Raw genomic sequence first — 72,089 nt, forward strand, 5'->3', positions numbered from 1 at the left:
CACATGGGAGACGCAACCAATCACAAGCCGTGACGTCACGGGAGGCTGGACACGCGCGCATTTTAAAATGGGCGCGTGTCCAGCCTCCCGTGACGTCCCGGCTTGTGATTGGTTGCGTCGCGATCAACCAATCACAAGCCGGGAGGCTGGACGCGTGTCCAGCCTCCAGTGACGTCCCGGCTTATGATTGGTCACGGCGCCATGTTGCCGGGACGCGGACCAATCACAGCAAGCCGTGACGAAATTACGTCACGGCTTGCTGTGATTGGTCCGCGTCCCGGCAACATGGCCGCCATTAACCAATCACAAGCCGTGACGTCACGGGAGGCTGGACATGCGCGTATTTTAAAAAGCGCGCGTGTCCAGCCTCCCGTGACGTCACGGCTTGTGATTGGTTAATGGCGGCCATGTTGCCGGGACGCGGACCAATCACAGCAAGCCGTGACGTAATTTCGTCACGGCTTGCTGTGATTGGTCCGCGTCCCGGCAACATGGCCGCCCTGACCAATCACAAGCCGGGACTTCACGTAACCAAGTAAAAGCGCGAATTTTAAACAAACAACGCTGCCGGTTCCCTCGCTGAGGTCCCGGCTGCGTCGGAGAGGTGAGTATAGCAATATTTTTTATTTTAATTCTTTATTTTACACATTTATATGGATCCCAGGGTCTGAAGGAGAGTTTCCTCTCCTTCAGACCCTGGGAACCATCAGGAATACCGTCCGATACTTGAGTCCCATTGACTTGTATTGGTATCGGGTATCGGTATCGGATTGGATCCGATACTTTGCCGGTATCGGCCGATACTTTCCGATACCGATACTTTCAAGTATCGGACGGTATCGCTCAACACTAGTAGTAATACGTTTACAACACTACCTTGCTCATACGTGGCACTAAGGGGTCACTGCCCTTTGTATTTTATATGATTGTTCATATTTCTACTAAATCAATTTTGTATGTAATTTTGACCAGGAGTGCCCAAACATTTACATGCCACTGTTTATTTAGTGTGAATAACTGATATATATCTACTATATAATTGTCTAAGGGTCACTTCCGTTTTTCTGTCTGTCCTTCTGTCCGTCTGTCTTTCTTTCTGTCACGGATATTCATTGGTCGCGGCCTCTGTCTGTCATGGAACCCAAGTCGCTGATTGGTCGTGGCAAAACAGCCACGACCAATCAGCAACGGGCACAGTCCGGCGGAAAAATGGCCGCTCCTTCTTCTCCGCAGTCAGTGCCCACTCCGTACTCCCCTCCAGTCTGCCCTCACACAGGGTTAATGGCAGCGGTAATGCACTCCGTTACCGCTGCTATTAACCCTGTGTGACCATCTTTTTACTATTCATGCGGCCTATGCAGCATGAATAGTAAAACGATCTAATGTTAAAAATAATTAAAAAAATAAAAAATCATTATATACTCACCGTCCGTCGTCCCCCGGATCGACAACAGGCCTTTCCCGCTCGCGACGCTCCGGTAACCGGTCCATGCTGCGATCTCGCGAGATGATGACGTAGCGGTCTCGCGAGACCGCTACGTTATCATCTCGCGAGACCGCAATGCACTCTTCAGACCGGAGCGCACGAGCAGTGTCGGTAACCACTTCGCTTGGATCCGGGGGCTCCGGAAGGTGAGTATATAACTATTTTTTATTTTATTTCTTTTTTTAACAGGGATATGATGCCCACATTGCTATATACTACGTGGGCTGGGCAATGTACTACATTGGCTGGGCAATATACTACATGGGCTGTGCTATATACTACATGGGCTGGGCAATATACTACATGGGCTGTGCTATATACTACATGGGCTGTGCTATATACTACATGGGCTGTGCTATATACTACATGGGCTGGGCAATATACTACATGGGCTGTGCTATATACTACATGGGCTGTGCTATATACTACATGGGCTGTGCTATATACTACATTGGCTGGGCAATATACTACATGGGCTGTGCTATATACAACGTGGCTGGGCAATATACTACATGGGCTGCGCAATATACTACATGGGCTGCGCAATATACAACGTGGGCTGCGCAATATACAACGTGGGCTGCGCAATGTACAACGTGGGCTGCGCAATGTACAACGTGGGCTGCGCAATGTACAACGTGGGCTGCGCAATGTACAACGTGGACTGCGCAATATACAACGTGGGCTGCGCAATATACTACGTGGGCTGCGCAATGTACTACGTGGGCTGCGCAATATACTACGTGGGCTGCGCAATATACTACGTGGGCTGCGCAATGTACAACGTGGGCTGCGCAATGTACAACGTGGGCTGCGCAATATACTACGTGGGCTGCGCAATATACTACGTGGGCTGCGCAATGTACAACGTGGGCTGCGCAATATACTACGTGGGCTGCGCAATGTACAACGTGGGCTGCGCAATATACTACGTGGGCTGCGCAATATACTGCGTGAGCTGCGCAATGTACTGCGTGGGCTGCGCAATGTACTGCGTGGGCTGCACAATGTACTGCGTGGCTGTGCAATATACTACGTGGGCTGTGCTATACACTACGCATACATATTCTAGAATACATGATGCGTTAGAATCGGGCCACCATCTAGTATAAATAAATATAAATATATATATATATATATATATACATACATACAGGTGCTTCTCACAAAATTAGAATGTCATCAAAAAGTTACTTTATTTCAGTTCTTCAATACAAAAAGTGAAACTCATATATTATATAGTCACTACAAACAGAGTGATCTATTTCACATGTTTATTTATGTTAATGTTTATGATTATGGCTTACAGCCAATGAAAACCCCAAAGTCATTATCTCAGTAGATTAGAATACTTTATAACACCAGCTTGAAAAATGACTTTAAAATCCAAAATGTTGGCCTACTGAAATGTATGTTCAGTAAATGCACTCAATACTTGGTTGGGGCTCCTTTTGCATCAGTTACTGCATCAATGCAGTGTGGCATGGAGGCGATCAGTCTGCGGCACTGCTGAGGTGTTATGGAAGCCCAGGTTGCTTTGATAGCAACCTTCAGCTCGTCTGCATTGTTGGGTCTTGTGTCTCTCATCTTCCTCTTGACAATAATCCATAGATTCTCTATGGGGTTAAGGTCAGGCGAGTTTGCTGCCAATCAAGCACAGTGATATACTGTTGTTTGTAAACCAGGTATTGGTACTTTTGGCCGTGTGGACCGGTGCCAAGTCCTGCTGGAGAATGAAATTTCCATCTCCAAGAAGCTTGTCGGCAGAGGGAAGCATGAAGTGCTCTAAAATTTCCTGACTTTGGTCTTCATAAAACACAGAGGACCTACACCAGCAGATGACATAGCTGCCCAAACCATCACTTATTGGGGAAACTTCACACTAGACCTTAAGCAGCTTGGATTGTGGCCTCTCCACTGTTCATCCAGACTCTGGGACCTTGGTTTCCAAATGAAATGTAAAATTTACTTTAATCTGAAAACAACACCTTGGACCACTGAGCAGCAGTCCAGGTCTTAGGGTACCGTCACACATTGAAATTTTCATCGCTGCGACGGCACGATTCGTGACGTCGCAGCGTCGTATAATCATCGCTCCAGCGTCGTAGACTGCGGTCACACGTTGCAATCACGGCGCTGGAGCGATGCCAAAGTCCCCGGGTAACCAGGGTAAACATCGGGTAACTAAGCGCAGGGCCGCGCTTAGTAACCCGATGTTTACCCTGGTTACCAGCGTAAACGTAAAAAAACAAACAGTACATACTCACCCGTCAGTGTCCTTCAGGTCCCTTGCCGTCTGCTTCCTGCTCTGAGTGCAGCCGTACAGTGAGAGCAGATCGCAGCACCGCTGCGCTCTGCTCTCACTTTCCGGCCGGCACTCAGAGCAGGAAGCAGACGGCAAGGGACCTGAAGGACACCGACGGGTGAGTATGCACGGTTTGTTTTTTTACGTTTACGCTTGTAACCAGGGTAAACATCGGGTTACTAAGCGCGGCCCTGCGCTTAGTTACCCGATGTTTACCCTGGTTACAAGCGAAGACATCGCTGGATCGCTGTCACACACAACGATCCAGCGATGTCAGCGGTTGATCAAGCGACGAAAGAAAGTTCCAAACGATCTGCTACGACGTACGATTCTCAGCAGGGTCCCTGATCGCTGCTGCGTGTCAGACACTGCGATATCGTAACGATATCGCTAGAACGTCACGAATCGTAACGTCGTAGCGATGGAAATTTCAATGTGTGACGGTACCCTTATTCTCCTTGGCCCAGGTAAGACGCTTCTGGCCTTGTCTATTGGTCATAAGTGGTTTGACACAAGGAATGTGACACTTGTAGCCCATGTCCTGGATATGTCTGTGTGTGGTGGCTCTTGAAGCAATGACTCCAGCAGCAGTCCACTCCTTGTGAATCTCTCCCAAATTTTTGAATGGCCTTTTCTTAAGAATCCTTTCAAGGCTGCGGTTATCCCGGTTGCTTGTGCACCTTTTTCTACCACACTTTTTGCTTCCACTCAGCTTTCCATTAATAGGCTTGGATACAGCACTCTGTGAACAGCCGGCTTCTTTAGCAATGACCTTTTGTGGCTTCCCCACCTTGTGGAGTGTGTCAATGACTGCCTTCTGGACATCTGTCAAGTCAGCAGTCTTCCCCATGATTGTGAAGCCTACTGTACAGACTAAGGGATCTTTTTAAACGCTTTGGAAGCCTTTGCAGGTGTTTTTTGTTATTTATTCTAATTTACTGAGATAGTGACGTTTGAGTTTTCATTGGCTGTAAGCCATAATCCTCAACATTAACAGAAATAAACACTTGAAATAGATCACTCTGTCTGTAATGACTCTATATATGAGTTTCACTTCTTGTATTGAAGATCTGAAATAAATTAACTTTTTGATGATACTCTAATTTTGTGAGAAGCACCTGTATGTATATATTAATTATTCGCACTAAATAAACAGTGGCATATAAATGCTTGGGCACCCCTGGTCAAAATTACTGTTATTGTGAAAAGTTAAGCAAGATGAAGATGAAATGATCTCTCAGCCTCCGTATACACAGCCCGGCACAGTGCGGTTTTGCTCCGCACAGCTTCCATATACACAGCCCGGCACAGTGTGCGGTTTTGCGCCGCACAGCCTCCAGATACACAGCCCGGCACAGTGCGGTTTTGCTCCGCGCAGCTTCCATATACACAGCCCGGCACAGTGTGCGGTTTTGCTCCGCACAGCCTCCGTATACACAGCCCGGCAGTGTGCGGTTTTGCTCCGCACAGCCTCCATATACACAGCCCGGCACAGTGCGGTTATGCTCCGCACAGCCTCCGTATACACAGCCCGGCACAGAGCGGTTATGCTCCGCACAGCCTCCATATACACAGCCCGGCACAGTGCGGTTTTGCTCCGCACAGCCTCCATATACACAGCCCGGCACAGAGCGGTTATGCTCCGCACAGCCTCCGTATACACAGCCCGGCACAGTGCGGTTTTGCTCCGCACAGCCTCCAGATACACAGCCCGGCACAGTGCGGTTTTGCTCCGCACAGCCTCCATATAGACAGCCGGCACAGTGCGGTTTTGCTCCGCACAGCCTCCAGATACACAGCCCGGCACAGTGCGGTTTTGCTCCGCACAGCCTCCAGATACACAGCCCGGCACAGTGCGGTTATGCTCCGCACAGCCTCCGTATACACAGCCCGGCACAGTGTGCGGTTTTGCTCCGCACAGCCTCCATATACACAGCCCGGCACAGTGCGGTTATGCTCCGCACAGCTTCCATATACACAGCCCGGCACAGTGCGGTTTTGCTCCGCACAGCCTCCATATAGACAGCCGGCACAGTGCGGTTTTGCTCCGCACAGCCTCCAGATACACAGCCCGGCACAGTGCGGTTTTGCTCCGCACAGCCTCCAGATACACAGCCCGGCACAGTGCGGTTATGCTCCGCACAGCCTCCATATACACAGCCCGGCCCCCACAGTACAGTCACAGTGAGCAGTTGCAGCAGCGAAAGTTTTGCTTTTTTCTCACGTCACGTGATCCGGGGCCTCTCTCAGTAGCAGCCAATCAGAGGGGGCAGTACGGGTGCCGGGCGGGTTCATTCCCTAGTCCTTTAGTCTGTGAGCTTAAAGAGCCGCGGCGCGGGTGACGTGAGGAGCTGTGTGCAGTGAGGGGCCAGTGTGCGCGGGACCTGGAGGACGGATACACCGGCATGAGCGGAGGGCCGCCACCCTGAGCCCCCGAGTCCCCCCCCAGGCCTGAGTGTGAGAGTGGAGGAGCGTGTCGGGCCGGCCTTGTGAGCCTTAGGGCGGGAGGGGACGCCAGGAGGACAATAGGTAGCGGCTGACCTGCCCGGCGGTGTCGTGGCAGGCTGCAGGGAGCCGGTGTCGCGCGTACCGGAGCAGCGCTGGGGGACGCACGTAGATGACCGTGGTGCGGGGCAGGTGACGGCGGCTCCGGGTACATGACGGGCTGTAGGCGCTGATCTCGGACACAGGACTGGGAGCGCTGCCCGCACACACAGGGATGGCCGCTCGGGGCCGCCGCTCGTGGCTCAGTGTGCTGCTGGGGCTGGTGCTCGGCTTCCTCATCGCCTCCCGGCTCATCATCCCCCGGGCCGCCGAGCTGCACCGGTACAGCGGCAAGCGGCTCCGCTCCGCGCTAGGAGGACCGGCGGCGGGATGTGGAGGGCAGCCCGGGAGCAGGACCGACCTGAGCTGGCGAGATCTGCAAGCCCCGTACAACGGAGCCCTGGAGCCGGGCGGCGAGGACGGCATTCCCCCGGACAAGAACTTCCTCTTCGTGGGGGTGATGACTGCACAGAAATACCTGCCCACCCGGGCCGTGGCTGCGTACAGGTGAGCGGCCTGCCCGGGGCATCACTGGGCACTGTGCACACCGGGCATTACTGAGGGGCATCACTGGGCACTGTGCACACCGGGCATTACTGAGGGGCATCACTGGGCACTGTGCACACTGGGCATTACTGAGGGGCATCACTGGGCACTGTGCACACTGGGCATTACTGAGGGGCATCACTGGGCACTGTGCACACCGGGCATTACTGAGGGGCATCACTGGGCACTGTGCACACCGGGCATTACTGAGGGGCATCACTGGGCACTGTGCACACCGGGCATTACTGAGGGGCATCACTGGGCACTGTGCACACCGGGCATTACTGAGGGGCATCACTGGGCACTGTGCACACCGGGCATTACTGAGGGGCGTCACTGGGCACTGTGCACACCGGGCATTACTGAGGGGCATCACTGGGCACTGTGCACACCGGGCATTACTGAGGGGCATCACTGTGCACACCGGGCATTACTAAGGGGCATCACTGGGCACTGTGCACATCGGGCATTACAGAGGGGCATCTCTGGGCACCGTGCGTACATCGGGCATCTCTGGGCACTGTGCGTACACCTGACCGTAATGAGGGGTATCACTGGGCACTGTGCGTACACCGGGCATTGCTGAGGGTCATCACTGGGCACTGCGTACACCAGGCATTGCTGAGGGGCATCACTGGGCACTGCATACACCAGGCATTGCTGAGGGGCATCACTGGGCACCATGTAACCAGACATTACTGAGGGGCATCACCGGGCACGATGTGTACATCGGGCATTACTGAGGGGCATCACTGGGCACTGTGTGTACACTGGGCATTACTGAGGGGCATCACTGGGCACTGTGTGTACACTGGGCATTACTGAGGGGCATCACTGGGCACTGTGTGTACACTGGGCATTACTGAGGGGCCTCGCTGGGCACGGTGCGAACACTAGACCTTACTGAGGGGCATCGCCGGGCACTGTGTACACTGGGCATTACTGAGGGGCATCACTGGGCACTGTGCGTACACCAGACATTACTGAGGGGCATCACTGGGCACCGTGTACACCAGACATTACTGAGGGGCATCACTGGGCACTGCATACACCGGGCATTACCGAGGGGCCTCGCTGGGCACGGTGCGAACACTAGACCTTACTGAGGGGCATCACTGGGCACGGTGCGTACACTGGGCATTACTGAGGGGCATCACTGGGCACTGTGTGTACACTGGGCATTACTGAGGGGCCTCGCTGGGCACGGTGCGAACACTAGACATTACTGAGGGGCATCACCGGGCACCATGTGTACACCGGGCATTACTGAAGGGCATCAACGGGCACAGTGCATACACCGGGCATTTCTGAGGGGCATCACCGTGTACACTACATCGTTACCAGGGGACACATCGGGAACAGTTTATATAGACTTAACTCTTGCGATCAGACACAGGTATATCTGGTCGCTGGGTCAGTCCCCTCGTTGGTACATACAGGGGTATTGGGGAGGGCACATAACCTCTGTAGTGTATTAGTTGTGGTTGTTACTAGTACAGGAGATGTTGGGCCCGTCTGTTACACATGCTGGGATATTGGCATAGGTGCTGCCCATGATGCCAGTGCAGGGTAAGGTTGGTATTCCATGTAATGGTCTCTAGTAGCTGCAGTCTGTGGTGAGCGGACCATGGCCCATTACACTGTGGCTTCCAGCGGACATCGGGCTTGTGTGTAATACTTTACATCGCTTCATTAATGGGGCACGTGGATGACAATTGTAAACGTCAGTCTTCTCATGGCCGCAGTCTGTGGTGTGTTATTAGGAAGTGTCTGGGGGGCCATCGGGCACAGATACTGTGACCCCCATTTACTGGTGACACTTGCAATTTGTCCCTGAATCCATAATTTGAGTGCAGCGGTGGGCTATCATGTATTTTGTGCTGGGTTTTCTGTCAGACCCTCTGACTCTTGAATTGTGTGGCAATGTGCATGCTGGACCACCACTTCATTCATACTGGTCCCAGCGTGTGGACTATTACTGATGTGCTGTATTCTACATACTGGAGAGTCCCATTGGCAGAGTGCGGACACTAGATTACACTTCTGTACTGTGGATACAAATATTACTAGGTCATTGGGCTTCTCTCATGTCACCGTGTCGTCTGTGCGTTCGTCCTATCTCTACCTTTTTACCGAGGTGTAGAGTAAAGCTTGGTCAGTTATTCAGCAGACATATACTATATACCAGGTGGAAGCAGACGGTGAGGGGGGCAGTGCCATTATGTATAGTGGGCAGGGGTCCTAAAATGCTCCAGCCTCTCTCTCTGAGCTGTAAGATAAATGTACATGTGTACATTTTACTCATATAGCGCCATTAATTCCACTGCTTTCACTGACATTATCAGCGCTGTCCCCATTGTGGCTCACAATGTAGATTCCTTATCAGTATGTCTTTGCTTTCCTCCCCCACTCCATACAAACTCCTTGCAGATGTTGTCCTTCCTTGGATCACTCGTTCCTGATACTGAACTATTTACACTTTTCAGGCTATGTGCACACGTCAGGATTTCTTGCAGAAATTTTCCTGACAAAACCGGACATTTCTGCCAGAAATCCGCTTGTCTTTTTTTCGTGTTTTTGTGCGTTTTTTTGCATTTTTTCCCAATGCATAGAACAGCGGGAAAAACGTGAAAAATCTGCAAAATTAATGAACATGCTGCTTTTTTTACCGCGATGCGTTTTTTTCGCAGAACAAAACGCACCATGTGCACAAAACATGCAGAATGCATTCTAAATGATAGGATGCATAATGTATCTGTTTTTAATGAGTTTTTATAGCGTTTTTATCGCGAAAAAAACTGAACGTGTGCACATAGCCTAAGAGTATGTCCTGACTTAAAATTTTGTCTTGGATTAGTACTTGAGTAACCTTTGGCTAGGGTCACCTCCTTTATAACCTATAAATCCATTAATTGGGACCCAAAAAAATACCGTAATTGTGTTTAGAGGTTGAATGTAAGTGGACTGTAGGACAAAGTCTCCAGAGTTGGCCAGTCCTCCCGGCCTTCTAATGTGGTGCGTAGCCAGACACAATAGAGTAGTAGTATAATAATAATATTTATTTATAATATTAATAGTATTCTATTGTCTGGCTTAAAAAGTCATGTGTTAGCCCCAGCTTGTGTACTTGAAGGCTTTTCTGAAGCTTGTCTTTTTGGGTTTCCAATAGGAGCTATTAGGAGTTATGAATGTGGACACGGGTCCAGTTCTTGCCAAGTCTGTGTATATCATAAATGCCTTATGGCCAAATTCCCAAGTCGAGTAGGGCACCCCCCCCCCCCCCATACTGAATCTTTTACCGGTTGTACATGTTCTGTGCGTTTATAGTCTTTCTCCAACGTGTGGTTTATGTAATAATGGCAACACAGATATGGACATGCAACTTTTGGCGCAAACATTTCTTTCTGAGCTAGAGCTTTGTTTTATGGTAATTGGTGGCAGGGTATTCTGTAGGTCCAGTAACTGAATGTCCCCTTTATCCTGGTTTCTCTGATGTGTACGCTCTGCACAAGGTGATGATATAGTTGGTGGCACATTTTGATGCGAATGACTTGCACGTTACAATAAATGTAATTACTTTGGCTCGGTTTCTGGCTTATCTCTGGGTGATTAAGCATTGATGCCGCTATCGGCTGAGGTCTTGGGTTGCACCGTACCATGATCACTGATCCAGTACTGCTGACAAACAGTTTTTTTTCAAGAACAATGCTTCTGCCTGCTTGAGTCTTACAAGTCTTAGGGTACTGTCACACATTGGCACTTTGATCGCTACGACGGTACGATCCGTGACGTTCCAGCGATATCCATACGATATCGCTGTGTCTGACACGCAGCAGCGATCAGGGACCCTGCTGAGAATCGTACGTCGTAGCAGATCGTTTGGAACTTTCTTTCGTTGCTGGAACTCCCGCTGTCATCGCTGGATCGTTGTGTGTGACAGCGATCCAGCGATGCGTTCGCTTGTAACCAGGGTAAAAATCGGGTTACTAAGCACAGAGCCGCGCTTAGTAACCCGATGTTTACCGTGGTTACGAGCGTAAAAGTAAAAAAAAAACAAACAGTACATACTTACATTCCGGTGTCTGTCCCCCGGCGTTCTGCTTCTCTGCACTGTGAGCGCCGGCCGGCCGGAAAGCAGAGCGGTGACGTCACCGCTGTGCTTTCCGGCTGGCAGACGTGCAGAGAAGCAGAACGCCGGGGGACAGACACCGGAATGTAAGTATGTACTGTTTTTTGTTTTTTTTTACTTTTACGCTGGTAACCACGGTAAACACCGGGTTACTAAGCGTGGCCCTGCGCTTAGTAACCCGATGTTTACCCTGGTTACCCGGGGCCTTCGGCATCGTTGGTCGCTGGAGAGCTGACTGTGTGACAGCTCCCCAGCGACCACACAACCACTTACCAACGATCACGGCCAGGTCGTATCGCTGGTCGTGATCGTTGGTAAATCGTTTAGTGTGACAGTACCCTTACACAAGGGCTAATTGGCATCAGTATGGCCATGGGTATTTGATGTGGTGAGCAGTTAATCTGACTGTAATGTAGCCCGGTGCCGAGATCCCGGTCACTCTAGACAGGCTTGAATGGAGTGGGTAGAAGTGCTTGTTGCCTTTTCTATCTTAAGCCCCCGTCACACATAGCGAGATCGCTAGCGAGATCGCTGCTGAGTCACAAGTTTTGTGACGCAACAGCGACCTCAGTAGCGATCTCGCTATGTTTGACACGTAGCAGTGACGAGGCCCCTGCTGCGAGATCGCTGGTCGTGTCGGAATGGCCTGGACCTTTTTTTGATCGTTGTGTGCTACCCAGCGGGACCTCATCGCTGTGTTTGACACCTTACCAACGACCTCGTTGACTACAACGTCACACAGGACGTCCCTCATCGAGGTCTGAATCGCCATAATAGCTGCCATGTGACAGGGTCACAACGACCAACGACATCGTTGTACAGGTCGCCGCATCGCTGCTGCGTCGTTGGGAAGATCTCACTGTTTGACATCTCACCAGCGACCACATAGCGACGCAGCAACGATCCCTGACAGGTCGTATCGTTGTCGGGATCGCTTTAGCGTCGCTAAGTGTGACGGGGCCTTTACTGTGTAATTGTGGCGCACCCTGATATCTGAAGTCATGGTAATGCCATGTATGGCTGAACGAGCCCTTCTTATATAAAGATCAGTTCTACCCATAATTAGCGCTGATTGCTAATATCAGAAATCGCTCTGCACTCTTCTGGGGTCCTTGCCGTGCTGATGTGAATTGTTAATACGATTGTTTGGCCTCCATGTAGCTGCATGCTTGGCAGCCCATCCTGTGTTTACACCAGGAGATTATTTTTAAGACCACTAATAGGATACATTATCTGACCAATGAGCATCTTACCGGACTTGTGACAAGAAAAACATTTGAGATCAAGTATACTAATTCTAACACTCCTCAGAAAAGAATCTGCACTTGTTTTTTTTTTGTTGTTGTTTGTTTGTTTAGGCCGATTTTAAACTTCCAAAATTCAGTACAGACTTCTGTTTGGCCTGGTTGTGGGTCTCCCAATCCAAACTTGACCCCCTCATGGGTGAAGATCTGCAGCCGGCCTGGACATTACGGTCCATACTCGGACAATAGGTGTCGGGCGTGTTAAACCAGGTGTAGGAAAGAAGGGGTCAGCTTTTATTGATTGTTTTCATAAATCTTCCATTACTTGTCATGTGTTTAGATGTATTCTTCATTCTCTATCACTGGTCGGCACTAGTATGGAGGTAGGAGCAGCCATGTATAAATGAACGCTGTATCCTGTGCACATAGCGATGCACATTAAATTCTGCTTGTTTAGTGACTGGAATCCCACCACTCAACTTTTTATTTATTTTATTTTTTAGATCTGATAAGAACATAGGTTTATGGTTTTGCACACCCCAGAACAGTGTCACTTTCTTCTATTGCTGCACATCCCCCATGTGGAGAGGGGATAGCGGTTCTTTTCTTTTCAATGCAGAGTGTGGTTTTAATGGTCCAGCCTTGCAGGATTGCTGTTTCTGTACCCAATTCTACTCTTCCAAGGCTTTCATGTTACTAGATTGCTGTCTTACCCCTCACCCCCATGAGAACAGAGACCCTTGTAACTCCCTTGTCTTCGGGCTAGTATGGGTGTCCTCAATGAGAGCAGTTGATTAAAATGACAATGTAGTGTACGGGATTGTAAAATGCACTGATGATACGTAGTGACCTGCAGATTTCAGGTCTCCTTCTGTTCTTTTACCTCATCAGACGCTGACTAAGGGGAGAAAACTTCACAAGTATCTTGTGACTGCGGGTAGTCCAGTAGTGGTAGTAAATCTAGGCCAGCACATTTTCACAAGATGGTGTAGAGGAGGAGAGGGTGTAGTAGAGCTGAATTTGTCACTTATCTCTTAGGACTACAGTTTTTCTATGCCATGTTAATGCGTTCTATCATACAAGTTTATCATGCTCACAAGTGGGCACTACTTTGGATAAGTAAGGGTAAAGATGTTCTGCTCTTGGTTGTATGGCCAAGTTTAATCGCTGTTAAATAGTGACCTGGATTGATAAGTTGGTTTTGTTTGGTTTTTTTTTCTTCCAGAACTTGGTCCCAGTCAATACCTGGAAAGGTGGAATTTTTTTCAAGTGAGGGCTCAGACACCTCTATACCAATTCCAGTTGTGGCACTGCAAGGTGTGGACGACTCTTACCCTCCACAAAAGAAGTCCTTCATGATGCTGAAATATATGCACGATCATTACCTGGATCAGTACGAGTGGTTCATGAGAGCAGATGATGACGTCTACATCAAAGGAGACCGTCTAGAGAGCTTCCTACGTAGCCTCAATAGCAGCGAGCCCTTGTTTTTAGGGCAAACTGGCCTTGGTTCAACAGAGGAGATGGGAAAACTGGCCTTGGAACCAGGTGAAAATTTTTGCATGGGTGGCCCCGGTGTGATCATGAGCAGGGAGGTCCTACGCAGGATGGTGCCACATATTGGAGAGTGCATACGAGAGCTGTACACGACGCATGAAGATGTCGAAATCGGTAGATGTGTCCGAAGGTTCGCAGGGGTGCAGTGTGTCTGGTCCTATGAGGTTAGTACTTATCTGATTACTACACACTATACACATAATGTTTTGTCTCTGTAAAGTGCTGCTATCGCTTGTTGCACTCGGTTTACGTTTTCATGGACGGGCCTCTGCAATTTCACTAGGTGACTGCAGAATAAGGAAAGTGCCATGAGATACTGAGTGCTGGGCTGAATTACACATAGTCCTGTTAGGTTCTCGCTTATCTCTACTGATATCTTATGACAGTATTTCCAGTCCAGTCTGCAGGAAATGAATAAGATATGAAGATGGATCATCCTTTCCACTGAGAACGAGCAAATCCTCTCATACGGATAAAGGGACTAACTGTTATAGATGGCTAATTAGAGAACGCTGCTCAGTTTCCAAGTCGAGGGCAATGCTCGCTAGTTAGTCTCTTCTCTCAAAATATTTGGTTGGACGGAGCGTAGAGGTCCCTGCCCTGTGCCTGTGACCATCACGCAGTCAACTATTGAAGAGAAGCCTATAAATATATTCAGTTCATGTAGGAACTCTTCTACTCTGTTCATTTCATCCTACCAACAAATACAAGGATATTAATGGTGCAGATCTTTATAGCTATTGTTTGGTTAGCATAGTTTTTATGTTTTGGCCTTTAGATTATATTGTACCCATTATTGGAGTCAATGAGGCAGTCCGTCCATCCATGAGGACATGGTGATCTGCTAGTATCCATAGAGAGCTTCAGACTTTGTTTTCTTTAAATGTTTAGATTCCAAGACTACTAGACATGATCAAAAAAGCAACTTGCCAGACCCTGGTCCATGGCCACGTCATTAGTCCATAGCCCTGCAGATCTACCTGTCAGAATCCCCAGCGCCTCTTTTGATTAGTAGGCAAGGTGTAACAACGTGTCGTTTCTGAACCCCGACGGCACGCCGTGCCTACTACTTGATGAGGCGCCAGGAATCCTGGCAGGTTTTGCCTGGCTCTGACCTAGGATCTTGTGAGATTTTAATCGTGACACATCACCCTCTAATATTGTAATAAAACATCCAGTAGGTTATAGTGGCGGCGCACCATAAAGGATACGGGTAGCTGCTGTCCCACATATATTCCTAACTGGGGGCAGCTTTTTATTGAAATGCTGCAGGAAAGATATACCGTATATCTTTGTACTGTGTTAGCCAATAGATAGAAAAATATTAAAATTTGAGAGTCCTCAGTTGTTACTATGTTTTCAGTTAACCATTAAAAGGTAACAAATTGCAAGCTTTCCGGACTACTCGGGTGTCTTCTTCAGGCATAGAAGTAGAGACCTACTGAAGGAAACTCGTTTTGTTGGCTCCTGCCTTCTCTGATGCTCCTGGATTTTGCATTACTTCGTACACCCAGCTTGGAAACCTAAACTTTTGTTAATCCCCGAAGAGCGCGGCTTGCGTCTGATGTACTCGGCTGGAATATTTCAGAACACAGGCTCTGGTTGTGTCTGATTCCAGTTAGCACTTTATGGAGTCTCTCATTAGCATCCAGTGAACGGTCAGGAGTAAGGCTGCTTTCCTTCTGGCAATTTGTTACTCCAGTGCCCTTGCTCATTAACCCCTCTGGCGCTGTGTATCTCGTGCTGTGTAGCATGCTCACCTGGCATGGAACGGGATAATCGGCACGCTGGATTATACGTCACTAGGATCAGGGCAGCAAATGCTAATCTGTTCTACCCTGCGGGGAATGGTGCCTGAAGTTTACATGGGAGTGCACATCTTTTTAATGGTGAATGTGCCCTGTCTTTAAGAAGCTGATGACAGTAATTTTACAATTTTAGAAGGTGTATGCGGCTTTTACTGGCCACGGCCCTCTCATTTGATAGTTAATGCATGTGCGCACACAGCACTGTGCGAAAGGGGGGGTAAGCGCAGTCAATGGTGATTGTAAAACACAATCCTTCTATGTTTAGTCGGTCAGTCCGCTTCTGCTTAGTGTTGGCTCGCTGTGACCTTCAGGGTCATGAGTTTACTTGGGGAATTAGGGCCAGCTTAGTTCCCGGCTGACATTATCCTGGGAAGCAGCTTGTCTGCATTGGCTTCCTGCACTCTGCAGCTTATCCAGACCCTTGGTGGGGCAGAGGGGGTCTGTCTTGTGTCCATCTCCGTAGCCTGGGAAAGCACTTGTCAGGGAGGTGAAGATTATAGTCTTGGCATTCTGGGAGGATTTTACTGTTACGTTTATGTACTGGTAATTGGGCAAGTGTGAACAGATGCGAGGCAATTCACCCTTCCCCAAAAAACACAAGAAGATGGAAATATTTGACTTCTCGTTTGCAGGAATAAAATTACAATATCTATGTAACTTTCAATTCCTTTATTCTCAAGCTCTCCGCCTGCTCTCATTTATCAGGTCATCTGGTATTTACTGCCATTTGATGTCCTGGTTATGTGATGGGCATACAGGTGCACGGCTCTGTACAGTGCAGTTAGGCTGGGGCTAGATGGACACATGGCAATGCAGGTCTTGTGGCCAAAAGCAGCCATGTGCCAGTGCTACAACAGTGTTATACAGTTGAATGGGGTCTTAAAGGGACCCTGTCACCCCCAAAATCGAAGGCGAGCTAAGCCCACCAGCATCAGGGGCTTATCTACAGCATTCTGTAATGCTGTAGATAAGCCCCCGATGTATCCTGAAAGATGAGAAAAAGAGGTTAGATTATACTCACCCACGGGCGGTCCCACTGCAGTCCGGTCCAATGGACGTCGCGGTCCAGTCCGGGGCCTCCCATCTTCTTACGATGACGTCCTCTTCTTGTCTTCACGCTCCGGCGCAGGCGTACTTTGTCTGCCCTGTTGAGGGCAGAGCAAAGTACTGCAGTGCGCAGGCGCCGGGAAAGGTCAGAGAAAATTGGACCACTCAATGGGTCCTTATTGTGATCCACAGCTTACTGCAAGCAAGTCCTAAAAAGTATGAACCAGTTTGTATTTTTGGGGACTTGCTTGTCTCGGCTGCAGTACTCTTGTGCTATCGTGTAGCATTGGCACAGAGCGATCTTTACCTGCACGACATGCCGCAGCCAAATCTGTCTAGCCCCAGCTTAATCGGACTGGTTTCTTGCGCCATTGTGTCCACCACATGACCAGGACAAATGGTGGTCCACTGGAGGTCAACAAAGAAAGGTCCTGTGGAGTGGCAGCAAGCGGAGGGCTTCCCAACCTGTCTGGAAGGTACATACACTAGAAAATCCTATCATTATGTCTAGTTCTTGAAAAGCTGGACACGATGCAATAAGGCATGGCAGATTTGTGGTAATCTGTAGTAAATAACACCAATTTATGTGGATGGATCTTTGTGGCGAGATCCAGGATTGCCATGGGTTTGCGTTGTGGCTTTTACCTCTGCAATATAATGGCTAAGATCTCAGTGGATCTGCTATAACACGTGGACTCTTGCAGGTTTGCAGCAGAAACATTCTGGCGTGTGTCTTTGGCTCTTATTCACACCACTGTATTATACAGTCCATGTTACAGCTATAATGTCTGACAGCGCATTTCCTGACCTGAACGAACAGCGTCTTATTTTGGGTCAGAAGATCTGGGCTTGCTCTTCCCCACAGATGGTGCACGTAGAGTAGAGAACCTCTTGTTTCATCAGAGGCATGCGGAGGACAAAGGGACAAGTTGCGCAATGTAATAAATTCTTAGTTATTCATATATAATTTACAATAGTATTTCATTGACTTACTTTCCTTTAGTGACTCTTTTCTGCTCCACCTGCTAAATCCAAGCTCTCCTTGATCGTCATAGTTGGTAGTTACTTTTGGTGGCGGTTTCTGCCAGCCTTGGGCCAGTTGGTGCAGTGTGCCCATGTGCATTTTTTTATTTTCGTTTTGTACATTTGGTACTATGTAGAAAACATTTTATTTATTTATTTTTTTCCCCCTGAAGGAGCTGTTAAACATGTATAGCTGAAGAGCTTCATATGTTGGTGTCTTGGGGATTTGCTGCGGAGGAAAAGTCAGAATGTGAATTCCGAGCCGACCAAGAAACAACTTGTTTACTTAACTGGCCTGCGAGGGTATATGGTACAGACCGAGCCTTGTTAGCTCCCCGCAAGTCACAAGGCCGGTCTGTAACCATCCTGCACCGCGGCTCCACAGTACTGCGCTATAATTGGCGCTCGCTCACCTTTGTATGGACACTGGTGTAGCAGTAAGTATGGCTGCCACGGAGTGATCTCTGTGCCCTGCACGCAAGAAATGGGCACCTAAAATAGTGTGGTGTACCCTCTGACTCTATGGTTCAGGGGTCTGCAAGCTGCAGCACTCTGACTGCTGTTAAACTACAACTCCCATCATGAATTGTCCCTGCAGGTTATGGCTCACTCTGTGCCATATGCATTAATTTAACTGTAAGGATTATTGAATGCAGCATAAACCTTTTTACACCTTGCTGGATATTACTTTGGATGCAGATGCCAGCTTTTTACCCCTGTGCCATGGTTATAGAAGCCTGGGGGCAGCTTGACTTCGCATACAGTAAAGGAGTGAAGCTTTGGTGTTCTGCTCCTCACTAATTCGCAGTTCCACCCACTCAGTATGGAGCTAATCCCCAAAGAGTGCGGCTTCTGGAGGGGGGGGGTGAGTGCGGCTTCTGGAGGAGGGGGGTGAGTGCGGCTTCTGGAGGGGGGGGGGTGTGAGTGCGGCCTCTGGAGGGGGGAGGGGGGGTGAGTGCAACCTCTGGAAAGGGGGGGGGGGTGAGTGTGGCCTCTGGAGGGGGGGTGAGTGTGGCCTCTGGAGGGGGGGGGTGAGTGTGGCTTCTGGAGGGGGGGGGGTGAGTGCGGCTTCTGGAGGGGGGGGGGTGAGTGCGGCTTCTGGAGGGGGGGGGGTGAGTGCGGCTTCTGGAGGGGGGGGGTGAGTGCGGCTTCTGGAGGGGGGGGGTGAGTGCGGCTTCTGGAGGGGGGGGGTGAGTGCGGCTTCTGGAGGGGGGGGTGAGTGCGGCTTCTGGAGGGGGGGGGGTGAGTGCGGCTTCTGGAGGGGGGGGGGGTGAGTGCGGCCTCTGGAGGGGGGAGGGGGGGTGAGTGCAACCTCTGGAGAGGGGGGGGGGGGGGGGTGAGTGCGGCCTCTGGAGGGGGGGTGAGTGCGGCCTCTGGAGGGGGGGGGTGAGTGTGGCTCTGTTGAACATTGCATGTGAATGTTTGTCTAACAGAAAATCTAGGTGCAGTGGATCAATTTTACTGTTATCTCCTATAATCGCCTTTTAGTAGCTTCAGTTCCACCGAAAGTTATGACTGTTAAAGTCCATTTTTGCACTAATAAGTGTTGTAAAAAGTTATTGCCATTGAAGTTCACTTGAGATAAAACCTGGTCTCTGTAAAATGCTGTGATTATAGTGCTTTGCTGTTTTCTCTCAATTTTCCACTATCTTGAACGATGAGCCTACCCAGCTCAGAAAGGGAAGAGACAGAAGTGCAAACATGTAGACACCAATCCTAGCTCCTGGCATTATATATCTAGGACCCTGTCTGATGTCTTGCAGTGTCTGTTGGAGGCAATTTTTCATCTTTTTTGCAGTTTTTATCATTTTGTAGGGTGCAGCAGGGCCCCTTTATGCTGTTCCTTTTGTCTTGCGCGCGTGTGTGTGTGTGTGTGTGTGTGTGTGTGTGTGTGTGTGTGTGTGTGTGTGTGTGTGTATATATGTATTTATTAGTGCTGGGTGGCCTGCCTGCTAATACTATGGGCGTGATCAATAGGTTGTCCAGACACTGTGCACCACATTTATCTGTGTGAATAGTGTCTTATGCAAGCCTTACCTGTGTGCATTTTTGCTACTAGGCAGCCAACCCCTCTAATATTTGGGCGAGTGGGTGGTTGCTCTCATCAGTAGCTTGCAACTGTGCTGCTTTAGCATTTATTATCGGGGGCCTGCTGCACCCTGCGAGAGCATTTGTCATCTGACAAGGCTCTGGTGAGTCTGCTCTTCATGTTGGGTTGTTTTTTTTTAGGTTTTTCTATGTTAGCTGTCTCTGTTGGAGGCATATCTGGAGGATTTCTTAATGTATGCCTCTGACCACACCACCGCCTAGATATAAAGTGATATCCGCTGCCCATAGGTTTCCATGCTTCAGTAATGTGCCCCTCACACTACAGGCTCCTTAGTCCGGACTCACACTACTGTGCGATAAAACAGCGCTCAGCCTGGTGTTACTCTATGGGGCAGCTCAGATCTGTGATTTTCTCATGCTGAATCTGCATGCTGTGATTGTCACCGACACTCGGCCGAGTCTCTGCTCACTCGCACCCATATAAGCCTATGGGGCGAGTGACCCAACACACAGCACTCAATATCACCCGAGTGCGGTGCGATATATGGCGGCAGCGGAGGAGATGGAGAAATGACTTTCTTCGCCTCCTCTGCAGCTGTGCTCTGATCCTCTGACACTTGGATCGCAGCAGAGCAGGAGCAGAGGGTCGCTCACAGATCGCATCGGGTGCCATACACTGGTGTGACTCTTACTGGAAGCCTCAGCACAATGATACGTAGCATGCTTCATGTGTACCAGCCTGATGGACTCTCTTTTGGGTGGACGGGACCTGTAGTTAAATTTCTTTGAGGAGTGTAAATTCTCTGACTATTTTTCATTTTGGGGGCAAATGTTCCTGACTTGAGCATAAAGTTGCTCTTTTGGACCGTCTCTACTACTAAACATGCAGTCCATATGTGAGCCCCAGCTGACGGCACAGACGGGGCTTATGGTGTCTGCTCTGGATGTCGGGATAAAATGCACTTTTTACTCCATAGTTAAGGGCGCACCACCTGCTAAGTCATTGTCATGCTGGTTGTATTTCTCCATGTGAGGACCTAATCCATAGTTTTCCTGTAGATTTGCATCTGTTGCAGGTTGCCATGACCTTCTTACCCCTCTGAACTTCCTGTGGACCTGCCAACAGCTGGTCACCATACCCATGTGCTGTACGATGCCAGCAGGAGCCTGTTTGATGTGGTTGCTCGCGGCCGCAACATCTGTAGTTTTGTTTTCTGATAACATGATCTCCGTGTCCTCTCCGGATTTGTGTCATTGTGGACCCCATCCAAAGCTGCTGCTTGGACTTTGCATCCCCCCCAGTCGGAGACTTGTCATATTCCCTGTTAGGAGGTGCTAGGAGATGGTGTTGATGACTCTACATTTTCTCTTTTCGGCGCCACCTCACAATGTGTAAGGTGTTTGCTGCTATTTGTGGCTAATTATCTGGGCCGGCTATTAATATCCGTACGGTTGTGGCAGAAGAATCCTGTCTCTATCTTGTTGAAAGCCTTTCAGGCCTCAAATACTTGTGGCAGTATTTTATGGTCCCATGTAAAACCCAACCACTGGCGGGCAAATAAGGTCAGGCTTATAGGGGTGGAACGACAGTGGTTTCAGATTATGATGTCTTTTATGGATATAATTATGAAAGCTGGTCAGAAGACAGATGCTACACGATGGCGGGTTATATAGGTAGGTGCATCCACCAAGGATGATCTTATATGTAGCCCTCTAGTGGTCATTGAAGGCAGTAGTTTGGCCGCGAATGGAGACTGTAATCTGTAGTCGTAGTCAGATCTGCTTTATGCAATAATTCCTCCACCCTGACTGATGAGGCCACACACACATCTTGATGTATGCCCCTCCACCCCTTTATTTAACTCCTTGTGTGTGTCTCCTATAGCTGTATACCTTCACTGTGTTGGTCTTTGTTCTGTCTCTGGTGTAAGTATTTTGGCAGCTGCGAGAATTTGATATGGTCATTATAGACTGACGGGAATGTGCACACTGGAGGTTACAGTGTCATGGCTGCCAGCGAGCTGCTAGAATTCGGCATATGATTTACCACTTGCTGACTCAAGTCTCACACACTGGTGTGGAACAAGGTGATCTATGAATAAGGTATTACCCTCAGTGCTTCATATTCTTATAAAGCGAATGGCCCTAACTGGAACAGACAAGTGCAAATTCTCCCCCACCCACCGCCAAGAACTATTGTCTATTTTTTTTAAATCTAGTTTGATTATAATCCAAACTCGTGCCATAGAATGTAAAATTCTGTCTGCCTAAAGTTACCACTAGGTGGCGCAGCTGCGGTTGTTACAGTGAAGCCCCCTCTAGTGGTGACTGCAGGCAGCGCAAATATTTTACATTGATTTCCTTGTCTATACAGAGAAATTGATGCTCTGTATCAGAAAACCGGATAGGCAGATACTTTAGGTAGTAGGCTGGTTTATTGTGCTTTAAAAATTGAACAAGAATAAGTCTTTAATCTGCCAGGCAATTAGGAGCAGCACTTAGTGGTTTTCTGCAGATTGCCGCTGGTGATGTTTGTTGTGCGGACTCCATTGTTGGCTATGTGTACGATTTCTTAAGTTTTATGATATAATTTTAGGCTTCTCTCAGTTGATTTTGCAATATCCCGATCCAGTGATGGTGACAGCTGAAGTACTCTGCAGCCACGAGCTAGCGGGAGAATACCACCGTGCCCTGAAACTGTTAATGCCGTCTCTATTAATAAGAGTCATTCAGCCCCCCAGTCTTTAGCTGTAAGAGGATATCGCGCAGGATATGGTTTAAGAGCAGGGGGTGAATGAAGCCCTCCCCGTGCAGGCACAAAGCTGACATTGTTCAGACCTACTGCCAGCCCCCTGCCCGGTTTTCGCCTAGGAGAGGGATATTGAATTCTGGTTATCTTGTGATAAGTGATCAGTTACTGAAGCTTTCTCTGCACAATGAATGGCTCAGTCACAAACCCCCAGAATCACCTTCCGCTTCCATTTAATCACTATTAAAAGGCACATTGTCATCTTCAGGGAAGATTTCGGGGACTCTTTATGCAGGAATTTGTGGGCCTGTATCTCCTGGAACCTCCCTGCCAGCCATGTACAGAGTGTGGCCTGTTAGCAGGACGGCTCCTTCTCTACGTCGCCATTCCCCATAGATGCCAGTCCTCTTTTCAGGCGCTGCCACCTATTGTGACCTCCTCGTGCTTTTTCTGGCCTGTTGTTTCCACAACCGCTCGGACTATTTTCGCTCTGATTACAATGTCTGTAGAAGGCTCGCTGTGTCTGGAGGAAATTGCGTATGATTTTGGTCTAACCGCTATTCTAGTCACTCACAACAAGTGAGTTTTATAGCTGGCAACCTAGATTAACCATTAAGTGTCTGTCCGTGCTCCTTGCCGCTGGTTGTATTATTAATCTGCTGGTGTCTGGTCCACAGGATACAGAGTAATCCTGACCCTACTATTGCCCAGCTCTCTACTAATACCGAATGGTATAGAACTCCTTTATAAAGTGTCGGCCTCTCCTGCTCTGCCTTTATGCAGGTCTGGCTTTCCATGAACCAGGAAGAGCAGGATGACCTAAAGAAAACCATTTTTCCAACAGGAAGCTGCAACTGTAGTATAATGGTCTATGCCATGGGTTGGCAACCCTGCAGCAGCTGTAAAACTATATTTCCCTGCATGTCAGAGAATGCTGGGAGTTGTAGTGGCACAATAGCTGGGGAGCGCTGCTGGTTGTCTAAGCTGTATACTTGGCACCGTGTAGTACCCGGTCTGGTAGCGGTGTTGGCAGGCGTCTTATTGGCGGCTCCATCTGCCTCTTGGTAGTGACCGCCTGCTTCACCTTGGACACTTTATTCAGCCGTTCGTTTCCTTCACCCTCATCGATTCTTTTGCTCCTCACTTCACAGATTGCCTGTGAGCTGCTGCTGGCTCCTCTCCAACATGTGGAAAAGTGAAATCTCTTTAATTACAGGGTGAGGGTTTACTCAAGTCTTGTTTATATGGAAAGATGGCTTCCTCGCACTGTTTTTCTTGCTGTATAATGAACTTGGCAAATCTGATAATTCTGGACTCCATTCAGACTTCATTATCTAGTCAGCTTGTGGCTTCGGTTGGCCCTCTCGAGTGTTGGCATGAAGTCATCCGACCCCATGAGCCATGGAAAAGCGTGTGCAGTCGCCTTGCGGGTCTTCAGGAAGTGTGTGATCTGTTCCTACAGGTGGTCCGGTTCTTGTGACATTACATGGGACATCAGGACATCAGTGTGCGTCCTGCGCTGGACTGGTGACCGGCAGAATTGCGCACCGTCCCCTGTCACTCGGCGCTGCGCTATGCTGTGAAATGGATGAGGGCACCGAGCCACTGTGCTAATTGTACAAGTAAGTTGGGCAAATAGATCTGGAAGATGTGGTGTCTGTTGCGTCCAGGATGTCACTGACAACCACACTGGTGGTGATGATACTTTTTCCTCTTCTAAACCTCAGATAGTTCTACTTAATTTGTTTACTTGTGTAGTGTGAACTGGTTTCCCCTCCTTAGATGTGCAGTAGATGACATGGACGCGCTGCCCCTTATGAAGTTGCACAAAGTTATGAGGGGGTGCAGTGAGCCTTATTCATGGCCTGTTGAAAAATGCCTGCTGGCTAATCCGCAGAGCTACTGTTCCTTTAGTTTTGCTTTTTTGGTCTAGTTAATATCTACAGTGACTTTACAAATTGCTGTGGTGGTAAGCTTACGGCATGTATTTACAGGCCGGAATGTCAGTCTGCGTACTATGGCTGGTCAGTGGGAGCAGGTCCAGATTATCGTCTGCGTACTATGGCTGGTCAGTGGGAGCAGGTCCAGATTATCGTCTGCGTACTATGGCTGGTCAGTGGGAGCAGGTCCAGATTATCGTCTGCGTACTGTGGCTGGTCAGTGGGAGCAGGTCCAGATTATCGTCTGCGTACTATGGCTGGTCAGTGGGAGCAGGTCCAGATTATCGTCTGCGTACTGTGGCTGGTCAGTGGGAGCAGGTCCAGATTATCGTCTGCGTAGACATGCTGACCATCACATCACTGACCCTGTCCTTGGACAACTAGCAGCACATCTCCCTGCGTAGTGTGTGGCTATCTAGCTCTGCATGAGCTGGCACACGAGCACATTGACTTACAATTAGCTCTTCGATCAGATCTGACATTGATGCTTTCAAGCCATAGTTTCATTGCTTCATAGTTCATTGCTAGTTATTGTATCCATAAAACTGAGAGGATCGCAGTGCCAACTTTTTTTTTTTGTCCACTGTTTCTCAGATTGCCTTGGTGCCAAGTCTGCCGGCTAGCTGGCACAGAGAGAACCAGTGTGGAACATTTTTGTTACTTTTATCATTGTTCGAGGAGATTAATCCAACAATACATAAAGTCTTCCTTCCAGTCCATCAACTTTTCTATAAGCTCCTTAACTGCGCAAATGTTGCGGTCTCACTGAGCTGCTTAACAATGAGCCCATTCATATCATTCATTTGTGCCAGGTAGCAAGTGGGTAATTGATAGGGCATGAGTCTTGTGTAAACACGGTCTCTCTTCCAGGAGGCACATGTGGGCAGAGTAATGCTGCACCTGACCGGGATGGAGTATGGATTGGGCTAGATACCATATATCAAGGATACATGGTTATTTGGGGCTTGAAGCCCTCTGTACATCACCATAACGTGTCTGATTTTTAATAAACCTCTTGTTCTCGCCACACATGGATTTAATGGCCCTTATCCGTATGTTTCCTAACATATGCCCGTGCAGTCTATTCTCAAGGCTTGCATGATGTCTCTGGTTTCTTCCGGCTCCTAAATCTCTCATCTGTCGACATTATTAAGTAGGATGTCCAGGATTAGGAGAACATGGCTCCTCTCATTCAGAAATGGCAACACATTGGGTTGTGTGGCATTGCATCTCTGCTCCATTAACCTCAGTAGGGCTAAGTCTCAATACTAGACACAATCCATGGTCCTAGTCTGATAGAACAACAGGACTCGTTTGTAATTCTGGACAAACCCTGGGTGTCCATTAAACTCCCTTTTTGTAGGCATCATGAGATCTACAGACTGATCCATTGTCTCTGGCATAGGGGGGTTGTGTGAAAATATCTGTAAATTTGTGGATTTCTATTTGAAACCCTTAGTGGAGACGCTTCCCTCCTATGTCAGGGACACTACTGATGTGCTTAGGAGGGTTGATGGGCTGTCTCTCGAGGCGGGCATGATTCTTGTCACTATTGACATTGAATCTTTATATACATCAATTAGACATGAAGACGGTATAAGGGCTGCCCGCTTCTTCCTTGAATCTGCCAACTGGGATGGACACCTTTCTGAATTTATTTTGGAGTTACTTGAATTTATTTTGTATCATAATTATTTTGTCTTTAAGGATAGATTCTACTTGCAATTACAGGGTACTGCGATGGGGGTGGCGTGTGCTCCGTCTTATGCAAATTTGTTTTTGGGGTACTGGGAAAGATATATCTTCCAGGGAGACGGAGCACACGCTGCAGACCCAGTGGTGGGCTGGTTTCGCTACATTGATGATGTTCTGATGATTTGGAACGGTGGCGAAGCCAGCCTATCCAAATTTATGCAGGAATTGAATAACAATAATTTCAATCTAAAATTTACTTATACCTGGCATGCAAGTAGAATCAATTTTTTGGACATTACACTATATGTTGCCGAGGACGGCCACATTGAGACTGACCTCTACCGTAAGGAATCATCTGTCAACTCATTGTTACATGCCTCCTCGGCACATAATTACTCTACTATTAAAGCCATGCCTGTTGGGCAGTTTTTGAGGAATAGGCGGGTATGCTCCACGGAAACCCGCTTCGAGAGACAGTCCGCTATCCTCACGGAGCGCTTCCAGGCACGGGGATACAGTCGCAGGTGCATCAGGGCAGGGTATGGAAGGGCTAAATCCACACGAAGGGAGGAATTACTTTTACAGTCAAAAAGGCCCAAGTCAGACAATGAGTCTGGAGTGAGATTTATCTCAACCTCTAACTGTCAATGGAGTCGCATTCGGGAGATACTCAGCAGGCATTGGTCTGTATTACAGACTGATGGGATTTTGGCATCACATTTAACAGAATCTCCCCTGATGACGCAACGTAGGGGAAGAAATTTGAGAGATGCCTTGGTGAGAAGTCACTATGTGGCAAGGATTAACAAAGATTTCCTGGGTGCGACTAGTCCAAGACAGGGGTGCTTCCCTTGCGGCTCATGTGTCGCGTGTCCGAATATTCTCAGATGTGGGACCTTCAAGACCTCAGATGGGAGCAGGGAATTCAAGATACGAGAATTTATCTCGTGTAACACATCATTCGTTATATATTATGCTACATGTCCCTGCTCCCTGGTATATGTTGGTCTCACATCTAGGGAATTAAAAATTCAGACACGCGAACATGTACGAGACATCCTTGCTGCTAGGGAAGTGAAAGACGTGTCAAGCCTTAAGACCTTGCCGAGGCACTTTCGGATTTTTCATGGATCCGATCCTCGAGGCCTAAAAGTGAGAGGTATCGACAGGATACATGGAGGTATCAGGGGTGGTAATATGGTCAAAATACTAGCACAACGAGAGTGCAAGTGGATCTTCACCCTCGATACCTTGACTCCAAAAGGTTTAAACGAAAAATTGAGTTTCGCTCCATTCCTTTGACTGACTTGACCCTATAAATTTGTGATCCTATAAATTTGTGTTGCTATGTTCCACCACGCATGACCCGTTGCGCCTGTGCGACATAGGAAATTGTGGGTATATATAATTTCTTACCCCTCTTTTTTTCTCTCTCTAAATTGAGTCCGTCCACCATTCTTTTTATTATTTGTTATTAATTGTCTCGTGTGTTTTTAATTTCTATTTCTAGTTTTCTTAATATGACCACGGTTTTGGACATCATATAGGCTACATTGGATTCCCTCGCATCACGGCTGCACAGAGGAATATGAAGCCATCAATTTTTGTTTATTTGTCTGTTTATTGAGCTATTTGTATTTGCCTTGGCTATCATATTGTATTAACATGAGACTCATTGCACTTGTCACTTTAATTACTTAATATACCGTTGGAGATATTAGCTTTGCCACTTTAATATAGGTGGGTTGCCTAATCTCCCCCCCCCCCCCTTTTTTTATAATATTTTTATAATATAACTATGTCCAATTTGTTCACTAATTTGTACGGGTGCACTCTTCTGAGCACTAATACATTGTGGGAATATGTACCTTTTTCTTCTGATCTCTTCAAAGATGGCCGCTACCGTGGTCTTCTCAAATATGGCCGCCGGCAGTGCGCATGCCCGCTGTGGCCCGACTCGCTCGTCCTGGCCACTGCCGCCGTTAGAGGCTGGGCGTGTATGTCACTTGACGTCACATGGTGGTGGTCCACCTACATACACGCCCAGCTGCGGCGGTTTCCGGCGATGACGTGCACCGGGCACCACCGCGCATGCGCCGGTTGTCCGGCGTTACTTCCGGTCTCTCTAATATATAAACACCATGGGACAGGCCATAACACGAACCCTGTTGAAAAAGCCATTTGGCGAAACGTGCGTTTGGGGGCGGTGAGAAGGAGGGGGCACTCTGTGATTACTGACATGGGTAAGCCTTTATGTTATACTTAATCTATGCCGGTTACATGGATGGGATACCTTTGGGACCCTTTGCCTAATAATAGGTGTTTGTCTGGCTTACTCACATGACCTAAGAAATTTATTAACAGTGCCTCCCCCTACTCCACTTTCCGTCATGTGTCCTCCTTATTGTTCTTTTCTGTTCTGCAGAGTGCTTACAGCACACTTCTGCATTTTTTGACTTATGATTTTGTTGTTGTTTTGTACTTTGATTGCAATAAAACGTTATTTATACTTTTTATACATAATTATGTATCTGTGGACTTTTTTGCTCTACTTATTCTTATATAAGACTGATCAATGCTTGTCAGTTTAGTAGGCCAATTAAAAATTTGGCTTTGGTGCCTTTTTTTGTGACTGAAATAAGTCTTTCCAATGTGTAAAGAAGTTGGTGTGTTTTTGATTTCTTCATGTTGTTGGCAAGTTGTTCATGCTAAATGACGGATTTTGGCCCATGAAAGAATGGTTATCTATTGATTTTAACTTATACCATTGTTATCCAAAGCAACAAACTTCACAAACCATGAGCTACAAACCCTAGAGAAAATGTGACCTGAAACCCTGATGTGTGGGCACCTTTCCCATCTGTACATTTGCGAAATCTCATGCATGCACTCTATTATTTAAAAAAAAACAAAAAAAAAACTTATACTCTCCTCCAATGCCGGCCCAGTTCCCATGGTGTCGGCACTCACGTTCTCGGGGCTGTGATGCGGTGTTGTGACGCTGGCGTCACTGTCTCCGCCTTCGTACGAACTAAACATGAAGAGGAAGCCAGGGATCATCTGCAGCCCGGACTGCCTCATGCTCAGTTTGTTCAAAAGGTGGAGACAGTGACGCCAGCGTCACAGCCCCGGGAACGTGAGTGCCGACACCGTTGGAAGAGAGGTGGCACACGAGGGGGGAGTATAGGCCCTATTATTTTATTGGGGCAGACCATTTAGTTTTAAGAAGGGGGTTTAGGTTATGTTCATCACACAACATGTGAACATAACCTAAATGTTGCTATACATTGATATTTTTTAAGTCTTTCTGTAAAATGACATTGTTCATTCTTGCTCTTTTAATGTAAGTGTTTTTCATAATTTGGGACAGTTATGGAATGTCCTATCAATGTCTGTTCTGTTCCTGATGTAAGGATCTGGACTTTTAGTTGAGATGCATCTGTGACCCCACAGCACTGGTCACTTCTGAGCAATGTGTACATAAAGTGTAGCACAGATTCATCTCATCTACGACCCCACAGCACTGGTCACTACTGAGCAATGTGTACATAAAGTGTAGCACAGATTCATCTCATCTACGACCCCACAGCACTGGTCACTACTGAGCATGTACATAAAGTGCAGCACAGATTCATCTCATCTATGACCCCACAGCACTGGTCACTACTGAGCATGTACATAAAGTGCAGTAGTCGGAGGTTTGGCTTACTGACTCCACAGCCCTGCTTACTGCACTATAACAGAACTTTCCAATATTGGGCATCATCTGTTGCTTGACTAACATGCCATTTAGTTAGATTATAGGAAACTCCTGCTGTAAAACCCGCGGCCCTTGCTCTTGGCGTGCAGCCCTGTTAATATCTGCCTGTGCACATTAGTATTGGACGTGCCTCACGTTAGTAAATCCTATATCTAATAAAGCTGCTGGTGTTTTCTCCAGGCAGCTAAAAGTAGTTAAAATGTGATGTGGATTGAGTGCATTTCAGGAACAACGTTGGCACGCAGCCCTGTGTATAATCCAGAACTGTCAGTCCACGCTGACGGCTGTGGATCTGAATAGCGGTGTTACAAGTTTGTTTCTAAAGAAGCTTTTTGATGCAGCAGATCTGACTGGGAGCCTTCACTGGCCATGTACATGAATGGGCAGAGTATGGGGGGTGGCTGTAGTCAGCGGCTGGGACTTGTGACCAAGCACCAAATGTCTGTCCAGATCGATTTTATTTTTTTGTAAAACTGCTTACACGCTGCCTTCATATGATCTGGCCAAGACCCCTGTGCCATCAGTGAGGCAAACTTCCACCTTTTGGGAATCGTAAGTAAAATTTGGTTTAATTTGGAAAGTAAACTGAGGTAGGTCCAAAGTCATGTAGGCTACTTGTGGTGTAGACCCAGTAGTCAGCTGGTAATGTTGGGTTTCCCAGTGGCCGGGGAGGATCGGTGACCACCTCGTCTCACTGTGCACCTCTTTCTGGATGAAGTGTTTGCTGGCCGTCACTTCATACCCGTACATGACGCACTTTACTTTCCTTCGTTAAATCTTTCACAATCGCTCAAGTTTTGCTTCCTGGCAGCTGATAATCTTGAGATTTGTGCTTGTACCAGATCGAGTGTCTGCAATGTGACTAATGATCGGTGTGTAGCTGCGCTGCATGGGGATGATGTCAGCTTTTTCCATCTTAGAATTGCAACACCCCATTACCGTTCTTTATTATCTGAAGGTTCCCAGAATAAAAGACTTGGGGGAGGGTGGAGAGGTCCCTGCATGGAGGTGGATGGGGTAGGAGTGATAATGTAAGGTTCACTGTTGGTGAGCTATTAACCATGCGTCTGACAAGCTAGGGACCACTTTAAAGGGCTGTTCCAGTATCGCCTAATGAGTGTTGTAGCCTTTGTTAGAAGCAGTCAGTGGATGGGGTCCACTACCATGCTCCGCTCTGGTCAATCTGCTGTAAGGCTCTGTTTTATATCTGAAATGGGATTTCTGCTATAGACGCAGTTTGCACTGATCCCATTTACGGAGTGTAAAGGATGAAGACAAAGTGGTGCTCCATAATGTAGAGGTTTGGGGTAAAAAAAAAAGATGTGGTGAGAACAAGCACAGATCTGTCCAAGAGCTTATAAAGGGTGGACCCAGCTGCTGCTTGTGCCGGATATCGGCTTCCCAAGGTCCACAGTGATGCCCGTCATCTTGACAGGAGCTGCATTCAGTACTATTCCCCCTGTCAGATGAGAGTGCGATGCACAGTCCTACCGAAATCTGTCTCCATGACCAGTATATATTTCTATTCACTGGTAGGAAACAGAGAACGTTCCCTTCTAGATTAAATATTTAGTACAGAAAATACTGTAAAAATATTAATAATTGAAGCAACGCCCTTTATTTAGTGACTCTTTACAGTTGGAGCAGTCGCTGTGGAGTGCCCGACCACAAGAGCTGGCAATGGCAGACCCTATCTCCACATATAAAAAGCTACAGGCTGTTCTCACAACCGATGCCATTGTGGGTCATAAGAAATCTAGCGATAGAGAATGTATGGCTGGTGGGAAAGGTTCAACGTATGTTCCCCTACCTCGGCCCCTTCAACCTGTAAAATTATATAACCATGTCCCCTGCTGGATGTTCCTCCTGGTGATCATTACACATGAAGTGGTAAAAGTAGCACATCTCAAGAGGTCAAAGCCCACGGCATCCTATAAAAAGTGTCCTTTTTATCCTTTGTGCACTTTTATGTGGATTCTGCAATACTTTGCAAACCCTTTTAAAACTTTCCAGAATGTCCTTAAAAATCTCGTACATGTGACTGGCCCTTTTGCTGAGCTCAGAGAAATGACATGTTACCAGTGGTTTATATATCAGTTCTACGTGGACATTATTACACTGTAGGCTGCTGATTATCGCAGCCTTGGGCCTCATTCACACATTCATTAAACACGTACCGATGTCATCACTGGTTTTGGATCAATGTATGGTCTGTTGGAGCTGATGGCAAACCCCTTTGAGAATGTGTTACATGTCCAAAAAAGTTAGATTCCCCAAATCCCCAGGTTTTCCTGAAACTGCCACTGCTGTCCTTTACTTTAATTTTGTGCCTCTGTTGTGGAAATGTGCTCCTCCTCGCCCCCACTTGTTGGCGCTTAGTATGCAAAGTCCTGGCTGGGGATCCGTTAGAGAGAGCATGTCAGTTGTCCCAACAAAAGTGAGCTTGTCACCTTCCCAAAATCTCGGTGGGGCCCTGAATCTGCTTCTCCCTTTTATGACTATTTCCAATCTTCGCTGGACAGCATCTGAAGTTGGTCAAACGATGTGATCTTGTGATGAGACCACACTGTAAGACAACAGAACTGAGTGTGTGTCACCTGGAGAGCAGGGGGACCTCGTGAGATCACACTGTCTTGTGTTTTAGATGCTGCCTAGGGGTGATTTGGCTGTGTCCTAGAGGGGGAGGACTGCACAACCCCACTGAAACCTCTCACGAAATACCCTCTTGGACCACAGCCATATTAGAGGCAAATCTCCATAATAGAGGGACAAAATTAAAAACTGGCAGCCATGGATGATTCGGGGCAGCATTGGGATTTTGGCAAAGTGACAAACACAATTTTTCTTTGGGACAAAGAAATTTTTGATTTTTGTTTCCAGAATTGCCTAATATATATGAATTGGTAGTTTGACGTCACGAGTGAGGCAACATCTCGAGTGCCTTCAGGCATTTTAGTAGTCTTGGTATATTTCCTCATTTTGGTTTCTTGATTCACAACTGTTCTGCCAGGTAGAGAAGAGGTTAAAGCTGTGCAGCTCCGACTTGTAAGTTGTGAGACATGGACACTGATTCTCCTCCTTCCTCCTGGGCTTCATAGTTTCTATATTGATCACCAATCTAGTAATGTTTCTTGGCCTTTTCCCTCCCAACTACTTCCAAGATTCTGAGACTTAAACTGCTGATGGCTTGAGATTTTCTGACCGTCCACATCCAGATGTAATAATGGCCGTGACGTAAGCGCCGTGATGCTGAGAGCCTCGTATATCTACAGACATTGCTCTGCATACTAGCCTTACTCTGGTGTAATGAACGTCCAATACATGAGTGCAGGCTGTATACACCCCCTAAACTATACCTGAATGTAGAGCTTTCAAAGACCAGTATAGCAACACCTTTACATTGCTAGTCTGTTACTCAATTAGTGAAAAATCATCATTTGACTTAATATGCAAACGAGGCTGTAGATCTGAAGCCTCTCACTCCAGCTCCATTCCCAGGGTGTCCTGCTTGTCTGGCAGCCTCTATGATGTGTGACTTTAGCCAGAGGAGCCGTCCCTCAAGCAGGAGGCTGCGCTGGGCAAAGAATAGAGCTGGTGTGACAGAGGCTTCAAATCTAGTCTCATTTTCATATCCATACAAATGCTGATTTCTTAGGGGTGGGCTGGCCACGTGTTTGTGTTGTTGGATTGGCTTTTGAAAATGCCACTTGCTCGTATAAATAGACTTGTGGTGTGTGGAGGGGGGGTGAATCCTGCTGCTGTCTTGATATTTGTTTAAAGCATCACACCACCGTTGGTTTATTTTTTAACTTCCTCAATCACTGGCGTCGTGCTTCTAATATAAGGTTCCTGCCCCCAGTCTTGTACTCTGCTTTCCAGTGTCTTCACGTCGTCGTCCCCCCCCCCCCCCCCCCCCCGTGATCCTCTGGTCCCGCTGGACCATTTTGTGACCTCTAATTTTGACTGCCTGGAAGTCAGAGGATGCATCACAAGCTCTCCATTAAAGTTTGAGAGCCAGAATGAGGATCTCATACTTCCAATGAAGAGTGGCCTCCGACGCACTCCATGAAACACCTGAGTAATCCCGTAGGTTCACAAGCTGTTGGACACTGCCGAGAGCGGCTGTGATAAAAGGTGAAGACTGCTGTAGATGAGTAGAAGACAGCGCGGGTAGGCACCATAGATGAGAAGCACCACTCCAGCGGTGAGGAAAAAAAAAACAATCTCTGCTGGAGTAGTGCTTTAAGTAAATGATTGTATCCCCATAAACGAAAAAACTATAGCATCTTTTCCGATAACTGTTGCGCTCTTCCTACCTTGACAGCTGAGTTTTCCCAGGGTCACATTTGACAATTGGGTGTTCTCTTCCCATGACAATGTCTTCATTTCTTGAAGGAATAACTGGATAATACGTAGCTCCAGAATTGGTATCTCATTTTGAGTTACAAGAAACCACATGTAGGTGGAGATGACGGGCACTTGAGTTATTTTTCATACCGATCAAGTGTAACGATTTTAGCCTAGCATTTACTAGTGAGATGGATGTGACTTCTATCGAGATGCCCTTATGATGGTGTGATTTGTAAACCCAGACATTCCCACACAACTGCGGTCTGCTTTGTCCACGATGGTTGTAAGGTGCCTTCCTATGTCTGCCGTGATTGTTTAGCTCCAGTTCACACAAGCCTGGGTCCTTCCTTCTGGCAGCCTTACAGCACAGGCCTGTTATTACTTAGCGATGTGTTCAGGGAAGCAAAAGATTTCTTCATGTGTTGGTCAGCAGGCCAAGACTTGCTCCGACAAGGAGTAATTAGGTGCTTTGTTCTGTCATTTTGCAAGCTAATATGCTCTCCTCATACAGCGTTCACCTGGATGACACCTGGATTCCTTGGTGTCTTTCGCCTCCGCTTGTGTACGTTGTCCTCACACAGCTGGCATGCACTTCTGTAAAGTCTGCGGTGACGGGTGATTACTGGCCAACTCGTCCCCTGAAAACCACTTCTACAAGATGCTGCCACATTCTGCATTTTATAGTTGTAGGAATATTTGTCTTGACATCCCAATGGATGCCTGTCTTCATGCTTTGCCCACACCTGTCCTGGTGGACGTGGCCATCACTGACCTATAGCAAATGTGAAAGGCAACTTGCTCTTCTACTCCTTCCTTCCTCCCTGCTTGTCTGGGCCAGTGTTTTTTTGTTTGTTTGTTTTTTTTCCTCTTTTCTCTTTCATGACATTGGAAGTACTGGTCTCAATCAATAGAAATGCATATTTTTTATTTTTAACACTTCATATTTAATAGGCTGGCAAGCTGATGGCTTCTGTTGTCTGTCTGGTCCACCCATTTTTCCTTTTTGGCATGAATCCTTTAACAGGCCACAGCCAGGAAAAGTTTACAGGCCATGTGAGATCACCTCAGATTCCCTCTTGGGAGTGCAAGGTTCTCTAGGAGCGTCTCGTGTAAGATTTCTATTACAAGCTTTCTATGTCCCTGTTGGCACGAGTTTCTGCATTGCCTACGTCTCTATTCTTTCATTGATTTAGTCTGGTCTAAAATCCCCTTTTAGGGAACCTCCCCACGTTCATCTGTATGTACAAGTAATTGTTCCTTACCTTCATCCTCCTCCAAGGAGAGTGGAAAGCTGAAACCAGGAGCCGATGTGTAATGACACATGTCGGGTGAATGTTTTGTAAAATAGGCAGGAAATGAGGTTTCCCACCTGAAGACTGAATAAACATTCGGGGGCGACTAATGTAGCCGGTATACCCTCTCTGGCTCTGCATGTTGAATCCATAAGGTTAATGCTCTGGAAGCAGTTCTGTAGTGACGTGCTCCACGACTGAAGAATTGCCACCAAAAACCTCAGTTTGTAGATTGTAAAATAAAGATTGCTCCACTGCCTCCATTTCAGATCCAGCGAGCTGATTTGCAGGAGCATGGTCCAGTGGACATGTTTGTAGCCACCTGAGGCCAGTGAACCTCCTCCTACCTGCCGGCATGTCGCCTTTTCTGATCAGTAGGTTTGGCTTCCAGCACCGCAACAATTTATGTAGCACTCGACCTACAAAGCAGAAGAATTGTAGGGGATGCTGGTAGATGGCACAGACTACCGATGTGGCTTAGACCAGGGTCCTGCAAATCTTTCTGCTCAGCTCTAGGAAATATGAATTTTCAATTCTGAAAATTTTTAGATTGCATGGTAAATAGTATGACCTGATCATCCACAAAAAGTGGATGAAGTATGAGGTCAGAATACCCTGCGTTCTCTTGTTTAGGTGCCAGCTGGCAAACTGGTAGATACGGGAATTGTCAAGCATTTTGGTGATCTGATCATTCAGGAGAGCTAAACTGCATATACTATGACCCAAACGTGCTGATACTAAATGCCTCATTTCAAAGACGCACATACATAATTCCTTATGGAACTTAAGAATCCATGTTCTAAACTTGACTTCACCAGACACTTGTTAGAATGTAAATTGTAGGACAGAACCCGGAAAATGTGTGTGATTGTCCACCCGCGACTCCAAAATGAGAATGAATGAATGAAAGGGCGACTGGAGTCTGTGAATTTATCTAGGAAACCTCAATCCCAGCTGTTGGGCTGACTTTCTATTTCCAGCGTACAATCCAAGCTCTATTCTTGGGCCACAGCCATAATTGTCTAAGGCCAGCAACGTAGGAACAAGAGATGGCAAATACAAACCCAGGTCTGCAAACACAGGCTAAATTCACTCAACGCTCTGTTGTTGGTGGCCCAAAGTACATAATCTCACCCTTGAAAAGTGACTTATTTCTGTCTACCTTCAGGGCATGTTTGTGTTTTTGTTGAAAAATTTATGGTGTTTGGCAGGAAAATTTCTAGTTAAAATATAAACATTTTTGCTGATGCCAGACCAGATCTGGATTACCGGTAGTTGTCTTTTTTAAGGCTGGTGCAGACACCACAAAATGATAGCAGAAGCTGGAAGATATAAACTATCTAAGAATCCTCTGTATTCTAACTTTCCACCTCCTTTTCCACCTAATTTGTATTTTTTATTTAGTTTTTTTTAACCACCAGTTATAGATTTCCCAATTATTGTCGATCATTATAATTCTCATCAGGACTGATATGAGCAGTAGATTTGGTCATGGCCACTATACAATTCAGTGAGAAGTGACTAGGCAGGCGTTGCTGTATTGTGTTGCTGCTGTGTAGTATTCTAGGACTTTCTTCATGGGCAGCTACTTTATGGCGTGTGTTTGCTATTGTCTTTCTTTATAAGTTGGGCAGTATAGACCTTAGAGGATATCATTGCATCTAAACACTCTACCCCTCATTTTTTCATAGTTTGCGATATAGCTGCTTCCATTGCAACGAGAAGAACTTGCCTTTCTTAAAAGAATCTCCTTTCATTTATTTTTTTATATGTAAATCCAGAGTAATATCCTGCACTTCTTTTAATATCCTGCAGAATTTTATTTGAAAATGCTATAAACTTCCTTTCTTTTTCTGATGGCCGGACTCAAACTGCTAAAGGGCACAAGAAGAGACTCCCATATTGTCACCAGACGCCCGCCTGGTGCTTTCCTGTTTTGTTATTCCGTATGTTCCCACTCTGCCTTTCGTCTAAGTAATGCCCTCCTAAAAGCTTCTTCTCCACCTGAAGTATTGGGACATGCCCTTTTCTAATGCAGAGTGTGTAGAGATCAGCTATGGAGCTTTTAACAAAGTAGTTGTATAGGCCAAATCCACACTAAATTATTATATACTCTTTTTATATTGATGACACCATAATCTCAACTAGTACCTAGTCTCTGGTCATGGCCTCTTGTGCTTTGTGTACAAGATATAGATAGCAATCAGTTTTATCATACTCTTCTTTTGTCTGCGTCTGCTATAGGTGAAGTCTGAAGGTCATAAAAGCGGCAACTACCCCTTGTGAAGTAATGGGCAATGGAAACTGCTTACACATGACCGATCTAATGATATCGAGGCTCCGAGTTAAGATATGCATGGAGCAATGATTTTGTAGGGGTGCACGCGGGTTATACCAGTGCTCGGAAGTGGTTAAATGTGGCATTCCTTAAACCTCAGGACACTCCTGGCCACAAACTTCTGCAAACCTTCATTTGTCTACAGCTGTCTGGCCTGAAGTGGTTGTCTGCCTGCAGGCTGAAGAAAAGGCAAAGCCCTGTGGTTGGACCATGGGCACTAAAACCTCCTGTTCGGCCTTCAGAAAGTGAAACGTTTGTTCTCCCTAATTATGTGTATTCAGATGCTTATTACAGACATTTCCAGAAAAGGCTTTTTATACCTAGTATTATACAAAGATCCAGTGACTTGGTGACATCTCCTTTTTCTTCTGTGCCACATCATCGGTTTCCTCTCAGTTGAGTTTTTCCCTGGCATCACCTACTCTTCAGCAGCACATTTCCTGTGAAGCCAGCCAGTCCTTTCCTATTTATTGCTTTTTAAAAAATAAATAAATAAAATAAAATTTTTCTGAGATGTTGGTCTTGTTTTTTGAGGTGGCATTTATACAGTGGGTTAGGTTAAAACTGTTGTCACTTTGTCCATTAAAAGGGATAGCCGCCTTTTCCCTCCGCAGAGAGGATACATGAACGCTCGGCTAAGCTCCCATTCTGGGGTTATGAGCCAAGAGTTCAGACCTAACGAACCCTTTACTATCTGTGCTATTGCCAACTTTAGTGCAGTGTTTTCCTTGTCATGGTTTTATCGAGCCTTCTGAAGTTTTATAGTTGGGATATTTTGTGAAACAAATTTAAAATTTTGGGGTCACCCAAATTCATGTTTCCAGGTGCTGATCTTATTGCGACATCTACTTCACATACACATTAATGACTAACTGTGGCTGCCGCTAATATGTGCCAACCCCTCTACTTTTTGAAATTGCTTAGTATTGGTGTGTGTTGTGGTGTCAGATATGTCTGGGAGCAACATATGTCATCAGAATAAAAGACCAGCCATGCTCAGTACCAACATGCACCATACTTTTCCTCCAACATCTGCTGATGGATGAGACACCACTACTATAAACCTTAATGATTGGCCAAAAGGTGTGCCTTCGAGGACCTTGTGACTGGGTAGATGGTGGCGTTGCCGGTCAGTCAGCCTTGAACATCCTGTTGCTTTTGCTCCTGGTCAGTTCTGTTACCTAGGATGACCTGCTTTGGAACATACAGAGCAGCCTTCGGTATCAGGCTGGAGAGTACGCTGCTATAGTAAGCGTGCTAGGGCTTATGTTGGCTTTGGCAGAACTGTCGGTGCCCGATCCCCATCACTGTGTATAAATCTGCTCGCTTGCATGGAATCTCTGCACTTTTTCAGAACACTCCTGGCTTGTGGCTGCACGGGTCAGCACTTAATGATCCGCACTTCTGGATGGGTTTCAACTTGTAGTATTTTGGGGCGTGCCGTTTATTTATGTAGTTTCATACAAGTAAATATAACCCTTCAGCTGCGTAATTATACGCTGTCTGCCATTAATTTTATGGTGATGTATCAAGTTTTGTTGGTGCCCTCTGGCATACAAAATTGCTTAATGTGCTTTGGATTATTAAAGGGCTTGTTGAGCTTGAATAAAGGTTGGGGTTTGTGTAAAGAACCAAAAGATGCAACATACTAGTATAATCGAGTATTGTCATTATTGACGGCTGACACTTAATAGGGCTACACAGCGACTTTGGCTATGACACCTGACATGCAACCAAAGTTTGCTTGGTGTCACTGCTACATTGCAGTGAACAGGGTTGAATTATGACCTTTGAGGGTACTAGGACAAGTTGCAAAAAAATCCAACGCAGTTGTACTAATACAATGTAACCCCATTCACTGTTGTTGTGCTACGTTGTTGTAGCAGTAATGGCTAGAATACTTTGGCCATGTGACTAGCGCCATATGGCCCTAACCTGTCTCTGTCCTGTGCCTGTGTTGCACAAACCAGAATAAGAGCCGCGCTGATGTCTTGATTGGGGTTCCATCCCCTTCCAACCCCACATAATGTTTCAGGGAAAAAAAAATGTTTAAGCTGTACCACCCCTCAAATTTTAATATTTTACCACTGCAGATATAAATGAAACTGCTTCAAATCTGCAAGCGGAAAAAAATAAGCAACGGCTGCATGAGACTTCATGAATCTTTCACTTTGCTGGTACTAAGAAACCCTTAAGTTTTTGTGACCACTGCATAGAGAAAAAAAGCCACAAAAATGCAGCAAATACTTAATGTGCGCACGTACCCTGCACTAGCAGAATCCTCTCCTTCAGTGAATTGCTAAAGTTGAGCTTGAGAAGTTAATAATAATTTGTATAGCACTATTGATTCCATTATACTGTCATGAGAAGGGGGTTATATCTAAAGTACAAATATCACTTACAGTAGACTAACACTGGTAGACTGGTACAGAGAGACGGACCCTTCCCTTAGGGGCTTGCATTCTACAGGGTGATGAGGAAGTAGACAGTAGGTTGGGGGTTGCGGTAGCTCTGGTGTTGAGGTGGCAGCATGGTCACTGCAGGTTGTAAGCCTTCTTGAAGAGATGGGTTTTCAGATTCTGTCTGAAGGATCCGAATGTGGTAGATAATCGGACGTATTGGGGCACAAAATTCCAAAGGATGGGGGATACTCGGGATAAGTCTTTGCGGCGATTGGGTGAGAAACGAATAAGTGGGGAGGACATCTTGGGAACCAGAGATTACGTGAGGGAAGATATCAGGAGAGTTATGGATGGACTGGAGCGGTGCGCGAGTGTTGGCAGGTAGGCCACAGGAGAATGCAGTAGTCAAAGTGGGAGATGATTAGGGCATGTACAAGCATTTTAGTAGATTGAGAGTTAAGGAATGGACTGATTCTGGAGATATTTTAGAGCTGGAGGTGGCGAGAGCTTGGATGTGCGGTTTGAAGGACAAGGCAGAGTCTAGGGTTACTCAGAGGTAGCGAATTTCTGGTGTGATGTAATTTATTGTGATAGATTAGATAGGTAAGATACATGAGATGGAGGAAAGATAATTAGTTCAGATTTGTCCACATTTAACTTGAGGAAGTGAGAGGAGTAGGAAGATATGGCTGATAGACATTCTGGACAGCATAGAGGTTAGAGGTGACCTCTGGGCCCAAGAGATAGACCTGAGTGTCATCAACGTATATACGGTACGTATATTACTAGAAGCCATAGGACTTTGAGTTGTCCCAGGCCAAGGGAATAGATGGAAAAGAGTAAGGGTCCTAGGACAGAGCCTTGAAGGACACCAACCAAGAGGGCGGGATGAGGAGGTAGTGTGGTAGTAGGAGATGCTAAATGTGCGGTTGTTACAGGGAATCTGTCACCCCATTTTAGGCCTATAAGCTAAGGCCACCGCCATCAGGGGCTTTTCTACAGCTTTCTGTAATGCTGTAGATAAGCCCCCGATGTAACCTGAAAGATAAGAAAAACCAAGTTAGATTATACTCACTCAGGGGCGCTCCCAGTGCGGTCCTGTCCGATGGGCGTCGCGGTCTGGGTCCGGCGCCTCCAATCTTCATACGATGTCATCCTCTTCTTTGCTTCCTGTCGCTGCTCCTGTGCAGGCGTACTTTGTCTGCCCTGTTAAGGGCAGAGCAAAGTACTGCAGTGCACTGGCGCTGGGCCTCTGACCTTTCCTGGTGCCTGCATACTGCAGTACTTTGCTCTGCCCTCAACAGGGCAGACAAAGTACGCCTGCGCAGGAGCTGCGACAGGAAGCAGAGAGGACATCATCGTGCTGGACCGCCCCTGGGTGAGTATAATCTAACTTGGTTTTTCTAATCTTTCAGGTTAAATTGGGGGCTTATCTACAGCATTATAGAATGCTGTATATAAGCCCCTGATGACGGTGGCGTTAGCTTATAGGCCTAAAATGGGGTGACCAATTCCCTTTTAAGGTATGAGGAGATCCAGGATAGTTCAACGTCTTTGACACCAAATGAAGAGTGGATCTGTAGTAGGAGGCAGAGGTCAACTGTGTTGAAGATAGAGGACAGGTCTAGGAGGAGGCTTAAGCTGGGTTCACATTTAGTTTTGGCAGTCCGTTAGATGGACTGCGTTACACCGCGGTGTAACGCAGTCCGTTAACCCCGCCATTAATCCCTATGTCGGACGCATTGCTAGCGCACGCCCACAATGGGCGTGCGCTAGCGATGTGCCGTCATTGAGTGATGGACCCTGGGGTGCGTGCTGCAGTGTTTCCGGGTCCGTCACTGCGAGCGCAGATAGAGCATCTGCTAGCTCTATCTGCGCTAGCGAAATTCAGCACTTGTGTTAACAGCAGCCCGTTAACGCATGTGTTGAACGGGCTGCTGTTAACGCAATGTGAACCTAGCCTTATAAAGAATTGTCTGTTAGCTTTGGCTGTAAGTAAGTTGTTAGTTTTGGTCTAAGCAGTTTCAGTGGAATGGTGGGTGCAGAAGCCAGATTGTAGATTGTCGAAGAATTAGATGAAACGTGAGAGGAAAGTTCAGCGTGGACGCGCTGCTCAAGGAGTTTGGAAGCGAATGGGAGCAGCAATATGGGGCCATAGCTGGACGTAGCGGTTGAGTCGAGGGATGGTTTTTTGAGGATATGTGCGATTGTGTCATGTTTGAAAGCGGAGGGGAGAGTACCTGATGGGTTGAAGAGATGAATTAGGGATGAGGTAAGAGTGAGGGTGAGGTTGGGGATGAGATGTGATAGGATGGGGTCAAGTGCACAAGTGGTCAGGTGTAATTTGGACAGGAGCCGAATACTTTCCCCTTCAGTGATGTTGTAGAGGGAGGTTATGGGGTAAGGGCATTGGTCTGTTATACAAAGGAGTTGTGGTGGGTGAACAATAAAGACTTGCCTTGTTTGGTCTACGTTATTTTTGAAGTGCGTGGCCAAGTCCTCAGTCAGGAGTTGGATTCAGTATCTGAAAGTCCATCTCCCGGCAGTGATGAGCCTGAACCCGTCCCTTTTAATAAGGCAACACACATTACTCGCACTTATCCATTGATATATCATTATACACGGGGCCTTGTTTATGAAATACGCTACATCGGAGCCTGAATCTGCAGTACAAACTCTGACTGTGATGAAATCCTCTGGGACGCTTTGTAGGCTGGAGGCCAGCTTCTCTATAAAACGGGCCTTCTTTTTAGCCCGTCTTATCCAGTGTGTTCTACTCTGCCTGGCAGGAGCGTGTCTTCATTAAAATCCCACAACACAACGCATGCTCTTTAGTTGGAATTTTGGAAAGCAGCCAAAGTAGTCCACAACAGCTGTACCACAAGCATTCCTCCTCTAATGGATGAGGGGACTTTAGGGCGTTCACAGGCCTTGGGTAAACACAAGTGGAGAAGGATTGGTGTCCTTTTGGTGAAGTCTGCCATTAGAAATGGCAGTGGGGGGAACAAAAAACAAAAACCCTGAATATGTGGATGTTATCCTTAGTTGATGCATATTTGCTATTGATAAAGCCTCTTTTCCCTCCCAATTGTCCTTCTCAAAGTGTTCTTGCCACTTGAACACGCATGTAAAGTCTGTATACGAGGATCGCATCTGAACCTTCAGCTTTATCCTTTCCTAGAGGTATCACTTCACCAAGAAAACATTGGGATCATATGTTGGGTTTCAAAAGTGGAGGAGTGGGGCTCTATGTATAAAAGATTATCTGTAGTGATGAGCGAGTGTGCTCGTTACTCGAGTTTTCAGAGTATGCTCGGGTGTTCTCAGAGTATTTTGGCGTGCTCGTAGACTGTTTTTGTCTCCGCAGCTGCATGATTTGCGGCTGTTTAGACAACCTGAACACATGCAGGGATTGCCTGTTTTGTTAGGGAATCAGCACATGTATTCAGGCTGTCTAGCAGCTGCGGGAACTCAAGCATAATTTACGAGCACGCCCAAGATACTCAGAGAACACCCAAGCATGCACCCGACTCGCTCATCACTAATTATCTGTAGTCAGCTAAACCATGAAAATGCTTGAGGATCTTACTGTCCTGATTATGTAGTAGCATGGCAAAGCCTCTTGTGCTGATTTTACATTTCTGTGAGTTTTGAAATGTTGCGATGGAGAAATATAGTAGTAGTCATAACTGCATGAAATTCCCTTGCACTCCCAACGCCACCACCCTGCTCGCCTCCACCAGTACTAGCGATTGATGTCCAATTCATCATTCACTGGCCATTGCTTTGATGTCTGCATGTACAGTACATGACTGCTGAGGCCAGTGATCTGCTGCAGCAAGCCCCTGACCGACAGCAGAGACCACTGGAGTGGCATGGGAATTTTAAGGGGGTCAGTAATTGCCTACAAAAGTCTTAAATTAAAATGGCAAATGTCGAAAACACAAACTCATGTAAGTGACCAAGGTAATAGTATGAAATAATGGGAGCAGTGTGAAATGTGTGTGTATACTTCGTTGTTGTTTTTTTCTGGCACTATGGTGTAAAGTCCGCCTTTAAAACATTGCTGAGATTAATAAATCCTTCGTTGTCAGCATAGGGCACTCCTCCATGGTTATTAAGCAGTGTGACGTGTTCTCACATTCTTGTCTTGTTCCCTGGACTTCTACTTAGGAATTTACTGTATCCCCAGCCATCCCCCACTTTTACTGTTCCTATGCACTATTGCTACTACTCTCCTTGTCCAGTGAATCCTTTTTTTTTTCTCCATGTCTTGTCTTTGCATTTCTAAGAAACTTCCAAATTCCTTACATTTTTCTATAAGTTCTCCTTTACATATGTCTTAGCTTTCTTAGATATGACATGTGAGCAGGCGATAAGCTCAGTCTTTGTATGTGCATTGGTAGAGTGGCCGTGTAGTGTTTCGTAGTATAAAAGGGATTATAATCTTTGTATTAACATTCATCTAAATAATCTGAAAAGAATGCAGATTGTAAAGCAACAGAAATTTAAAACGTTTCTTTATTTCTTCCCCAGATGCAGCAATTATTCTATGAGAACTATGAACAAAACAAAAAGGGCTACATTCGGGACCTTCACAACAGCAAGATTCATAGAGCAATCACCCTACACCCCAATAAGAATCCCCCCTACCAGTACCGTCTGCACAGTTACATGCTGAGCCGTAAGATCGCAGAGCTCCGTTATCGCACTATTCAGCTCCACCGGGAAATCGTGCTTATGAGCAGATACAGCAGCACAGAAGTTCACAAGGATGACTTGCAGCTGGGAATGGCTCCCTCTTTTATGCGGTACCAACCTCGCCAGCGGGAAGAAATCTTGGAATGGGAGTTTCTCACTGGCAAATATCTGTATTCTGCCTCAGATGGACAACCTCCTAGACGTGGGATGGATGCTTCACAAAAGGAAGCTCTTGATGATATTGTAATGCAAGTTATGGAAATGATCAATGCAAATGCCAAAACGCGTGGTCGTATTATTGACTTTAAAGAGATTCAGTATGGGTACCGCAGACTCAATCCTTTGTATGGTGCAGAGTATGTTTTGGATTTACTCTTACTGTACAAAAAGCACAAAGGCAAGAAAATGACTGTACCCGTGAGGAGACATGCCTACCTCCAACAGACATTCAGCAAAATTCAGTTCATGGAGCATGAAGAGATCGATGCAAAAGAGCTGGCCAATAGAATAAACCAAGATTCAGGTTCTTTGTCATTTCTTTCTAATTCTCTTAAAATGTTTGTCCCGTTCCAGCTCACTTCATCCAAGGTTGAACACAAAGAACTCAAAGATACAAAGGTCAACATACTGGTGCCATTGTCTGGTCGCTATGAAATGTTTAGTAGGTTCATGGCCAACTTTGAAAAGACTTGCCTCATTCCCAACCAAAATGTGAAGCTGGTCATTATGCTTTTCAATTCTGATGCCAACCCTGACAAGGAAAAACAAGTTGATCTCATGAGAGATTACCGGGTGAAATATCCAAAGGCTGATTTGCAGATCTTACCGGTTACTGGGGAGTTCTCGAGGGCTATGGCCCTAGAGGTTGGATCTTCACAATTTAGCAATGACTCTTTACTCTTCTTCTGTGATGTTGACTTGGTATTCACTTCAGAGTTTCTTCAGCGCTGTAGGGCTAACACCATCCTTGGCCAACAAATGTATTTTCCGATCATCTTCAGCCAGTACGACCCAAAGATTGTCTATGCCGGAAAGGTTCCTAGTGACAACCATTATGTGTTTACACAGAAAACTGGTTTGTGGAGAAACTATGGTTTTGGCATTACTTGCGTCCATAAAGGAGACCTTCTTCATGCTGGAGGCTTTGATGTTTCAATTCAGGGCTGGGGACTGGAGGATGTGGACCTATTTAATAAGGTGGTACAAGCAGGTTTAAAGACTTTTAGAAGTCAGGAGGTGGGTGTGGTCCACATACACCATCCTGTGTTTTGTGACCCCAATCTTGATCCTAAACAGTTTAAAATGTGTTTGGGGTCAAAAGCGTCTACTCATGGTTCTACCCAGCGGCTTGCCGAACTTTGGCTTGAGAAAAATGACTCTACATTTGGTAAAACAATTCACACGAATGACTCTGTGAGGACAGCCTAATAAGCCAGCACTGCTGGCTCAAAATGAACCTTTTTCATAGCCATCTAATTTATTTTTTGAAAATATTTTTTTTCTTTTTAAGGTAAATAGTTTTGTTAATGGTTTTTAATGTTTTATGAAGCGTTGTTTGTGAATGGGCTTTTTTTGACAAAATGAAATGTGATCAGTATTTGCCTTGCAATCATTGCAATATGACAACTTGAACAGTTTTGTGATCCACTTCGTGTATTCTCACATTCCATGTTACCTAGTTCTTCTAGCTTACTCCATGCCCTAATGCAAAGTCCGTGTGCATAGAGGATCCTGCATTGTACCAGCTTTATGGTTTGACACTACAGATCTTACTCATTTGTACTGTCCGTTTGGGAGCGACCTAAAATCTGTATAGTAAAATGTAATTGTGACTGTGGATAGAGAGAAATTTCACATTTGAAACAAGACATTCCTGTTTTGTTTTTTTTGTTTTTTTTTTTCATCTAAATATCAACTTGGGTACAAGTTTTTTTTGTTTTTTTTTGTTTTAATAACTTTGCCCATTGATTTAAAATGTTGGGTCAGTAAGCGAATCACTATGTAGAGAACGTTTTGAACATCATTGCAGAATAAAAAGCTGCGCGGAGATTGTGAAATGACCGGAGTGGGGAGCTGGCTGTCACTGTTGGACCTCCCATAGAAAAGGCAGCATTGTTTTATTACCATCTCTGCCTGTCTGATCACTGAATACGCGCTGTGTATACTTTATAGGAAGTGCCGCAAGGCGTCCGCCTCATGTGATCCCCGAGAGGGAGCAGGTACAAGATCGGCTCTGCAGCAGCGACGGGGGATCTTATTTATTTATTTTTTCTCTTTTAGCTTGCCATATGAAAACTACCGGTACAGGGGAGATCGGCAATAATAAAAATTTATTAAAATGTTGAAATCCCCACTCTCAGCCCCCCACCCCACCACCACCACCACCACAAAAAGAAAATAACCGAGGGACACAATATGTGAAATAAAGAGGGAAGTAAAAAGTAAAGTAAAAAGCATACCAAATATGAAGAAATGATGCAATGCTCAGATTTAAAAGAAAAAAAAAATGTTTAGTTTTAGGTCTCAAGTTTTACAATTTTGTTGAATGTCTTGATGGTTAATTGAAAAAAGCCATAGTAGAAGTTTTTTACTAGGTCCGTTTACATAAAAACAGTTCCCCCATTCAGTGAAGGGATACGTGGAGGACGACCATGGTACACTGCAGGATCTGTATGTACAGACTCAAGTGTTCTGCACAATCCTTCTGCCATTGAAACCATATAATGTGTCCTTAATGTTGATACTGGAATCTTGCCATCTCAGAAGCTCCTAATGTGTTAGTCTTTTCACGTTCTTTATGACCAAATGCTTGCACATTCCCAACATCTCATCTTGTCAGAATGTTTTTTACAATGTGCCTTACCTCTGTTTTAAGTGGACACTCCTTAGGTTAAGTTGTTTTTTTTTCTACTGTATGTTTTCCCGACACACTGCTCCTCCAGACTGACACAACTCAGACCATGTTAATCAGGTAAACAGTACAAAGTTGGAATGTATATTAGGAATCAAGTGAAAATTTCATAATTTTTCTTTTTTTTTTTTAATCAATAATTAAACGTTTCTCAGTGCCTTAAATGTCATCTCACCTTCTTGTGGAAGGGTACAGTGCAATGGATACAAGGCGCTGATGTCTGTACCAAATAGAAGACAGAATCTCTCTAACCAGAGCTCTGGGTCCTCTGGTCTCATCCTTCTCGTACAGTTTTTGTTATTTTGGGTGGGAGTGCTATGGACACTGTTCTTTGTTTTTAAATTATTGGGTTTTTTTTAATGAGTTTTCTTTTTGTCACCATGTTCTTGATTTCTTAAAATGTTTAATAAAATGTTGAATATATAAAAAAAATCTACATCTAAGGTTTTCATTTGTTACACATCAAAGTAGATATGTGTGCAATGTCCGTCCCACAGTGCCATACATGTTTGTTTACAATTCCTGCTCAGTGTTAACCAAAAAATTCTTCACTTTAATCATCACATTGGATTGAACAATTATGTAGATATAATAATTTATCTATTAAACCCCCCCCTCTCATCCTCTAAGGGTATGTGTCCACGTTCAGGATTGCATCAGGATTTTACATCAGTATGTGTAAGCCAAAACCAGGAGTGGGTGATAAATACAGAAGTGGTGACGTGTTTCTATTATACTTTTCCTCTAATTGTTCCACTCCTGGTTTTGGCTTACAAATACTGATGAAAAATCCTGACCAAATCCTGATGCAATCCTGAACGTGGACACATACCCTAAGGCTTGCTTCATCATTGAGAGTTGCAGACTATACAGAGCGGCCCACTCTACATCTCTGCAAAACCTCTGGGGGAAATCTACTTTTGTAACTTTCTCATTTGTTTTCTCAAATTCCCTTTAACCCCTTAATGATACACAGATACACCTTTTAACGGCGGCAGTTAAGGGTACTTATTCCTCAGTGCCTCTTTTTAACGGTGCTGAGAAATAAGGGTATAGCACCCCCCAAGGTTGTAAAATCTCCGGGGTCTCGGCTACCGGGGGGTAGTTGAGACCCTGGAGAACACGATTCGGGTCTTGAGATTGCTGTTCGCTGAATAACGGCAATTGCAAAAAAAAGTCAGATTTCCCATTAATTTCTCTCTCCTCTGATATGATCTAGAATACCAGAGGAGAGAGAAATGGGGTCCCCCGAGACCTCCTATCCCTAGACCCTTCGGCGGTGTCTTCCAGGAAGAAAATGGCGGGTGCATGCGCAGTGCACCTACTGAGACCTGTCTTGCCGGTACTCGGCAACAATAGATTTTTCCAATTGGTTCATTTTCATCACTGTGATAGACCATCACAGTGATCAAAATAATAATTTAAAAAAAAAAAGTAATTCAACCCCCCCCCCTCCCTTTTTCACCCCCATAGGTAGGTAAAGGTAATAAAATAAAATAAAAAAAAAAAAAAATTCCAGGTGTTGGGGCTAGGGTTGGGGTTGGAGTTAGAATTGGGGGGGGGGGGGGGGTTTTCCACTGTTTAGGTACATCATGGGGTCTCCAAAGCGAAATGGCGCATTGATTCCAGACAATTTTGCGTTCAAAAAGTCAAACGGTTCTCCCTCCCTTCTGAGCTCTGCCATGCGCCCTAGCAGTGGCTTCCCCCCACATACTGGGTATCTGTGTACTCAGGAGAAAAATGGACACACAATTGTTGTGCAATTTCTCCTGATACCCTTGAAAAAATAAAAAAAAGTTTTGGTCTAAAGTAAATTTTGAGAAAAAAGTAAAAGATTTGTGTTTTTTTTTTTTTCCTTCCACGTTTTAGTTCTCGTGAAGCACCTGAAGGGTTAGTAAACTTCTCAAATGTGGTTTTGAGCACACCGAGGGGTGCAGTTTTTAAAATTGTGTCACTTTGGGGTATTTTATGTCGTATTGAACCCCCCCAATAAAAAAAAAAAAACACAAGTTGAGGTGGTCCCTTTAAAAAAAAAAAAAAAAATTGAAAATTTTTTTTGGGGAAAAATGAGATCGCTGGTCAACTTTTAACCCTTAGCTTCCTAACAGTTTCCAAAATTGTGCTGATGTAAAGTTGAAATGTGGGACATGTTATTTATTAACTATTTTGTGTGAAACCACTGATTTAAGGGCACATAAATTAATTTTCAAAATTGCAAATAAACCTCTGAGACATTCTGAATATTGGCTTGGTCATTAAGGTAAAAATTGGCTTGGTCACTAAGGGGTTAAGGTAATTATCAATGGATTCATGGTGTCTGAACTATGCGTGTTATAATGGACAGCACATGGATGACATCCTTTTGTTTGTGATTTTCAAACCAATAGTATTAAGGCCCCGTCTCACATAGCGATTTACCAGCGATCACGACCAGCGATACGACCTGGCCGTGATCGTTGGTAAGTCGCTGTGTGGTCGCTGGGGAGCTGTCACACAGACAGCTCTCTCCAGCGACCAACGATCAGGGGAACGACTTCGGCATCGTTGAAACTGTCTTCAACGATGCCGAAGTCCCCCTGCAGCACCCGGGTAACCAGGGTAAACATCGGGTTACTAAGCGCAGGGCCGCGCTTAGTAACCCGATGTTTACCCTGGTTACCAAAAAAAACAAACAGTACATACTCGCCTTTCGGTGTCCCTTGTCGTCTGCTTCCTGCTCTGACTGAGCCGCCGTACACTGAGAGCAGAGCGCAGCGGTGACGTCACCGCTGTGATCTGCTTTCACTTTCACTTTGCGGCGCTCAGTCAGAGCAGGAAGCAGACAGCAAGGGACCTGACGGACATCAGATGGTAAGTATGTACTGTTTGTTTTTTTTTACATTTACGCTGGTAACCAGGGTAAACATCGGGTTACTAAGCGCGGCCCTGCGCTTAGTAACCCGATGTTTACCCTGGTTACCAGTGAAGACATCGCTGGATCGGTGTCACACACACCGATTCAGCGATGTCAGCGGGACCTCAACGACCAAAAAAAGGTCCAGGCCATTCCGACACGACCAGCGATCTCGCAGCAGGGGCCGGGTCGCTGGTACCTGTCTCACATAGCGAGATCGCTACTGAGGTCGCTGTTGCGTCACAAAACTAGTGACTCAGCAGCGATCTCGCTAGCGATCTCGCTATGTGAGACGGGGCCTTTAGACTTGCATGAGTGATTTTGATTCATGTCTCAAAGTCCTTTAAAAAAAAAAAAAAAAAAACATACATGAATCACCACATACTGGTTACAACTTTTAAAGAACAGGTATGTAATAAGCAGACCTTTAAAGGGAATCTGTCACCTCATTTTTCGCATATAAGCTGCAGCCACCGCCATCAGGGGCTTATCTACAGCATTCTGTAATGCTGTAGATAAGCCCCCGATGTAACCTGAAAGAAAAGAAAAACAAATTAGATTATACTCACCCAGGGGTGGTCCGATGGGCGTTACAGGTCCGGGTCCGGCGTCTCCCATCTTCATACGAGGTTGTCCCCTTCCTTGCTTCTGTCGTGGCTCCTGTGCAGGCGTACTGATTTGTGCTGTTGAGAGCAGAGCAAAGTACTGCAGTGTGCAGGCGGTCAGAGGCCCGGCGCCTGCACACTGCAGTACTTTACAGTGCCCAAAACAGCACAAATCAGTACGCCTGTGCAGAAGCAGCGACAGAAGCAAGGAAGAGGATGTCATCGTATGAAGATGGGAGGCACCGGACCTGCGACGCCCATCAGACCCGAACCGGACCGCCCCTGGGTGAGTATAAGCTAACTTGTTTTTCTAATCTTTCAGGTTATATCGGGGGGGGGCTTATCTACTGCATTCTGTAATGCTGTAGATAAGCCCCTAATGGCGGTGGCTGCAGCTTATATGCGAAAAATGAGGTGACAGATTCCCTTTAATGAGGCCGTGCGCTGAATGTCCCCAGCATTTCAGAGAGGACGTAATTTGAATAGCTGAGACTATGCATCTTGGGCCTGTACTTTAGCGCTCAAGAGGGAGTGAAAAGTTTTGAGTTGTTTTGGATTGTTTGCCAGTGACTTGATGGGCCATGAAGTAGGCTTGTTTGGCCAGATGGAGAGCAGAGTTAAAGGGAACCTGTCACCTGAATTTGGCAGGACAGGTTTGTGGTCATATGGGTGGGGTTTTCGGGTGTTTGATTCACCCTTTCCGTACCCGCTGGCTGCATGCTGGCCGCAATATTGGATTGAAGATCATGCTGTGTCCTCCGTAGTACACGTCTGCACAAGGCAATCTTGCCTTGCGCAGGCGTGTACTACGGAGCACACAGCATGAACTTCAATCCAATATTGCGGCCAGCATGCAAGGAAAGGGTGAATCAAACACCCGAAAACCCCGCCCATATGACCACAAACCTGTCCTGCCAAATTCAGGTGACCGGTTCCCTTTAAGCATGAACTTAGTGGGTGAAGTCTTCTGCTAAGTGATTTTCTCCAGTGACTCTCTGCAAACTGTGAGCAGCACTGTAGAAAACGTGTTTTCAGCGCATGCCAGCGTCACCTCTGTCTATTTGCAGGTCCGGCTTCATCCAGGGCACTTTCCAATGTCTTAAATAGCATTGTCACATTATATGTCTGGATAGGAGGTGAAGGAGATTGGAGCTAAAGATGACTGTACTTTGTTCATAACCTACTGGGTATTGATGGTACATAGACTTCTGTATGTTGGGTGACCATTCTTGACCAAGAAAGAAGGTTGTGGTCAGAGAGGGGAGTTAGGAAAGTCATACTGAGCAGAGCCGGGAGAAGACTGGTTCTAGAGCATTCCAGTCCTCGTGTAGGAGTGTTAGCAAGCTGTGAAATGCAGAGAGAAGAGATTGGAGAAAGAAGATGAGTGGCAGATAGGGAGAGCAGATTATCAATGGGAATGTTAAAGACCCCCATGATAGAGTGAATATCTCCGGACAGTGTGTGTAAGCCAGGTGGCAAAGTGATCGAGGAACTGGTTGGTTTTGCCTGTAGGGCGATACACACAACCGCCACTCAGAGAGAAGGGTTTGATGAGTAACGGTATGGACCTCGAAGAAAACATAAGTGAAGGTACCAAGGGGATACTGCTGCAGATTCTTTCCAGGTTAAGTTGTTCCGAGCACAGATGTATGTTACACTGCAGGTTTCCTCACAGTGGGAAATTGATCACTGCTCACGTTACATTTATAGACCACCAGCAGTGGGAGATCTGCAATATATACATCAGAAACAGAGACTGCTGTGTATACACCACACAGGAGACATCAGGGCGGGGGGCATGGACATGGCTGGCGACACGGGGGCTGGAGGCATAGACATGGCTGGAGACTATGCTTCTGTGGGACGGGAGTGAATTGCGCGCTATCTCTGCCCACACGACCGACATAATCTTCCATTGCTCGCGCTCCCAGAGTAGTAAGTAATTAAAGGGCCGTCAAAATTCAGATGCCGGCCCGAGCACTTCACTCCCCGGGAATCTGCCTGGGGGCTGGAGAAAAGGTAATCGGGTGCAGTTTGCAGCCCATGGGCCGGAGGTTCCCCACCCCTGCTTTAGACATTAAATTAAAATTTAAAAAAGGTTCAATTGACACAATAAAAAGAAAAAAAAAATCACAACCTTCAGTTGGGTAATCTCAAGTATTCACTTGTCAAGTCAAGCACTTGTGATCCAGTTGGGGACATTATGGGCCTCTTAATTGCTGACCGATCAGTGAAAATTAATATCAAGAGAATGGTTTACTCATGATTAAGGCAGTTTTGACATTTTTCTTAAGAAAAAGAGAAAAATGTGTTCTTGTAGGTCTGCTCCTGTGTGAACCTCCAGATAATATCTGGCAGAGCAGGTTCCACTGGTCTATGCTGCATTATTGGGAGGGGGGTGAGGTACATTAGGTTCTGCTGACATACATTGGTTATGTTGCCCATGAGTTGAAACATAAAAAGTATGTTATGCATTCAGTATGAACTCTTATCTACAAAATCTTGACACTAGAGGCTAATAATAAAAATAGCTCATGGCGTCTTAATTCTGTGGGAACTTGTCTTTCGATGCCCAGATAATAATCAAATAAATTTTATGATGTACAATTGAATCATAATCAATTGTACCCAACAAGAGAATCATACTGTCGTTGGGGATTGCCTGTACCTTTCTGACCCAGCTAAAAAGGTGCAACCAAAGAAGTAATGACATTTCCTTACAGTTGCTTTGGTCTCTTCTTACCTTTAAGTCATTGACCCGATTAAAGGCTTGTGTGAATGCCATTTTTCGGAGATTTAGGCAAGCCCCAGGCAGCCATACATGGGAACACTGATATGAGTGCGGCCTAAAAAAAACAGTACTGTTTCTAAAGCTATAATCATGTCTGCCTGTTGGCATTTATTTGACGCCTTAAGTAAATACACCTCTAACATTTTCTTTTATCAGAGTTTTTTTTTTTTCCCTAGCATTACAAAAATTTCATGATTTGTCATTTTTTTTTTTTCCTTTTTGTTTTATTTTTTCCACTAAGTTTCCTGCAGAACACTCTATTGAGAGGGATTATTGACCATTTTAAGGACTGGGTTTTTGTGAGCAACCATAGAGTGGGTGGGAGGTTGTCCACCTTATCTCCACCCCAGGGTGTGGCCTGGGGTTTAAATAGTTGGCCTCCAGAGACATTCAGTATTCAGTGGGTCTGGAGCTGGCAGCTCCAGATAAGTGATTTTGTCTTGAACCTGGCTGTTATATCCTGAGTGGGTGGAACCCCGCAGCTGCTGAGACTGTATACCATTTTGTTTTTCTGTTTTGCCAGAAGGGCCGTGTTTGTTTTCCATTGCGTTGGTTTGTCACATGTATATTAAACCAGTGTAAGATTTAAAGAAACACTGTACATGTGGCTACTTCTGTGTGCAGCAGAGTGAGCCGATGTTATATAAATGTGTATAATAAATATATAGTCTAGCCGGGACCCAAAAAAAATACAAAAAAGTTTGAATATTGGTGCACAGATTGCATTTTATAATATAATAATTTCGTATTTTCCTATTGTCTCCTTAGCTGACATCAAGCCTTTAATGCACCTTTAAACTGTCGCTTATAAGAATCTAGTTCTGGACTTATTGTGGCATATTTATAAAGCAAAATGTGCCAGAATTATAATGTAATACGCATATAAAAGAATAAACAATAACATGCTTCTCACAAAATTAGAATATCATCAAAACGTTAATTTATTTTAGTTCTCCAATACAAAAAGTGAAACTCGTATATTATATAGTCATTACAAACAGAGTGATCTATTTCGAGTGTTTATTTCTGTGAATGTTGACCATTATCGCTTACAGCCAATGAAAACACAAAAGTCATTATCTCAGTAAGTTAGAATAGTTAAAAAAAAAAAAACCTGCAAAGGCTTCCTAAGCATTTGAAAAGGTCCCTTAGTCTGTTTCACTAGGGTCCACAGTAATGGGGAAGACTGCTGACTTGACAGATGTCCAGAAGGCAGTCATTCACACACTCCACAAGGAGGGTAAGCCACAAAAGGTCATTGCTAAAGAAGCTGGCGGTTCTCAGAGTGCTGTATCCAAGCATGCTAATGGAAAGTTAACTGGAAGGAAAAAAATGTGGTAGAAAAAGGTGCACAAGTAACCAGGATAACTACAGCCTTGAAAGGATTAAGAAAAGGTCATTCAAAAATTTGAGGGAGATTCAGAGAGTGGACGGCTGCTGGAGTCATTGCTTCAACCGTAGAGAGGAGTGAATTTGATCGGGTCCCTGCTTAATCAGCAAGCTATAGCGATTACCGAATAAGCTGCAGAGGTAACCCGGCTTCCTGGAACGCTGCTCCGGCTGATCTGTTCGGTTGCGCAGCTGCATGTATCGCGGCTGTGTGACAGTCACGACACATGCATGGAGAGCCCAACAAACAGGAACCCGATCAATTTCGCTCATCTCTATTCAAGAGCCAGCACACACAGACGTATCCAGGACATGGGCTACAAGTGTCACATTCCTTGTGTCAAGTCACTCATGACCAATAACGCCAGAAGCGTCTTACCTGGGCCAAGGAGAAAAGGACCACTGAGCAACAGTCCAGTTCTAAGGTGTTGTTTTCAGATGAAAGTAAATTTTGCATTTCATTTTGAAATCAAGGTCCAGAGTCTGGAGGAAGAGTGGAGAGGCCACAATCCAAGCTGCTTGAGGTCTAGTGTGAAGTTTCCACAATCAGTGATGGTTTGGGGAGCCATGTCATCTGCTGGTGTAGGTCCACTGTGTTTTATCAAGACCAAAGTCAGTGCAGCCGTCTACCAGGAAATTTTAGAGCACTTCATGCTTCCCTCTGCCGACAAGCTTTTTGGAGATGGAAATTTCATTCTCCAGCAGGACTTGACATTTGCCACACTGCCAAAAGTACCAATACCTGGTTTAAAAACAACAGTATCACTGTGCTTGATTGGCAGCAAACTCGCCTGACCTTAACCCCATAGAGAATCTATGGAGTATTGTCAAGAGGAAGATGAGAGACACCAGACCCAACAATGCAGACGAGCTGAAAGCTGCTATAAAAGCAACCTGGGCTGCCATAACACCTCAGCAGTGCCACAGGCTGATCGCCTCCATGCCACACCGCGTCAATGTAAAAGGAGCCCCGACCAAGTATTGCGTGCATTTACTGAACATACATTTCAGTAGACCAACATTTCGGATCTTAAAATCATTTTTCAAGCTGGTGTTATAAAGTATTCTAATTTACTGAGATAATGACTTTGGAGTTTTCATTGGCTGTAAGCCATAATCATCAACATTAACAGAAATAAACACTTGAAATGGATCACTCTGCAATGACTCTATATAATGAGATTCACTTTTTGATATTCTAATTTAGTGAAAAGCACCTGTACATCATAGCTCCCAACCGTCCCTCATTGTGCGGGATTGTCCCGGTTTTCAGCCTCTGCCCCGCACTCCCACATGGGACGCTCTAATCCCGCGGCGCAGACAGCAGGACCGACACGCCCCCTTGTATAGTTAAGCCATGCCCCGGGCCCTTACCCTTTTGTATGGCTGCCTGCTTTCTGAGCACAGGACCTGTGATGAGGTCACAGGAGGGGAGGAGTCAGGGGTCACATGATTGGCAGATCGGGACCTCCGTGGATTGCAGGACTTGCTGCCACCTTGCCACATGGTCTTGCAGGAGGTAAGTAATGCCTTGTATGGGGTCAGGAGGTGTACAGTGTGGATGTAGCAGAGCCGTGTGTGTAGGAGGTGTGCGGAGCGGAGCCGTGTGTGTAGGAGGTGTGCGGAGCGGAGCCGTGTGTGTAGGAGGTGTGCGGAGCGGAGCCATGTGTGTGTAGGAGGTGTGCGGAGCGGAGCCGTGTGTGTAGGAGGTGTGCGGAGCGGAGCCGTGTGTGTACGAGGTGTGCGGAGCGGAGCCGTGTGTGTACGAGGTGTGCGGAGCGGAGCCGTGTGTGTACGAGGTGTGCGGAGCGGAGCCGTGTGTGTACGAGGTGTGCGGAGCGGAGCCGTGTGTGTACGAGGTGTGCGGAGCGGAGCCGTGTGTACGAGGTGTGCGGAGCGGAGCCGTGTGTGTACGAGGTGTGCGGAGTGGAGCCGTGTGTGTACGAGGTGTGCGGAGCGGAGCCGTGTGTGTACGAGGTGTGCGGAGCGGAGCCGTGTGTGTGCGAGGTGTACGGAGCGGAGCCGTGTGTGTACGAGGTGTGCGGAGCCGTGTGTACGAGGTGTGCGGAGCGGAGCCGTGTGTGTACGAGGTGTGCGGAGCGGAGCCGTGTGTGTACGAGGTGTGCGGAGTGGAGCCGTGTGTGTACGAGGTGTGCGGAGCGGAGCCGTGTGTGTACGAGGTGTGCGGAGCGGAGCCGTGTGTGTGCGAGGTGTACGGAGCGGAGCCGTGTGTGTACGAGGTGTACGGAGCGCAGCCCTTTGTGTAGGAGTAGCTATGTGTGGCCATTATATGGTACGAAGTATCATGTGCAGCCAGTATACAGTATGGAGCATCATGTGCAGTCATACGGAATGGAGCATCATGTGCAGCTATACAGTATGCAGCATCATGTGCGGTCATTATACAGTATGGAGCATCATATGTGGCCATTATACAGTATGGAGCACTGTGTGGCCATAGTTTTTTTGTTTATAATTATTGTATATGAAACAGTGTGATCAGCAGTGCTAAATGGGTGTGGTTGGGACGTGGATATGGGTGTGGCTAATTATGAATGGGTGTGGTCAGAGGCGTGGCCTAAAATTTGCCGCGTTGCGCGCCGCAAACTTTGCCCCTCTTTCCCATCTTCAAAAGTTGGGAGGCATGTGTACATTATATAATAACTTTCTTTTCTGACGTTCCCAACAATTGAGTGAACCGTGTCTTCGCAGCTGGACAGCAAACATAAAGCAAATAGAGTACACCCACTTCCTCCTTTTACTGAATACTTGTCCTTTTAGGGTACATTTCCACTGGCGAGAGACAAATCGGTCCGTAATCTGGACCGAAAAAACGGATGTAACGTATGCGAGTGTCATGCGAGTGTAATGCGAGTGCAATGCGATTTTTAATCGCATCATCCGTATGACATCCGTATTGCTGTCCGATTTTTACGCACCGGTGTCCTTTGAAAAGCCGGCAAATCAGCGACGTGTACAGTAAAATCACACTGACAGGTTAGAATAGAGTAGATATATGCACATAGAATGTGTGTATATACATATATATATGTCAGTGAGACACCTATATATGTATATTTATATTTAATGCTGCGCTAGATAGCATAAAAGCCGCTAATTCAATTGCCGGCTTTTGAATTTCTCCTTCACAAACCCGACAGGATATGAGACATGGTTTACATACAGTAAACCATCTCATATCCCCTTTTTTTTTGCATATTCCACACTACTAATGTTAGTAGTGTGTATGTGCAAAATTTGGCCTCTGTAGCTGCTCAAATAAAGGGTTAAATGGCGGAAAAAATTGGCGTGGGCTCCCGCGCAATTTTCTCCGCCAGAATGGTAAAGCCAGTGACTGAGGGCAGATATTAATAGCCAGGAGATGGTCCATGGTTATTGGCCCCCCCGTGGCTAAAAACATATGCCCCCAGCCACCCCAGAAAAGGCACATCTGGAAGATGCGCCTATTCTGGCACTTGGCCACTCTCTTCCCACTCCCTGTAGCGGTGGGATATGGGGTAATGAAGGGTTAATGCCACCTTGCTATTGTAAGGTGACATTAAGCCAGATTAATAATGGAGAGGCGTCAATTATGACACCTATCCATTATTAATCCAATTGTCTGAAAGGGTTAAAAAACACACACACACACGATTTAAAAGTAGAAACAAACAGGTTGTTTTAGTATTTTATTGCTCTCTCAATCCATCAGCAACACCCTCGCTTGGCAAAACAATAAACACACAAGATACATACCCTCTCTGATGAACTGTCAGGTCCCACAAGGTAATCCATCTGAAGGGGTTAACTAATATTACAGGCAGGAGCTGCGATAAACCACTCGCTCGTGCCTGTAATCCCCGGGTGCTGAAAGGAAAGCAGAGTGATCTGTACTTACATTCAGTCGCAGTGAGGCGCCCCTGCTGGATGTTCTCATGAACTGCAGCCTGGGAACTTTTTCCCACGCTCCAGGTCATATGAGGACATCCACCAGGGGGCGCATCACCGCGACTGAAGGAAATGTAGGTCAATGACCTACATTTCCTTCATTCGCCGGGGAATTACAGGCACGGAGCACAGCTGCATTTGCAGGGCTCCTGCAAATTATTTTAACCCCTTCAGATGGATTACTTCGTGGGACGTGACGGGTCAGCAGAAGGTATGTATATTGTGTGTTTATTGTTTTGCCAAGCGAGGGTCAGCAAATGGATTGAGAGAGCAATAAAATATTAAAACAACCGCTGTGTTTATTTCATTAAAATACTTTTAAATCATGTGTGTGTGTTTTTTAACCCTTTCAAACAATTGGATTAATAATGGATAGGTGTCATAATTAACGCCTCTCCATTATTAATCTGGCTTAATGTCACCTTACAATAGCAAGGTGGCATTAACCCTTCATTACCCCATATCCCACCGCTACAGGGAGTGGGAAGAGAGTGGCCAAGTGCCAGAATAGGCGCATCTTCCAGATGTGCCTTTTCTGGGGTGGCTGGGGGCAGATGTTTGTAGCCACGGGGGGGGGGGGCCAATAACCATGGACCCTCTCCTGGCTATTAATATCTGCCCTCAGTCACTGGCTTTACCACTCTGGCGGAGAAAATTGCGCGGGAGCCCACGACAATTTTTTCCGCCATTTAACCCTTTATTTGAGCAGCTACAGCGGCCAAATTTTGCACATACACACTACTAACGTGGTGTGGAATATGCAAAAAAAAGGGGATATGAGATGGTTTACTGTATGTAAACCATGTCTCATATCCTGTCGGGTTTGTGAAGGAGAGAGCAAAAGCCGGCAATTGAATTAGCGGCTTTCATGCTCTCTTGCGCTGCATTAAATATAAATATACATATATAGGTGTCTCACTGACATATATATATGTATATATACCTATTCTATGTGTATATATCTACTCTATTCTAACCTGTCAGTGTGATTTTACTGTACACCGCGCTGAATTACCGGCTTTGCAAAGGACACCGGTGCGTAAAAATCGGACAGTACTCGCATGGTGCGAGTGCTGTGCGATTTTTTTCGCGCACCCATTGACTTGCATTGGCGAGTCTCGTCCGAGAATCGCAGCAATACGCAGCTTGCTGCGATTTTTTTCTCAGTCCAATTTCTGCTGAGAAAAAAATCGCAAATGAAAAGACACCTATTGAATAACATTGGTCCGAGTGCAATCCGATTTTTTATCGGATTGCACTCGTCCGTTTTCCTCGCCAGTGGAAATGTACCCTTAGGCCGGCCTCACACTAGCGAGTTTTACGGACGTAAGAGCGCAGAAATTACGTCCGTAAAACTCGCAAAATAAACGGCACAATTATTCTCAATGGGGCTGCTCCTATTAGCCGTATATTACGGTTCAGTATTATACGGCTTTCTACGGCCGTACAAAATCGCAGCATGCTGCGTTTGTCAGCGTATTGCGCAAAAAAATCGCTAATGAAAGTCTATGGAGGTGAGAAAAATACGGATTCCACATGGACCAGCAGTGTGACTTGCGAGAAATACGCAGCGCTGTTAGTGAAAAGTCGGTAATTCAATTGCCGGCTTCTCATTTCTCCTGCACAAACCCGACAGGATATGAGACATGGTTTACATATAGTAAACCATCTCATATCCCCTTTTTTTTTTGCATATTCCACACTACTAATGTTAGTAGTGTGTATGTGCAAAATTTCAGCGCTGTAGCTGCTGAAATAAAGGGTTAAATGGCGGAAAAAATTGGCGTGGGCTCCCGCGCAATTTTCTCCGCCAGAATGGTAAAGCCAGTGACTGAGGGCAGATATTAATAGCCAGGAGAGGGTCCACGGTTATTGGCCCCCCCGTGGCTAAAAACATCTGCCCCCAGCCACCCCAGAAAAGGCACATCTGGAAGATGCGCCTATTCTGGCACTTGGCCACTCTCTTCCCACTCCCTGTAGCGGTGGGATATGGGGTAATGAAGGGTTAATGCCACCTTGCTATTGGAAGGTGACATTAAGCCAGATTAATAATGGAGAGGCGTCAATTATGACACCTATCCATTATTAATCCAATTGTTGGAAAGGGTTAAAACACACACACACATGATTTAAAAGTAGTTTAATGAAATAAACACAGCGGTTGTTGTAATAATTTATTGTTCTCTCAATCCATCAGGAAGACCCTCGCTTGGAAAAATAATAAACGCACAAGATACATACCTTCTGGTGAACCGTCTCGTCCCACGAAGTAATCCATCTGAAGGGGTTAACTAATATTACAGGCACGAGCTGCGATAAACCACTCGCTCGTACCTGTAATCCCCGGGTGCTGAAAGGAAAGCAGGATCTGTACTTACATTGAGTCGCGGTGAGGCGCCCTCTGGTGGATGTTCTCATGAACTGCAGCCTGGGAACTTTTTCCCACGCTCCAGGTCATATGAGGACATCCACCAGGGGGCGCATCACTGCGACTGAAGGAAATGTAGGTCAATGACCTACATTTCATTCATTCGCCGGGGATTACAGGCACGGAGCACCGCTGCATTAGCAGGGCTCGTGCCTGTAATATTAGTTAACCCCTTCAGATGGATTACTTCGTGGGACGAGACGGTTCACCAGAAGGTATGTATCTTGTGCGTTTATTATTTTTCCAAGCGAGGGTGTTCCTGATGGATTGAGAGAACAATAAATTATTACAACAACCGCTGTGTTTATTTCATTAAACTACTTTTAAATCATGTGTGTGTGTTTTTTAACCCTTTCCAACAATTGGATTAATAATGGATAGGTGTCATAATTGACGCCTCTCCATTATTAATCTGGCTTAATGTCACCTTACAATAGCAAGGTGGCATTAACCCTTCATTACCCCATATCCCACCGCTACAGGGAGTGGGAAGAGAGTGGCCAAGTGCCAGAATAGGCGCATCTTCCAGATGTGCCTTTTCTGGGGTGGCTGGGGGCAGATGTTTGTAGCCACGGGGGGGGGGGGGGGGGGGGCAATAACCATGGACCCTCTCCTGGCTATTAATATCTGCCCTCAGTCACTGGCTTTACCATTCTGGCGGAGAAAATTGCGCGGGAGCCCACGCCAATTTTTTCCGCAATTTAACCCTTTATTTCAGCAGCTACAGCGCTGAAATTTTGCACATACACACTACTAACATTAGTAGTGTGGAATATGCAAAAAAAAAAGGGGATATGAGATGGTTTACTGTATGTAAACCATGTCTCATATCCTGTCGGGTTTGTGCAGGAGAAATGAAAAGCCGGCAATTGAATTACCGGCTGTTCACAGATATCGCGCTGAATGAAATCTAAATACAGAATATATATATGTGTCTCAATGACATATATATACTGTATATATGTTTTCCCGAACATTTGAGCACATAAATCCATTAGATGTCGGTTTTGCAAGCCTGCGCGAAAATCTCGCAGTACGGATGCCATACGGATTACATACGGAGGATGCCATGCGCAAAATACGCTGACACACCCTGACTACGGATCAATATTTTGGGAACATTTCTCCGTATTACGGCCGTAGTACGGACGTATAATACGTGGCGTATTGTCTTACGCCAAGTGTGAGGCCGGCCTTAGACAGAGGAACTTTGACCATGTAGCTTGCCTGCCAACAAGATGGATATCTTGATAGATTGAACAGCATCCAGCAAACTGCAATGGTAAAGTCAGTCTGGTTGACCCCTGCGAGGTAACACTCCTTATGGAGAGGTCCAGAAGTCTATGCAGGTGCTCGTGCAGACAACCATATTTTCAGTCAGAGTGTGATCAGTCAAAACATCGGATCGCACTCGGATCAATGTTATTCTATGAGGCCGGGCACATCTCATTTTCTTTCCTTCAACAGAGTTAGTGGAGAAAATAGCAGCTTGTTCGATTTGCATCCAATATTCGGATCGCATTCGACTATGCAAGTCAATGAGTGAAAAAACTCGGACTGCACTGCAGTCTGACTTTCAAGGACTAATAGAATGGAGGGTTTTTTTTTGTTTTTTTTTTTTCCTCCCAAGAAAATCGGATTACACTGATCAAACTTTCTGATCATAGTGTGATAAACACAATTTGCCCCTTTTTTTTTTTTTTTTCCGGGTGAGCGAAAATAGTGGTTTGACCCTTGCCTACGGCTACTTTCACACTAGCGTCGTTTGTAATACGTCGCAATGCGTCGTTTATAAGAAACGCATCCTGCAAAGTTGTCTGCAGGATGCGTTTTATACCCATAGACTTTCATTAGCGACGCATTGCGACGTATGGCCACACGGTTTTTTATGCGTCTTGTCCGCCATTTTCGACCGCGCATGCGCGGCCAAAACTCTGCCCCCTCCTCCCCGGACATTACAATGGGGCAGCGGAAGCGTCGTAAGACTGCTTCCGCTGCCCACATCGGGCATTAATTTCACAGCGCGCATCGGCACGTCAGGCCGACGCATAGCGACGGCCCCGTGCCGACACTAGTGTGAAAGAAGCCTAAGCCTCCTGATGCCTCATGGCTCAACTCAATTTGCCACCTCCATGGCTTTGATCGGTTTGCCAACTCGCACATTAAGGTTCGGCCTGACCTGTCGCCTCGTGCTGCAATAGTCTTTAGATGGCAGTAGTCTGATGTAATGCAGTTGGACATTGAGGAGGGACCTAACCAGTCTATTATCTTCAATAGAAGAATACACTGACGTCTGGTAAAGTCCAGTCAAAGCTTCTTAGTCTAGATGAGCAAAATGGAGAATATGGAGTTATTGTATGTCTTAGCCACACACGGTTACATTTTCCAGATATCTGGAATGGGCCGAAAGCCTTCATATAAGCAACATATTACCCAGAGGGTAAATAGACCCAATATAAGGGATGCATTAAAAACTCTTATTTTTCGTTTAAAGGGAACCTGTCAGCTGGATTGTGCACAGTAACCTACAGACAATGTCAGGTCGGCGCCGTTACACTGATTACAATGATACCTGGGGTGATGAAATCCGTCTTGTGGTTGTTGTTTAATCTTTATTTTCAGTTTTGAGTTAATATGTTCATGCTCCGGGGCAGCCTGTGGGGGTCTTCATGTGGTGCCCTGCTTACATATTCACCTGTATGGCATCTGACAGGTCACTAATCCCTCACTGGCCTGCCCCCTAGTTTACATAATTAATATTATATATACTTATACATTATTTACACATACTGAAAAATAAAAACCCTTCTACAGGCAGCGCCTGCCATAATTGCATGTGTAATGTATTTATAATTATTATGGTTGATGTTATCCTATCAACAAAAAATTATAAAAAAAAATCCATTTGAAAAAGGTGGATTTCATCAACCAGTATCATTTTAATCAGTATAACAGCGCCAAGCTGACACTGTCTGTAGGTTACTGTGCACAATCCTGCTGACAGGTTCCCTTTAAGACCCCTAGTTGGAGTTGTATAGTTTTCAGACCAGTAAAATCTCTGTTAATATTCGTAGCTGGTTACATATTGATCAAACTAGTAACATCTCATGCGTGATGGTCAATTCTCTAAATTCCAAGTTGGAAGTGCAGCTAGGAGAGTAGGAAACTATTAAGTATCTTAAAATGAGCAACGTTCGAATCAATAACCTTGGATGAAGTAGTAGAAGTAGGCCATGTCTAGAAAAAATAAGTTACACTTCTAACTAGACCTGGCCTTATCTCTTAAGGTGACTGCTTTCCATTCAGTACCCGGGGTTTTACAGGCACGAGCGAGTGCTTTAGCACAGCTCCTGGCTGTAAAATGATTAAAACCCTTCAGATGGATTTACATCGTGGGACATAACGACGGAAGGTATGGAATATTGTTGTTTGTTTTTTTAACTTTGTTTCAGGACGATGGTCTTCAGGTGGATTAAGAGTCTAATAAAATATTACAACAACCTGTGTCTTTATTTCATTAAAGGACTTTGTAATAATGTGTGTGTGTTTTCTTAACCATTTCGTACTATTGGATTAATAATGGATAGGTGTCATAATTGACGCCTCTCCATTATTAATCTGGCTTAATGTCACCTTACAATAGCAAGGTGGCATTAACCCTTCATTACCCCATATCCCACCGCTACACGGGAGTGGGAAGAGCGAGGCCAAGTGCCAGAATAGGCGCATCTTCCAGATGTGCCTTTTCTGGGGTGGCTGGGGGCAGATGTTTGTAGCCGGGGGGGCCAAAAACCATGGACCCTCTCTAGGCTATTAATATCTGCCCTCAGTCACTGGCTTTACCACTCTGGCGGCGAAAATTGCGCGGGAGCCCACGCCAATTTTTTCCGCCATTTAACCCTTTATTTTACAAGCTACATCGCCCAAATTTTACACATACACACTACTAACATTAGTAGTGTGGAATATGCAAAAAAAAAAAAAGGGATATGAGATGGTTTACTGTATGCAAACCATGTCTCATATCATGTCGGGTTTGTGAAGGAGAAATGAAAAGCCGGCAATTGAATTACCGGCTTTTCTATAGAACACCGCTGCGTATTTCTCGCAAGTCACACTGCTGGTCCGTGTGTAATCCGTATTTTTCTCACCCCCATAGACTTTCATTGGCGATTTTTTTGCGCAATTCGGTGACAAACGCAGCATGCTGTGATTTTCTACGGCCGTACAAGACCGTATAATACGGATCAGTAAAATACGGCTGATAGGAGCTGGGCCATAGAGAATCATTGGGCCGTGTGTTATGCATATTTTACGGATGTATTTTCTGCACTCATACGTCCGTAAAACTCGCCAGCGTGACGCCGGCCGTATAGGTTCGACTTCTCCACATACAGCTCTGTAATCCACTAAAGGAGGCAGTGGGTGTTGTCTTTGTATTTGCTCTCTAGTTCCTTTTCAGCTGTGGGGGCAGTCAGATCCAGCTGTGGGGGCAGTCAGATCCAGCTGTGGGGTCTCACTGCTGCTGTCATGGCTAAAATAGCATTACTGGTAAGTAATCGCCCTTTTCATGACTTGCCTTATTTATTATGTGATTTTTTGTACCTTGTCCAACACCGTACACAAAGAATGCATCAACATTTTTAGCGCAAAAAATCTGGCTCAAAGTAAGCAAGCTGTAAGATAATGTAAACTTTGATAAATCTGCATATTTTAACTGTCTAATCTAACAGCATGAACTGCGATAAATCTGGGGCATCTTAAGACTATGTCGTCTGTCTAAGAACACTCGCTCACGATAATCGTCCAGTGTAAACAGGCTGCCGGTCACTTGACAAATGAGTAAAATGCTCGTTGGACTGTTTAAACTATATTTTATGTTTTCAGCAGCACATCGTCCAGTGTAAAAAGGTTGTGTGCTGCCAAGAACTAAGACAATACATGCACACAGAATCCTCTATTACTGATCCTCTGTGTGGTTGGCATGTCTAAGGCCATCTTCACATCTTGTGTGTTTGCTGCTTTCTTATGCGATTCAAAGCTGTTTTCTTTCTGTACCAGCAAAAGCTGAGATTTCAGAATTATTTGTGTTTTTCCGACCAAATTGAAAAACTGCTGCTTTTCTAAAATCTGCAGCATGACAATTCTTAGTATTTATGCAGTGTTTTTTCACCTATAGAAAATAATGAGTAAATGCAAATATGCAGCCTTCGGTTTTGGTGAAAAAAGCACATGTTCAGCCCGATGTGTAACACATTCATTTTTGTGAATTTTCTTTTTCCCAAATTTGACCCCTTCCACTCCCATGCCTGTTTTCATCTTCATAACTAGGCCAAATTTTCCAATTCTGACCAGTGTCACCTTATGCGGTAATAACTCTGGAACGCTTCAATGGATCCCACTGATTCGGAGATTTTTTTTTTTTGTCATGACATTGTACTTCATGATAGTGGTAAAAGCATTTTTGATATGACTTGTTTATTTCTGAAAAAAAAAAGCAGAAATTTGCCAAACATTTGACAATTTTTTTTCCCTGTTTAATCAGAGTTACAGGTGCTTCTCAAAAAATTAGAATATCATCAAAAAGTTAATTTATTTAAGTTCTTCAATATAAAAAGTGAAACTCATATATTATATAGAGTCATTACAAACAGAGTGATCTATTTCACGTGTTCATTTCTGTTAATTTTGATGATTATGGCTTACAACCAATGAAATCCCCAAAGTCATTATCTCAGTAAATTAGAATGCTTTATAACACCATCTTGAAAAATGATTTTAGAAACTGAAATGTTGGCCTTTAACATTAGCAGAAATAAACACTTGAAATACATCACTCTGTTTGTAATGACTCTATATAATGAGTTTCACTTTTGTATTGAAGAACTGAAATAAATTAACACTTTGATGATATTCTAGTTTTGTGAGAAGCACGTGTGTCCCAAAATGGATAATAAAGAACATGTCCCACGTGTCTCATGAGCACAATTTTTGAAACATATTTTTTTGTTAGGAAGTTATAAGGGTTAATAACGATTTCTCATTTTTCTATCAAAATTCACAAAATCACTTTTTTTTTTTAGAGACCACATCACATCACATTTGAAGTGACTTTGAGGGGTCTATATGACAGAAAATATTATTCTAAAAACTGTGCCCCTCAAGGTGCTCAAAACCAAGAAGTTTATAACCCTTCAGGTGCTTCACAGGAATTAAAGCAATGTGGCAGGAAAAAATTAACATTTAACTTTTTTCACAAAATTTTTACTTTACACCTACATTTTTTATTTTCACAAGTGTAGTCAAAGAAAATGAACCCCAACATTTGTTGTGCAATTTCTCCTGAGTAGGCCGATACCCCATAAGTGAGGGAAAACAACTTTTTGGGCACACAGCAGGGCTTAGAAGGGAAGGAGCACCGTTTGACTTTTTGAATGCAAAATTGGCTGTCATCGAGAGCGGTTGCCATGACGCATCTGTAGAGCCCCTGAAGTATAACCAGAGCCGTGAAAATAAAAAACACATTTTTTTTCCACAAAAATGACCTTTTAGCCAATTTTTTTATTTTCACAAGGCTAATCTCCTGAGTACACTGATATCCTAATTGTGGGGAACAACTACTGTTTGGGCACACGGCAGGGCTCGGAATGGAAGGAGTGACTATTTAGAACGCAGACTTTGATGGAATGGTCTGCGGGTGTTCTGTTGCGTTTGCAGAGACCCTGATGTGCCTAAACAGTGGAAAACCCCCACTAGTGACCCTATATTGAAATTGATCTAGTGTTTTCCTGATATGTGAATTTTTTAATGTGGTGAATACATCAGGTTGGCATACGAGTTGTGTAAGTACGAAATAAATGTATTGGTCCATGGATGAGTGAAAGACTCTGAAACAGTCTTTCATGCACAGGCTAGGTTTGTTAGGGCAGTTGTCACACTGATAAGTGGTGCCCTTTCATATCCCCCTTCTGTAACACACATTGAATCTTGTTTGAGTGACGTTTCCTGGGAAATCTTGCCCTGGTATACACGGGCACCTTCAGTTAGGCAAGAGTCTGATATGTTGTGGTGATGCGCAAGAGAAATCTTGTATGCGATTGTGGGAAGAGGAGATAAGAGGGGAGCAGAGAAGGAGATCTTATGAGGATCAGAGGCTGCGTGTAGGTAAGTACTGGGAGACAAGGTCACAGATTTATGGAGGAGACAGGTTGTGGATGGCTTTGTATGCCATGGTTAGGGTTTTGTACTGGAGTCTCTGCAATGGGGAGCCAGTGAAAGGATTGACAAGAGAGGAGAGGCTGGGGAATAGTGGGGGGACAGGTGGATTAGTCGGGCAGCAGAGTTTAGAATAGATTGAAGGGGTGCGAGAGTGTTCGAGGGGAAGCCACAGAGCAGGAGGTTGCAGTAGTCAAGGCGAGAGATGATGAGGGCATGGACTAGGGTTTTTGCAGATTCTTGGTTTAGGAATGTACGGATCCGTGAAATATTTTTGATTTGAAAGTGGCAGGAAGTGGAAAGGGCTTGGATATGTGTTTTGAAGGAGAGATCAGTGTCAAGGATTACCCCGAGGCAGCGAGCTTGTGGGACTGGGGAGAGTGGGCAACCGTTTACTGTAATGGATATAAAAGTTATCTACATATCTATATAGCTGAGATAACCTTGATCCAGCAGTGGGTGCACTAAATCACACTCAATTTTCCCTCCCAGGACAGGGACATTCAGGGGGTTGAATCCGGGTATTGCACATAGAATCCCCTTAAAACTTAGCTTTTAATAATATCAGTATAAAGCCCTGACCCAAAGCAAACCTTGGTTAAATAACCACGATAAAATACCACCAATAGGTAACCTGTTGAGGTACTACAATAAAGCCTACTACTAACCACTGCCTAGCTGTGGAGGTTGGCACCCTAAGAGGCGATTATTTGGCGCCCCCACTCAGACGTAGGCTGTCCCTCACTTCCCTAACTTATCCCTACCAATAATAATGATAACAGTAATAATGCAGCACTTAGTTCATTAGCGACCCATGTCATAGCAAATAGTTGAATCCAACAATAAACATCTCAGTTCCCTGTCCTGACGTCAGCACACGCTAAGTGATCTCTTGTCATTCTTTAGCATTATATGTTGGTCTGCTACTCCGGTCCCTATTGTTGTCTGTATATGCTATCATTTTTATCTAGGACGGACAGGGAACTGAGATGTTTATTGTTGGATTCAACTATTTGCTATGACATGGGTCGCTAATGAACTAAGTGCTGCATTATTACTGTTATCATTATCCCAAGTGGGGGTGTTTGCTAATATATGTTGAGGTTGTTTGTTCCACTTTTTTTCACCACTGCTCTCCACTATTTTGTTTTCCCACCTATGTTGGTAGGGATAAGTTAGGGAAGTGAGGGACAGCCTACGTCTGAGTGGGGGCGCCAAATAATCGCCTCTTAGGGTGCCAACCTCCACAGCTAGGCAGTGGTTAGTAGTAGGCTTTATTGTAGTACCTCAACAGGTTACCTATTGGTGGTATTTTATCGTGGTTATTTAACCAAGGTTTGCTTTGGGTCAGGGTTTTATACTGATATTATTAAAAGCTAAGTTTTAAGGGGATTCTATGTGCAATACTGTTTTTCTATAATCCCCACTCTATTCTGTCTTGATTTTGTTGAATCCGGGTGTCCTTACCTTCATAAACGCTAAACCTGTGGATTAATCCTGAGGTACTCTCACACCGTTTTAGAGCTTAATCTCATACCTTGCGCTCTTACTGGCCAGGTATTGCCGTAATTTGAGTCTCCCCTTGAAATGTATTATTGACTCATCCATGCTGATGTCCCTTTGGGGAACGTACACCTCCGCAAACTTATTGCTGAAGTGGTCAATGACTGGCTGAACTTTGAAAAGTCGGTCAAAGCTGGGGTCACCTCGGGGAGGACATTGTGCATTATCATTGTAAAGCAAAAATGTTTGATTTGCGCCACTGATCAACGCTCTATTGAGCGATCAAGTACTGATCAGTGCTCTATGACAGAAAGGGTAGGTGGGGACGGTGAGGAAAGGGTGGTTGGGGTTGAATTGGAAAGATTAGGAAAGACTAGGAACGGATCAGGAAGTCTTCTTTCTTCAGCAGCAGCAGGATCCCCAGCAGTGAAAACACAGACTTGAAAATTTATGTGTTGCAACAAGGTCCAGCACAGCGCGCAGAACTTGACAGAACTGTACAAGTTTGCAGCTAGAATGAGGAAGTGTAGGGCCGTCATTGTGTGGGGTCAGATCGCGACTGTTCACTCTGTCAATCGCACCAATCAATCAGAGTTGGCCCTGGTGACGCCTTAGTTCATGGCTGCACTTCATACATGAATTCGGCTTTTTGTTCAGATTAGTCACTAAACTATTTCCACTAAATAATTTGATTAAATTGTCCTTTTTTTCCAAAAATGTTTTATGGTTTCACATATGTCTTGCATTCGTGGGCTAAAGGTACCGTCACACTCAGCGATGCTGCAGCGATATAGACAACGAGCCGATCACTGCAGCATCGCTGTATAGGTCGCTGGGGAGCTGTCACACAGACAGCTCTCTCCAGCGACCAACGATCAGGGGAACGACTTCGGCATCGTTGAAGACAGTTTCAACGATGCCGAAGTCCCCCTGCAGCGCCCGGGTAACCAGGGTAAACATCGGGTTACTAAGTGCAGGGCCGCGCTTAGTAACCCGATATTTACCCTGGTTACCATTGTAAAAGTAAAAAAAAAAACAGTACATACTCACCTTCTGATGTCTGTCACGTCCCCCGGCGTCCACAGGGTTACGTGCTGCTGCTCAGAGCTTCCTGCACTGAATGTGTCAGCGCCGGCCGTAAAGCAGAGCACAGCGGTGACGTCAGGAAGCTCTCGGCAGCAGCGCGTAACCCTGTGGACGCCAGGGGACGTGACAGACATCAGAAGGTGAGTATGTACTGTTTTTTTTTTTTAACTTTTACAATGGTAACCAGGGTAAATATCAGGTTACTAAGCGCGGCCCTGCGCTTAGTAACCCGATATTTACCCTGGTTACAAGTGAACACATCGCTGGATCGGCGTCACACACGCTGATCCAGCCATGACAGTCGGTGATCAGCGACGAAATAAAGTTCTGGACTTCTAGCTCCGACCAGCGATAT

General features: G+C 45.7%; 1 protein-coding gene across 1 annotated transcript; it reads left to right on the forward strand.

The window, feature by feature from the left end:
• The first annotated feature begins 6,088 nt into the window (after window positions 1-6,088).
• CHSY1 (chondroitin sulfate synthase 1) lies at window positions 6,089-47,428 on the forward strand. Its single transcript, XM_077263351.1, has 3 exons — window positions 6,089-6,842; window positions 13,480-13,975; window positions 44,801-47,428. Exons 1-3 carry the CDS (start codon window positions 6,511-6,513, stop codon window positions 46,391-46,393), a joined length of 2,421 nt encoding a protein of 806 aa, XP_077119466.1. The 5' UTR covers window positions 6,089-6,510; the 3' UTR covers window positions 46,394-47,428.
• The last annotated feature ends 24,661 nt before the right edge of the window (window positions 47,429-72,089 follow it).

The sequence above is a fragment of the Ranitomeya variabilis genome, chromosome 5, assembly GCF_051348905.1.
Source record: "Ranitomeya variabilis isolate aRanVar5 chromosome 5, aRanVar5.hap1, whole genome shotgun sequence".
Taxonomy (NCBI): Eukaryota; Metazoa; Chordata; class Amphibia; order Anura; family Dendrobatidae; genus Ranitomeya; species Ranitomeya variabilis.

Excerpts from the sequence above, each read along its gene's own strand:
- CHSY1 (XM_077263351.1), top strand. The coding sequence starts at position 6,511 with ATGGCCGCTCGGGGCCGCCGCTCGTGGCTCAGTGTGCTGCTGGGGCTG. Across the intron at positions 6,843-13,479 it reads CGGGCCGTGGCTGCGTACAG|AACTTGGTCCCAGTCAATAC; the intron begins GTGAGCGGCCTG and ends TTTTTCTTCCAG. Across the intron at positions 13,976-44,800 it reads AGTGTGTCTGGTCCTATGAG|ATGCAGCAATTATTCTATGA; the intron begins GTTAGTACTTAT and ends TTTCTTCCCCAG.